Genomic DNA, 72,089 nt, shown 5'->3' on the forward strand with positions numbered 1-72,089 from the left:
ATCCTGTTCATATACTGTACAGTAAGCTTTTAGGGCCATTGAGAAGAAAAGTAGGCTTCGAAATTAAAAAACATAAGCCTAAAACAAATCGCCACCCAACGTATAATGACATTTTATAAGGTATGCCAGATTTTTTGTGTGTCGTACACAAAAATACTAACTAAAACAGAATAGTTATGAAAATTTTCTTGTTTTGTTCGGAAATCCGGAGAAAAACAGTTTTTTTTAGTTTTCACGCGAAGTTGGTGTTATTCGTTAATTTTTAACCGTTGAATTGCAAATATTGAGTTAAGCGGTGGCGACTTTATACCGGGTTTGATACGGAAAGCGGTCCAATTTCAGTAATTAAAATGTCGAAGTGTCACGTTCTGAAGTGCAATGGTAAGATTAGTCATAATAAAACTGATCCAACGATGTTTAGTGATCCGATAACATTCCATCGGTGTCCGTCGAATGAAGCTGAAAAACAGTGGTTGAAGTTTCTGGGACCGGACTTCAAAACAAATACCCATAATTTGTTTGTTTGTTGCAAGCACTTCAATGTATCGGATTTCATTGATCCTACTCTCCCACTATCGCCGAAACAGCGGAGGCGGCTTAAGGCAGGAGGTTTGCATTCATAGATATTGCACTAGAAACTGAAAACTTATAATTTTTTAATTTTAGCTATTCCTAGCGTTCGAAATCCTCAAGATTCAAAAGCATCTAAACATCAGCGAGGTCAGAAGAATGCCTGCGCGCGCATAGGATGCGGTGGTCAATCCGCGAGTCAATTGGTAACGACTCCTGTGTATCTGAGACTGTGTATAGATGATTCTCTTCTCGATGATTCCGGGCATTATTCCAGTGGAGGGTTTGCATCAGATGCGATGCTAGAAATGACATCATGCGAAGCAAGCGTGATGAAAATGCGTCCAATGAATCGCCTGCTTTGAGCGTGCTTACAGCGGCACACTAGGAGTTAACTTTCTGAAATCAGTATGGCGAAAGGCATCTAGGTTCGATTTCTCAAAATTAGCACCTTGATAGAAAAATATTTGGTAGGCGTAGCAGCGGACATCATCCTTCATAACTGGTACCAAATAGCTTTTCATGAAAAGTTCCGAATTGTGAGAAAACCCGCGTTAGATGTCTTTCGCCATACAAATTTTCGGGCGGTTAACTCATGCGGGCTATTTGCGCATATACGATAGCGTCTGGATGTGGGAGCGACGGGTAGAATATCAGCCACTGCCAATAATTCATTGCTAGAGGAGCAGCTACGGAAGAGAAATCAAACAATATCGGTTTTGCAGGAGCAAAATATTCAGGCAAAGAAACGCGTTGCTGATTTAGAGAAGCTGAGTCTTGATTTGAAAGACGTTCAAGAAAATCAGATTATTGCAAAATCTCGAGAAATGTTGTCATCAAAGTTGACCAAAAATCAGATTTGTTGTTGGGCATTTTAACTGGAGCAATGAGGAGTTATCCAGTGGATTTATTTTGCGATTTTTCGGTTTGCCTGGTTATGATAATTTGACTGAAAATCTTGGCATGCCCTTTCCTCGATCGAGTTGTTTTCGACAGTATGCATCCAAAATGGATATGCGGCAGGGATTTTGAACGAAGTGTTGCAGATGCTAAAAGCAAAATCAGAAAGCATTTCCGAATTAGAAAAGTTTGTGTGCTCCTCTACGATGAGATGTCAGTAAGTGAAGTGTATGAGTACGATCGAAAACATGATGATGTTCTGGGCCCTCATACCAAAGTTTTATAGTTATACAACAAGAAGTTATATTTTATGTTTTTCAGCCAATTTTCAATAATATTGTATTCAATTATATTCCTTTGATGTCTCGATGACAAAGCGCTTGTTGCTAGAGGCTGTCAGCTAATCGTATGAAGCTGGGTCGAAGTCGTAGCTGCCGTGTCAGATTGCCGTGGGGAAACACTGGTATCTGGTTAGATGTCAATTTGGAATCTCAAAGAACATTTATTATTCATCCACAAACGCACCGGAAGCTGTATCTGTTTGCGGACGCCCGCATGTTTTGAAGTTAACCTGAAACTGGCTTATAGACACTGAATTCTCATTATCCGACGGGACAGTGATCAAACATACACTTCTATGGAACTTGATAGCCAAAGGTTCTACAGAAATTTCGGACACTTATTTTCTTAAAGAAGAGCACCTGACGTGTCAGAGGAGTCAACGGCAAAATGTTGGATGCTAAGCTCTTATCTCGGAAATGCGCCGTGGCGCTTCAACGAAGAGTTGGTACTGCTGAAGCCAAGCAGTTAGCAGAGGTCATTCTTATCGTAAACAACCGGTGGGATAGTATGAATTCTCGTTGCCCGAAAGACAGTCAGGTTTTGAAAAGACCATATGGATTGAACCGTCGAGAGCAATATGAGGCGCTGGATTTAATGGCGGAGCTCATGAAAACTGCTCTTCCGACGAATTAATTGAGCATGCAGGTATATTTAAATTTGTTTATAGCTGTTTCGACTTTAAAAAAAATGTTCTAATGAAATTCAGGAAAATCCTAAAAGTTAAAATATTATAGGGAAATTGTTCCCATCTTCATCTCAGTGTAACGAAATCATCTCATCTTGATACAGAGAAATAAAGCGCCATTTGCGTCAGCTTTTTTGTTAACATGTGTGTATCACCACCGAATAAAAAATCACAAAAATAATGATCTAATCAATTTCCTTTATATAATAAACATGAGAGCTATGAGATGAAGAACTGAAACAGTTTTCTCAAACTAACTCGTATGTATCACTAATTAAATATAACTTTTTATTTTCTTTTCAACAGCTTTTCAGAAGGCCATTTTAAGACAATGTTTTGATTGTCTGCAAAGTGTATATAGACAGTAGACACTTAATATATTTGTTACATTTGGCTTGAAGGCCTTCAATGTGAATTTTAAAAGTTAACTTTTGGTATAGCGGAAGTACTAAATATTTGGCTTTGCTAGACCAATGAATCGCCTGCTTTGAGCGTAATTACAGCGGCACACTAGGAGTTATCTTTCTGAAATCAGTATGGCATCTAAGGATCGATTTCTCAAAACTAAGCACCTTCATCGAAAAAATATTTGATAGGCGTAGTAGCGGACACCTTCCTACCTAACCGGTACCAAATAGTTTTTCATGAAAAGTTCCTAATTTTGAGACAACCCGCGTTAGATGTCTTTCGCCATACAAATTTCTGGCGGTTAACTCATGCTGGCTATTTGCGCATATACGATAGCGCCTGGATGTGGAAGCGGCGAGTAGAAAATCAGCCACTGCCAATAATTCATTAATTGGAACCCCATACATAGTGACAATATGTCTGCTAGAAGATTTGAAATAAGAAGCTCTCGGCTTATGTGGGAATGCTGAGTTTTGGAAGCATTCGGGGAAATTTTTAAATTTTTGCAAGTAAGTGGTGAAAATATCCAAACTTTTTTGCAATCTAATACAAATGACACGAAGGTTTCGCCCTTTGGCTGAGGCAGTGTTGTAAAATGTCATTTGCATTCGTTTGTATAATTTTCTCAGAACTTTTTTCAGTAGTAAGCTATCAACTATCAAGTATGATGAACTTATAGCGCTTAAATGTGGCAACAACTTTGTCTAACAAGACATTGCTGTAAATATGTAATCTGGGGCGTGGGAGGCAAAATGTCATTCAAATGACATTATGTCAAATGACACGTGACATTTTGGAGAGATTTCACTCTCTAGCCTCAGATGTTATATTTAGAGCAATGTACCCTTGACAAAATATAGCACTACTCAAGCGTTATGCGTACATCTAAAATTTTGAAGTTAATTTGAAGAAATTTATGAACAAATTAGTCAAATGACATGCAGATGACATTTTACAAGCCTGGCTGAGAGGCCCGTGTCATCAGCAAACAAAGATTTGTGACACCCTGGTGGTAAAACAGGTAAGTCAGAAGTAAAATTGTTATACCATATGGGACCCAGTATGCTGCCTTGGGGAACACCAGCACTTACAGGTATTATTATTTATTTATTCAGACTAAGGCCGAAGTGGCCTGTGCGGTATAAAAGAGTCTTCTCCATTCGGGTCGGTCTATTGTTTGACGTCGCAAACCACGCAGTCTACGGAGAGTTCGCAAGTCATCTTCCACCTGATCGATCCACCTTGCCCGCTGCGCACCTCGTCTTCTTGTGCCCGTCGAATTGTTGTCGAAAACCATTTTCACCGGGTTACTGTCCGACATTCTGGCTACGTGCCCGGCCCACCGCAGTCGTCCGATTTTGCGGTTTGAACGATGGATGGTTCTTCCAACAGCTGATGCTCGTGGTTCATTCGCCATCTGCACCCCACCATAGATGGTACGCATCGTTAACCTTTCGAAAACTCCAAGTGCGCGTTGGTCCTCCACGAGTACCGTTCAGGTCTCGTGTCCGTAAGGAACTACCGGTGAGCGTTTTGTAGATTGTCAGTTTGGAACGGCGGCGAACTCTATTCGATCGGAGCGTCTTGCGGAGTCCAAAGTATGTACGATTTCCAACCATTATGCGTCTCCGAATTTCTCTGCTGGTATAATTTTCGGCAGTCACCAGTGAGACCGAGTACACAAATTCTTCTACCACCTCGATTTCATCACCACCGATGCAAACTCGCGGTGGGTGGCTCACAATGTCTTCTCTTGAACCTCTTCCGATGATGTACTTTTCGACGTGTTGATGACTAGTCCGATCCGCTTGGCTTCCTCTTCAGTCTGATATAGAGTTTCTCCATCTTCTCAAAGGTACGTGCAATAATATCTATGTCGTCGGCGTAGCTAAATAGCTGGACGGACTTATTGAAAATTGTACCACTCGTGTTAATCCCTGCTCTTCGTAATGTTTCGTCCCTGCTCCAAAGCGATGTTTCGAAGGGACTCGAGATTGCCCCTGAAACTCGAACTACGCACATCACCCAATCCACCGTCGCCTTGATCAACCGTGTCAGTTTATCCGGAAATCCGTTTTCGTGCATTAGCTGCCATAGCTGGTCCTGATGGATTGCATCATATGCGGCTTTGAAGTCGATAAATAGATGATGTGTGGGAACGTTGTATTCGCGGCATTTCTGCAGTACTTGGCGAATGGCGAACACCTGGTCCGTGATGGAGCGTTCGCCCATAACACCCGCCTGGTACTGCCCCACGAATCCCCTTGCAATTAGTGCTAGTCGACGGCATAAAATTTGGGTACCTTGTAGGCGGCGTTCAGCAATGTGATTGCGCGGTAATTGCTACAATCCAGCTTATCGCCCTTTTTATAGATGGGACACACGACACCTTCCATCCGCTCCTGCAGCAAAACTTCCTCCTCCCAAACCTTGGTAATGACCCAGTGCAGCGCTCTAGCCAGTGCCTCACCACCGTGTTTAAATAGCTCTCCTGGGAGTTGGTCAACCCCAGGGGCTTTGTTGTTCTTCAACCGGCCAATCTCCTCCTGGATTTCCTGCAGATCCGGAGCCGGTAGAATTATATCCTGCGCGCGTTCCCCCAGGTCCATCACCATACCGCCATCTTCGCTCTTACAAGTATTCTATCAGATTTCGAGTTCTGATAGTTTACCTGAAATGAGCGATCTGATATATAATTTTTGATCAGTTTAATGATGTACAGAGGAAAATTAAAATTCATCAAGTTTACAATCAAACCTTCATGCCAAACACTGTCAAATGCTTTCTATATCAAGAAGAGCAACTCCAGTCGAATATCCTTCAGATTTGTTGAGCCGAATTAAATTCGTAACTTTTAATAACTGATGAGTTGTTGAAATGGCGAAAACCAAATTGCTCATCAGCAAAAATAGAATAAAATTGTCTTTAATATGAACCATCATTCTATTTAAAATAATCCTCTTAAACAGTTTGCTTATTGAAGAAAGCAAACTGATTGGGCAATAACTAGAAGCCTCAGTTGGATTTTTGTCCGGCTTCAAAATAGGAACAACTTTGGCGTTTTTCCATTTATCTGGGAAGTATGCCAATTGAAAACATTTGTTAAATATATTAACCAAAAAGGATAAAGAGCTCTCAGGAAGTTTTTTGATAAGTATGTAGAAAATACCATCATCACCATGGCTTTCATATTTTTAAATTTTCTAGTAATAGATCTCACTTCATCCAAATTAGTTCCCAACGAAGGGTCAAAAACATTCTCTTGATTGAGAATGTCTTCGAAGCTCTGTGTAACCTGATCCTAAATTGGACTAGTGAGACCTAGACTAAAATTATGGGCACTCTCGAGCTGCTGAGCAAGTTTTTGAGCCTTTTCGTCATTTGTTAAATAATAACATTTTATTTCCCTGTTTAAGCGCTGGAATTGGCTGTTGGGTTTTTTTTTAAAGAATTTTCGTTAATTTCCAAAAGGGTTTAGAACTGGGATCCAACTTCCAGACATTATTCTATCAGGTATTTCTCAGAATAGCGAAACATTTTTTAATTACATTTTGCAAATCTCGCCAAATAACTTTCAACGAGGGATCGCGAGTTCTTTGGTATTACCTTCGCATCACATTTTTGAGACGGATCAGTAGTGAAGATCGTCGTCAATAATAATGGAGGAGTTGAATTTAATTTCACATTTAGGAACTGCAATCCCTCTGGCTTTGACAACCAAATTTGTCTAAGATACGAGAGCATTATCAATGTCACTTTTGGTATCGAGAGGAATATCAACATCAAAATTCCTATCGATATACGTTTTATATAAATCCCAATCAGCTCTATGATAATTAAAAGTAGAGTTGATTGGATTGTTAATGGCTTCTTGTGAGATTTCAAACTTCACGGGAAGGTGACCAGAGTCAAAGTCAGCATGAGTTACCAATTGGCTGACTTGAATCCGTTAATCTAAATCAATTGTAGAAGGATTTCGACTGGAAGAAAAATAAGTTGGTCCTTTGGGATATTGAATAGTATAATATCCCGCAGAACAATCTTCAAATAAAATTTTAACATTGGAATTGCTTTCAACATTATTTCATGAAAGGTGTTTGTCATTAAATTATTGATTTATTTATTGCGAGTTAGAATTTGAAGATCAGCTCTCAACAAATTCTTTTGCTGCCTATTGCACTTGAAAGGCAAGTAGGCAGTAATAAAAAAAGAATTGTCCAAAATTTGTTTCACCAAGGTTTCGAAAACTTTGGTTTCAAATGAAAAATATAAATTATGTTTGATACGTCTGTCAATGACAAGAGTCTAGGTATTAAATATGTTTCAGTTAAAATGGCAATATGTACAGAAATGAAACTTTGCCTGCCTGCAGCGATGCTTGCATAGGAAGGCATGTTTGAGAAATGAGAATTCGACGAACTGTTCGTTACTCGGTGAGAGGTAGGAGCAAAATTTATTCTTTGATTGTGGTGGTTAGTGGCTTCCTACTAAACGCTAAGGCACACTCTGTGCTTATGAAGTGGGAGCCTATAAATGAAAGGATAATCGTTGCGAGATTTAGAACACGGATCCGAAACCTTACTAGATTCCAATGTTATGCGCCAACCAATGTTGCCGATCTGCAAGACAAAGAGAACTTCTACAATCAACTCAATGCCGTCGTAGATAGAATTCCGAAGGGTGATATCAAGGTCTGTTTGGGCGACTTCAATACACCGATTCTTTTTTTACACGGGGGATGCGTTCCGTGTAAAAAAAGTTTTCAGTTCAAAATTTGAAAATCCGTGTAAAAAAAAGTTTTATGATTTCTCGACGAATCATGCAAAATGGAGCAACTTGTATGGGATTGTAATTTTGTATGGGATTTTTTTACACGGCCGTGTAAAAAAAATCCGTGTAAAAACAGAATCAGGTGTATGAAGATCGGATTCGACAACTCGAACCATGAGCGCATTATGGGACGCCATGGTCTCGGAGAAATGAGCGAAAACGGAGAGCTGTTCGCAGAATTTTGTGATATTACACGCTAACTTTCACTTACAGTGACTGAGTAAATTAGATTGCCCTCTCTTTTCTTCTCACGGAAATTTTACTCAGTTTCCGCCAAAGCAGGACAACTCATAGCAGCGAGTAGTCCCGCTTTTGACAGAAACTGAGTAAAATTTCCATGAGAAAAAGAGATAGCAATACAATTTTACTCAGTCTCTGAATAAGTGAAAAGTTAGAGGTAACGACATGATGATCGGTGGTTCGCTCTTCCCTCATCGACCGGTTCACAAGGTTACGTGGGTCTCCGTGACGGGTTTACATAAAATCAAATCGACCACATCTACATCAGCCGAAAATGGAAACGGAGCCTTCTTGATGTACGGAATAAACGTAGTGCCGATATCGCGTCTGATCATCACCTCCTCATCGGTAAAATACGCCTGCGCATTGCGCGGATTCGTCGGCAGGAAAAGAGTTGGACGACGATTCAACACACGCCGACTGAAAGATGCCACGGTGAAACGGTCCTTCGTTGAAGAACTGGAGACGCGTGCTGCAGAATATTCCGGAAGGTGGCAGCGTGGAAGACCAATGACCGCCATCAAGAATGCCTTCATCGCCACCAGCGTGAACAATCTGGGCAAACTGCGCACCCAGAGAAAACAATGGATCACCGATGAGATCTGGAGGAAGATAGAGAGCGAAGAGAAGCCAAAGCCGCGATAGAGCGATCGAAACCAGAGGAGCCAAAGTTTTAGCCCGTCAACGATACGCGGCTCTTGAGAAGGAAGTAAACGCTTATGTCGACGGACAAGCGAGCATGGACAGACTCTCTGGCCGACGAAGGAGAGATAGCCGCCGCAACCGAGTACATTCGCTTCTCTACGATATCTTAAGACGCTTAAGCGGGCGAAGATGAATGCAACGATGCCTGTGAGGAACGCGAATGATCAGTTATTGATCGACCCAACTGACCAGCTGAAACGCTGGTTCGAGCACTTCGAACAACTTTTTCAAGTGCATGATCTGCCTAGGATCCGACGTATAACATGTGTCAATACCGAAGCTCCATCATTGCTAGAGATTCAAACAGCCATCCAAAGCTTGAAATCGAATAAAGCCCCAGGGGTCGACCGCATATCAGCCGAGATGCTCAAAGCTGACCCCATGACATCCGCTCAACTACTGCATCGTTTATTTCGTAATATCTGGGATACCGCAACTTTCCCGGTCGACTGGATGCAAGGTATCTTAGTGAAGGTGCCCAAAAAGGGTGACCTAACTGTATGCGATAACTGGCGAGGCATTATGTTGCTGTGTACCGTTCTCAAAGTTCTATACAAAATTATTCTAGCCCGGATTCAGGAGATCGATGTGACTCTCCGGCGGCAGCATGCCGGAAGATCCTGTGTGGACCATATTGTCACGCTCCGTACCCTTCTGGAGCAGGTCAACGAATTCCAAGAGTCCCTTTACTTGGTATTCATTGACTACGAAAAAGCTTTCGACCGTCTCAATCACGAGAATATGTGGGCGCCCTGAGACGCAAGGGGTTCCGAGAAAATCATCGGCCTCATCGAAGCACAGTACAAGGCCTTTTCGTGTAGAGTGCTGCATAATGAGGTCTTGTCCGACCCTATCCGGTTCGTAGCTGATGTGAGGCAAGGATGTATTCTATCACCGTTACTGTTCCTCATCGTAATCGACGAGATTCTGGTAGGTGCGATTGACCGTGAACCAAACCGCGGGCTATTATGACAGCCTATAACCATGGAGCACCTAAACGACTTCGGATTGGCTGATGGCTCCTCGTTCTGATATGCAGAGTAAGCTTAACGACCTTGCCGAGCGCATCTCTTTGGCAGGTTTAGTCATCAACGTCAACAAAACCAAATCGTTGGATGTAAACACGGTGACTCCTTCCAGTTTCACAGTAGCCGGGCAACTAGTGGAGAATGTTGAAAGCTTCCAATATCTTGGTAGCCAAATGGCGTCATACGGCGGTACCAATATCGACATAGGCGCACAGATCAACAAAGCAAGGACTACCTTTGCGAGTTTAAGAAATATCTGGAAAACAGGCAGTTAAGTAAACGCACCAAAATACGAATTTTCAACTCGTGAAATCTGTGCTGTTATACGCTAGCGAAACATGGTGTGTATCAGTGGAGAACACTCAACGGCTGCAGGTGTTCGTCAACAGATGCCTGCGGTATATAATTCGGGCCTGGTGGCCTCACAACTGGATCTCAAACAACGAGCTCCATCGTCGTTGTCACCAGAGGCCGATAGCAACAGAGATTCGGGATCGGGTAGGGGCTGGGTCGGCCACACTCTACGTAGGGTCGAAACGAAATCTGTAAACAAGCATTTGACTGAACCCAGCAGGACATCGCAGCAGAGGCTCTTGGCGGCGAAGAAGCCTCAATATATATAAATAAAGAAGTGGCTGAAATTTTACCTGTTGCAACAGGTTAAAGCGAAACAATTACGCTCAGGATGGAAATTTTCAATTGTCGACCTTGCACCACCGAAATATCCAGGATCACATAAGTAAGTAAGTAAGGTGCGGTAAAGTGCGTTTTTTCACTTGTCTTGCAATAAGGTTCTACTAAAACAGATCTCAATAATTTCAATATTTTTTCACTGGGTAACATAAAGGAAGAGTATATGAATCATCGACACTGATTTGATATGCAGCTTGCTTCATAAAGTACCACATGATCGATTGAAACTAAAGTGCGTACTCTTCTGCCCACCTCTACCCTACTTGTTCTATATTTCTACAACAGTGTGGCAGAATTCCTTTACAGCTTGATTTGCGGTTGATTACCCGATCTGAATATAATCGTCCAGTAGCGTCCGCGCAGTTCCATATGCAAGCTGGCGTACTGCTGATGCACATTTCTGCATACCGCTCAACCCTGGCTTTCCGGCAGCGTCACATTTTCAGCCTAAAATAGGCGTATTACGAGTGCCGTTAAATCGTCGAGCACACGCAAAACATCTCTCATCCGGAATCTTCGCCTCGAACAAATGATCTGGATACATGGATGTCGATGAGAAATGATGGTTGAAGATCAACTCGTGTGTCCCAGAGTAAAGTTTCTGCAATATTAGCAATATTACGGCGACCAGGTATAGAACCCTGACGTCGTTTGTTGTTGCGATGGCAGTCTCCCTATAAACAAAAAAACTCTTGATTAGAAAAAATGAAAATAAACATATGAAGTGAAATAAATGAAATTGATATTTACCTTCAATCAGTTGAAATTGAAGTCGAATTCCGACGTGTCTTTATAAAGGAATCGTTCATTGGCAAATTCATACCATCTGTCAGTCATTTTCTTTATAATTTCTCAATAAATTACGGTAAATTACCGGACCACACGACTCTTGTTGACACTCTTGTTTTCGGTAATAAACACTTCAGAAGCGGATAATGTTCGTTAACAGGTTCACAAACACATTCAATCTTTCGAATCATAACAATATTAAAAACTGCTCCTGAAGAACATCGTCTGATTTTTATGTTATATTTGAACAGCGAAAAGAATACAACTTTACGAAAAATATAAACTATAAATTACATCGCTACTAAAGATGCTAGAGCTTTTCCATATCCTGGAAAATTTTCCGGTTTGCAATGATTAAAGTCTCCGTCAATGTGTACTTTAACTTTACGTGGAAGTTCCGATAAAATTTCTTCTGCAGTTTTGAAAAGCTTTCATAAGATGTTGTTTGCATATTCCGGTGGAAAACACACAGAGGAATGAACATAGGTTTCGCCTGCAATGTTAGATTTCACCCAAACATACTCAAAGTTTCCATGGTTTTTGGTAGTTTTTTATTCCTGAATCAAAATTTGTAGAGATTGTGATTAGAGCTTCACCGACAGGCTTTTTTTTAAATTCTGAGAAATCGCGATCGTCCCTGAATTCTTCAAAGCTGCTTCCAAAAAGTTCTTCACTATTCACGCTTTCACCCCAGTTGCCAAAATAACCGAGAAGGATGAGCATAAAATGTTATCATTTTAGTTGGGCTTTTCATGCGATTGAAATTTTGACAGTAAATCAAAATTAATGAATTCAGGGGACGATCGCGATTCTGAATCTTGCCTGAAAGCTCTAATCATAATTCCTCACATTTTGATTCAGGAAAAACTACCAAAAAATATGGAAAACTTTTGAGGTATGTTTTTGCTAAAGTTCAAATCTAACATTGCAGGAGAAACCAAAGTTCACTCCTCTGTGTTTCACTCGGAATATCAAATATGACGTTCATTACTTTTTACGATTTCTAGACCCCCTTCCCCTCTGTCACGCTTTTTGTATACCTAGTATATGTAGTGTCACAAAATCTTTAGTCTCTTCCCTTAAATCTGTGACATCATTGTTGAATTAGTGCTAAAAGGCTTTCTTTCAGCCGAAGAAGGTGTTCTTCCTTGCACAAATTTTCCAGGGGAAGGAGAGTGGTATTTCGTTGTGCTCTCCCGTAGTTGTTGCAGGCGACGTGTCCGCTCGCTGGGACAGGTGGCATTGTCGATATGACTGTAGATCAGCTGCAGCTTCAGCTGGGTCAATTCCTGCATTCCTGATGAACTTGCCTGAATATATGATGTAGATGTTCTGGTGCCGTCGTCAGTTCGTTGGAGCTTGAATCCTTTGATTTATATTAGCAGACAGGTCCTTCATGTATGCTAAAACACCGGACAACCTTCATAATCCTTTGCCCACGAAGTCGGGCTTTAGTAAATGGGTCATGTCTCCTTTCAGGATTATTGAGTCAGATGGACGATGGATGGTCTCATCGGATCTAACTCAAATTGGCCAACAGGATTCGGTAGTTGTACTTGATGTTGTTGTTGAAGATTTGTTCTTTGTTGTTGTAGTTATTGTTGGAGCTGTTGTTGAAGGCTTTGCAGATTTCCGATATTTGCAGTATCTTGTTGGTTGGTGGAGGTGTAATGGTTTGTTTTTGGCCAGGGTCTATCTATTCACCTTTTTTTCAATTGATTAAAGATTTTGAGCTGCAATTGGGTGATCTGTAAATGCTGGGGTCCGGAAAATGGATGCTTTGCCATTACAAGTAGTTGTTTGCCTGTAGGATTGTTATTATTGTTGCTTTTTGCTGTTGTTGTTGTTTTTGCTTCTGATGGGGATTGTTGCGGTCAGTCAACGGATTATTGCGAAGATATTTCTGGAAATATCATGCTGCCGGTATTCTTCCAGTTTTTCCCAGTTCGGGCTCCATTATATTTTTCACTTGACAGAAAGCATTTCCAATCAGCTTCATTTAGATGCGTTCTAACGCAACTTCCTTGACTCCTACGCTTTTCGGCACTTAGTTTCACTCATTTTTGCGCGTCGCTCAGGAGATAGATTTTGTTAGTGCTGGTTTGCGCTTATGTTAAGTGGAGATTGTGGATTGTGAGCCCCAGCAACTAAATTAATTTTGGTAATGTTTTTGTCTTGGGATTTCTCATAGTTCATCCGCCAAAGTCTTGTCTCGTCGTGAGTGGCAGCCAAGTTTCGTAGTTAGCAAGCGGTTTATGGTTAGCAGACAATGTACGCTCCATGTCTTCTTTATTATTGCAGAAAGTTTCTGATTAAATTTTGGCAGGTTTTGGTCAAAGGTGAACTTTTCCTGACAGTCTTGATATAGTGGAGCATGAAAGTCCACAATATTTCCTCGTGATTGCGCTGCACTCCTACACATGCTGCGTGAAATGTACGTCTGCAGCTGCTGTGACATCGCCAAAGAAAACGATTATCGTGTTGTGCACAGTAGACTGGCCCAGGAAACAAAATGTTGTCGAATTTGAGAATCTCTAGGATTGTGTCTTTAAGTGAGAAAATCAATCCTTCAAAATTTCAAGCTCAATCGCTTGTTGCATAAGCTGGCGCATTTGACCTGAAGTTTGTATGGCGATGCTCTCAGCCAAAATTTATACGAAAATACACCTCCGTCACTCATTTTGATCTGGAAATTGATTCTTGATTTGCTCGATTGAGCTCAGAATTGCAAAAGGGAAGTTTATATGTTATAGGACAATCATTGTCATTTTTGGCGTTCATCGACCGCACGTAGCAAGCCTTTTTAGTACCTATTGCTACTCATTTACGTACCAACGTCAAAAAACAAATTTAGGTCGCTTTGATTCGGTATCAGATAAATTCGAACATAAATAAACAATGAATAACATACATTTTTACTCCGGGATATTTTACTATTTGAGAGAATATTCACTATTTACTCACCACTAGACTAGCGCTTAAATAGTAGTAGTAGTTAGTTCCTAATTAGGATAGATCATGCTATGCCCATATCCACTATATCTATCTCCAATACAAATCATAAAACAGAAAAGTTGATGACTGTCATAAAGAAGAATTTACATGTGCGATTTGCATTATTTTTTGAAAGCAAATCGTTCGTTTATCATCATGTTTTAAGGATTATCGATCAATACTCACCACTCAGGTTTGTGGTGAACTAGGTCACATCCCATTAGAACACCATCAAAAATCGTCTGCCTCCTACAACCACCACCGAATGTTTCCATAACATTATGGCAAATCATCATCATCATCTGTTTCATAATCGTCATCAGTGGGCCGCGACGTCGTGCGTCGCTCGCCAACGTCATTTTGACTGTCGTCATCACGCCACCATCATCCATTATTATCGTTCCTGTGTGTGCCAAAGCGTGCCACCATGCACCATCAAAACAAACAACAATAGCTGGTGCAAATGAGTTTCACAATGCTCGCCGCACTACACCAACCTGGGTCCGGTTCTGGACCGTTCGTCCATCCGCGTCCGCCGCATGACCGGGGCCAGAGGTCCGCCAACTGATCAAAGGAGAGCGAGCGAAATAGGGTTGCTCTGTGCGGCAAACGAGTCACCTACCTATTGATTGGCGTGCGTGTGCGTGCGGTTAATAAACTGTTTAAAGCCGGTGTTTCAATACGCCCGTTTAAATATAGCTTCATCGCGAATGGACCTCTCAAGTTATTAATGCACGCACACCGTCGCAGTGACGGGTATTTGGCTTGAAGCACACGCGCGCGTTAATCATTGCATACGTTGGCTGCAAAGTGTGCGGGCGCAGTGCTGAGATTTTGTCATTTGCGTGAGTGCCAGGCACCCTGTGAGTGGAAAAAGTATCGAATCATCGTCACCTTACTGTTTGTCCTTGTCGGCATTCCTTCGTCGCTCCTGAGGGCAGAGACTACATGGCGCAGGATTATACCTACCGTGTGCGGGGAACGAGAGGGTGCGAAGGTCATCGGCACTGATGGAAGTAGATGGAAAGGGACAGCCTCATCGCTGCGTGAGCGAGATTGTAGTGTTTTTTAGGAAAATGAAATAAAATCAAAATCTGATTTCATGCTGAAATTCGTTCGCCGGATGAGAAGGGAAAACGTACAATCTGTAACCTATAATTATAAGCTTTTTCTTCGTTTTCGCGTTCAGTTGGGCTTTCGAAGGCAGATCGGCGGCAGGCGCACTACGTGCTACGACGACGTGCTCTGGCTGTGGAGACTGGAAGTGCAATCGGTCAGAAGAAGAGAGCGCTCGTCTGCGAGCGCGTATGTGCGTACGTGTGAATGTGTGTAGCGTATCTGGGTACGCTTCTGGCTCGCAGCAGTAAAACAGTCATTGCAAGCGATAGTGTGGCGAATCGATTTCTCTTCAGCTTTGGTGCCGCGGCATATATCCTCGCCTTCTTCTCGCTCGCGCTTCTACTTCCTCGCGCCCGAGCCATACCCTCGTGTCTGTTTTTTCCGCACGCCCCGCGCACCGTTCACACCACAGGTGATCTAATGGAACGCCAGTGAGAAGAGGACTCATTGGGTTAGTGTTTAGAGTTTAATTTCTGCTTCCTTCATCAAGAGCATCTCTCGGCAGCCGTAGCAAGCAGCGGCAAACAGCAGCAAGAAGCTGCCACCAACTGCGGATGCTGGAATAATCAAGACCGACCGTCCAAAGGTGTCCAATTTTGGCGGGTCTCTGCGAAGAAAAATTGAACACTGCGCGCGCCAATCTGCGGACCAACGGCATGTTCGGGCGGACAGATTTGGACGGAGTCGATTTTCATCTGGCTCCCGGGTAGAATTACATAGTGTTAATCCCCTTTCGAACGGATTTCGGCGTGTTTTATGTGCCTGCGATCCGCAGAAGAGTGCCCTTTGTTTTACGCCCCTCTGCTGCTTCGGGAACCAAAAAGTGTTGCCCCCAGTGCGTTTTGACCATCGTGTGAACAGATTCTGGACCCACCGTCTGCCGCTGCAAAGTGTGTGTATCAGGAAAACGTGCTTGTGTGAAGAAGCAATCCATCCGTCGTAATTAATGAGATTAAATGAGCAATCGTGTGTGGATTAAAGTGATTGTTAAAGCAGCGTTTTTGAGTCTTGGGCTGAGTGCGTCGGGTGATGAACAACGATTGACCTTGGGATTGCGAGAACGTTACGCACGGCAGCCGAAGAAAGTGTGTTGATCCCAGGGTTCCAGGGATAACCGGGAATTGAAGCAAATCGCGCTGAAGCGCAGAACATTTCCTCTCTCGGAGCAGTAGGGAATTCCTGGGTGATACTTCCTCAAGACAGATGGCCCTCACCGAGTTTCATATGGACCCAGCATCATAACCATCATCAGGTGGAACAATAACAGCAGCCATCAGACACAGGTTAGTATGGATGGGCAGTATGGGTAGTCGAGGAACGGTGTAAGCTTCTATGGCTGCATCGACTAACTGTCGCTGTGTAAATGGCTGCTGTCAAAATGCTCTGGACAGTCTGTTATATTTGAGGGCGGAAAAATCCTAATCAGGTGGGGATTAGCTGGGGTGTACCTGGCGAAATTTATGAAAATTTCCGAGTCCTCGTTTGAGGGCAGTGACACCTGTGCTGTGTGTGGAGTTGGATCCTTCGAAGTTATGAAATGAAAAAACGACCGTTAGGAATTTTTAAGGCGGCTGTGTAAAAGATCAGCCTACTCACTTGTTAATGGTTGGTGTCTTCGGTAGCCTGAACTTGATTGGAAATTTGGCAAACTTGGTAGGAGGATTAGAGTGTGTTGACAATCCCATTTATAGCCACATTATGGGTTTTTCAAAAACTGATCTATTTACTTCGTGCAATTATTGTCTGAGGTAGAGATCTCATTTCATTTCTTATCAGTTCGTAATTGTTTCCAATACCATTTTGAGTGTTTTAGTAAAATTGAAATAAACTCAAGGTAATTTCTTTAATCGTCATTAAAGATGCGAATCAGCCCCAAAGCTGAACACCTAATAAAGAAGATAAATACAAGTCATTGGATATTTCCAATGGAAAAATGTATTTTTCAACAAGCTTCTCTGCTTTAAAATTCAACCCAAATGTCCAGAGTAATTTCCAAAAAGCAACTCAAATGTCCAAACTAATGAATCTTTGACTATTGGATACTTGGTAATAACAAATTATTCGAGATTTCAAATATTCAACCAAAAGCATGAAAGCTAATATGCTTTCCATCTTGCGAATTGTGTAAACATAGCCTTTGAATTAATCTGACAAATTGACCTTTTGCTGTCAAAAAATTTCAATATCTCGTTTTATTATCTCAATCGATTAGCCAAAGAAAGGGTCAACTTGTCCAAAAACCCATATTTTTGAAGTTTCCAACTATTGAAAAACTACTAACTGAAAAAAATTCACCTGATGTTCGTTCAAAATCAGGCCAATCGTAAAAAAGATCACTTCTTCTCGATTTTTGTTTTAAATTTAGAAATAGGAAATATGAGACGTCAAAAACGGGAAAGGTCAATTATGCCACGTTTGCTGCTCAAAGTCTCTCGATAATAAAGACAAAAAAAATATACATGATGTTTTGACAGGGCAAGTGAAGTGAATAACCCAGTTGAATTCATTTGACTTGCCAAAAGTTTGAACATGTTTGTTTTCGTTCAATCAAATCGGAGCTTTGAACGAAGGTGTTCAAACGTTCAATTCAAAACGACTTGTTCAATTCCTCTTGCTCTTCAAGGATGTTATCGATTATTTAGTTATTCAGGCGTTTAATCATTTATTAGTTTGTCATCAGTTGATTTCAGGGCCTAAATTTCAGGTAAATAGAGCTGCGTTGTATGCTCTCACTTCTAGTGCAGAGAGCCACAACTCTGCCTCTAACAGGTCGACGTTTGGAATTCCACTATTAACGGAGTTAAGGTACCAATTGCAGTAACTGGTACTAAATGATAAATAAAATTTCAATCAGCTATATATAGGTTAATACCACTAGCGCCATAAGCAGCTCCGTTATTAGTGAAATCCGAAAAACGAAGTGTTAGATAGAAAGGCAGAAAAATCTTCCCTACTAGAAGCTCAGCTAATACAACATATTTTAAAATTTAGCCCTTGGAATCAGCTATTGACAAACTACTAAATGATAAACAACATTGATTTTGCCAAATGATCTATAAATAATCTTTACTTGCCTTATCTAAACTTTTAGCTTTACTTCCGAAATTACTTTTTTTCTATTTCTCCTGTCGTAACCATCAAACATATAAATATGCTCTTTAATCCACCAAGCTGCGCATTAGCATTCTAAAATTTTGAAAGCACTGGATTAGCTTGTTAGCCCCTATTGGGCAATGTCTAAAGTTAGGGTCAGGTTTCGAAAAAAATCAAAACTGGAAACGAATATTTACGCTCTCTTATCACTTCAATTGAAAGAATCAAAGCAAGGTTTTCATTTTAAAGTATTTTCTTCCATTGCTTTTTGTCAATCATATCATATCATTATCTGTCAATTCGCTTTATTGGGGTAAAAATTGACAAATCATTTTTTTATTTACCTAATCATCAAAAGGCAGTTTGCGAGTACAATCCCATGTTGTATTGATATCGTAAGAAAATATATTTAGAATATTTTAAGGACTTCCTTGAGGATAAAATGGGGTAAAACAATCCTAGGATGTCGAAATAAAAAGAATAAAAATGTTTAAACTCAATAACTTTTGGTGGAGATATATATATTGATTTTCGGTAAAACAAGGCTAGTTAAAATGTTAAAATGGCTATAAAAAATATATATATCAAATTTTAATCCGTTTCAAAGTGCTGTATGAGTAGAAAAAGCATTTAGAAAGTTTGAATGAAATAAATAACTTTTTGTCGAAGTTGATACGGCATTAGAGGAAGGTGGGGAGATTTGATCTCTCAGGAAATATGATCTATGTTTTACCGAGAGCCAAAGTACCTAGTTTTGTTCTAGCGTACTTTTAGTATAGATCCTCTAGACAAATGATCGTTATGTGGTGAGTTATATTTTGGATTGACAACCGTACTGATTCTGCAGGACGGTTTGTTTGTTTTGACCCTCCTAAAGATTTTTTTTAGTGACCACGCAAAATTTGAACAACAATGGCCAAATGCTATAACTTTTCCAGTTTTTAGACATTTGAAATTTGAAATTTTTCAGGGGCAGCAGGGATCTTCGTGTCCGCGGGCTTGACGACCCTCTCCCCATGGCCACTGCGAGTTAGGGGTCGCCTAGGATGTGGTGGGGTTTGACAGTGGGCTCTGTTGAACCCTCTACAAAAAGCTGCATGTGTCTATAAGCAGGTTCTTATCAAACCCAGTCCACATATGAACGGTTATGGTGTCGTGGAGGATGCTGAAGTGGAGGCGATTGAGGTACTCCTCCATACCAATATGTATATATATCGTCTCCAATTTAGCATCTTGTATTGCATCATGTACGATTTTATGTTGACTGGAAGCGAACGTGTGCCGCTCAAAGCGCACAAGCCCAACACGAGTGCCAACCGGCACATCAGGATTAATACCAGTGAGATCCCTGATTACGGGTATACTGGTCACGGCCAGCGACACACAATAATACGCGCGCGGAAGTAATGTAAAATAAACGACATGTAAAATTCTAACGTAAATTAACATTCTTATTTAGCCTCAGATAGAGATAATATAAGGGTTGCTGAGTGACATTAGCTTTCCGATTACTATCAATGTGGTTGAACAGCCGTGAATATTACTTTATTTTCAATTTCAATCCTGTTTTTTCTTACTTCCTTACGTTAAAGAAATGATGACGTGCGGCGCCTAATTCGAATTTAAATGAACAATCGCTCACTTTGAGCGATTGATTGTTTATTCTCGCGAAGAATGAATGATTGAACAAATTTAGGAAATGCTTATACTGTTGTCTAGAAGTTGCATAGGATCACATCACTTCTTCCATGGTGAATCCTGCGATCTATGTTACTGATAACCCCACCCAACTAACAATAATTCCTTCCCATGGTAATTGTGGAGATGCAGAGGTATTCTCGGTCTCTAGTAGCAACAATAACCACACACTAACATTCCTCTTCTTCCCCAACTGACTGTAAGTGACTTGGCCTGGCGCCGTTATTGATCAACATTTGCGAGCTGCTGAAACGTGCACTTCGAGAATAGATGGTAAATCCCAACCACTGTTCACTTGGATCAGTGCAATTTGCACCAGTTCTGATCAATCACGGAGTAGCAACCATTGATATGTACAGTCAGTCTAAGCTAAGCTGCTAAGCTATTTGACATTTGAAATTTTCGTCAATAAGGATTATGAGGACACTTGATTTCTCATTTGTCCCCACACATTGGGTGGTTTCAAAATATTTTTTCAGTTTTTGATGGGCCGCCTTCTTGTTCGGTTGTTTGATAGCTCTCTGATTAGCTTTGGACAACAATAGTCAATGGTAGCTGTTGAAACATTCAAAAATTCAGTGATTTGCAGTTGAAGGTACAATTTACGATCATAGAACCATGATACTCATTCAGTTCTCTGTAGAATACAGAGAATGTTATGCTGAAAACCGCGAGAAGATTAGAGTTTATTATGCAAAGATATTAGCATTTTACTGGAGTGTTGTAGGTGAATTTATTTCTTTTCAAAGGTGTAAAAAGAAACGAAATTTGCTCTCAAACCCCACTTCAGAGAAATGCTAAATAACTTAGCTGGGCAAACTCTAATCTTCTCCCGGTTTTCTGCATAACATTCTGTATTAAAGTCTCCAAGATCTGAATGAGTATCATAGTTCTTCATCGTAAGTTGTGTAGTCCAACTGCAAATCACTGTTTTTGGATGTTTCTGCATACATTTTTGCATATAAACTTCCAACGAGTTTAGCACCGCCCAAACGTTAACCGATTTGGCTGAAATTTTGTCCAGAGCATCAGGGCATTCCATTAGGAATCCGTATAAGAGGGCGGCCCATCAAAAAATTGAAAAAGCTTTTTCCTATACTAATTTGAGCCACCAGCCACACATGTAAAAAAAAATCAATAAATATATATTTGGGATCAAGTCCTTTCTAATTTTAAGATTGAATACGGCGTCAAATTCTATATCAAAATTGTTTATGTTAATTGTATAATTAATCAGAATATCTGCATTTCGAAGGAAAATGTTTTAAAAATCAGAGAGCACCTTTTGTACCTTTTAATTAAAGCAGGTTCTTGGAGAGGGATCAGTTCTCCTCAATATTTTCTGAATACGATTTTTGACTGCACTCTAAAAAATCGATTGTGTATGAATAACAACAACAATTACAGATTGTCAGCACATCAGTAAAGTTAAATTTTATATTTGTTAGAGAGTTCAAAGTGAATACCGCGTAAGTTTATTCATTTTTGGCTGTGATAATCGAAGACGAGAGAAGGGATCAAGTCTCACCAGTCTCCCTAAAGCGTGTTGTGGTCCATATTCCATTGACCTAAAACTAAGCTCTACGTCTCAAAATTTCTAAAAAAATATTCCTAACTTAGATGCACATGTTCATGATAGAATTAGAGTTCCGTTAGGAACTATCAAATCTATACTTTGTTCTCAAACACCAATCACTCGAACAATATTTCTTTTCGCAGATATTTTTTTGTAGTAGGATACTTTTGTTTGATACAAATGCAAGTCATTTCGTAGATATCATTTTTTGTAGTAGAATACTTTTGTTTTCGATACGGTTTGAAAAATGAGCGCGTTTACAAAAATGTTAGTTTTGGGGAACCGGAAAGACTCGCGGTTTGGTTGAGGTTGTAACAGCTCAAATGGCTTCAATTATTTGAAGGTACGAACACATTGGATGTTCTATTCGATTCGGCCACAGATTTTATGGTAGCTTCGTATTCTACTTCTACAGTTCATACCAGTCAATCATCGAGCTATTTCTGTAGTTTTTAATTCATCTTCAATCATAACTAACTACAAATAAAATAATTTGAATACTAATTTCTTCCTTAAATTTCGGCGTTTTTTTCTTCGATTTTTGCTTTGCATCCAAGATTTGTAAGAATTTCTAATATCAACCCTTTTTTATTTTATTTTATTCACATCTATTCACTATTAAGCTTCCTCATCAGCATTACCAATATAATAAGGGCTAATGTCGTAAGAGGGGGCTAATGTCAAGAGAAAATTCTCTTCACCGACTTCTTCCTTTTTGCTTTTCTCTCGTATACTACAAGAATACGGAAAGGCTATAGAACTGCTCCAAAACCGAACTTTTAAAGAAGGCAGCGGGTTTCTTTTCGGCTTTTATGATCTTTAACAATATAAAAACAATGGAAACTTGCATTTTAAGGTAACAACAAAACTGTAGATAAATCCGTAGCTTATCACTTTATTGAAAAAGGGGGTAAGTCGACGAAGAAAACTCATCGCGACATTCTCCGTTATTTCCTTTACCAGATAGAGCTTTGAAAATGTGATTCTCATCGGAATTTTCCACCTTATCGTTAACGCAATTGTGAGCTGAAACTGTCAACGCAATGTATTTTTTCTGGAACTGTGCGAACCGGGTTGTCTGCCCTAAAGTCATCATGGTTCTATAAAAGGGGGGGTGGGTGATGGGTTGTGTTTTGTATCCTCAGAGTTCTTCAAAACTCCGGCTAACCCTTACTTATTCCTGGATTTCGTAAAACCATCAGATCTTATTTGTTGCACAGAGACGTCAGTGTTTGGATAATGACTAGCTTAAAAAATCTTCGACTTCCTACACCTAACCAGCGACTGTATGATTTTCTAACAGTTCTGTATAAGAACCTACCAAAGCATTTTTGGCATTGCTAGAACCTTATTCAAAAAAATTAGGCTCACAAACCAATATTGTAAGACAGCTTTCAAAATTGTAAGGTCTCATTCAATATTTGTATAAGAATCTAGCATTTCGCATATGCATAGATTCTTTATACAAGTTTTGTTAGAATTATTAGAAAATCTAATAATCACTGGTTGGGTGTATCCAGAAAAACTTGATAATTCGTCGTGTTGAACATCAACTAAAAACTATTTTTCTGGGTCAATAGAAAGTTCGCACAACCTTTCAGGCTGGGTTATAATCGAAATTGTTCTTCTCTGGTTGCTTACCGAATACATTCAATTCAATAGTACATTTAATTTTTACCATTACATCATCTTTCTTTTCTGGCTTTTTAAATCTTAAATCGGTTAAATATAGAAAATACATTTGTAATACACTAGCCTTTTGGTAGCTAATCCGGAGATGGCGAGTTTGATTCTCGGTCCGGTCTAGGTTGAAAAGCTGGCCAAGCACCAGTTGGAATCTGGGAGTTGAAATGTAGAGCCATAAAAGAAGAACAATGCACTTATAAATCTTGTATGCAGCATGTAATTTAAAATATCAGTCAAAATAGCGACTGTAGTGAAGACCACCGGAATTTGTTTAAATTTGCACTGTTAATCGCTAAAATGATGTTGCTCGTTTCATCTCATGGGTGTATTGTATATAGACCTGTTCACCAGTTTCAAAATTATTCTAGATTCAAAGTACCACCTCTATTTCAATGAGTATCTTGAATGGAGTCTTCTGGAGCAATTTTCAGCCGAATCCATGGAGATTTAGAGGTGCATCAAACGGGATTTGTGATATTTTAGACTTTCTCATAGAAATGTCGTCTGAATGCATCAATTTTATTTCCACATAATAGAAGCAAAAGCTTCTTTAGACTATTATCTACCACTTTGTCATTAATACTGGGATGTTTAGAGGGTTTATTATATTACTTTTAGTAGGTAAAGCTGAAAAAATGCCTAAACACCAGAAAAATAGTTTTAGGTGCTTCTGGCGGTAATATTAAATTTCAATATGTGCCCAATTCAATTTTTCCATTCATTTCCTCCGAGTGTTGCGGAAGTTTCGTTCATACACCACTATATTCTGAAAAATAATCATCGGCTTTAAATAATGCAGTTTTCATGAAATACTCAACATTTGAATAGGGGAGTCAAGCAAGACCATTCCCCATGACAAATCAAAGTTGACTATGATTTTTTGAGCAATGCCATCCAGTATGCTCAACCCATTGGTATGGATCTAGAGTGGGCTATGTGGCAGTGTCAGGGCCTGCAGATCAAAGGTTCACTGCTCAGTCGCCTCGCATAAAAGATATTTTTTATTTAATGGGCACATATTGAAAATTTATACTACCCCCAGTAGTGCCTAAAATATGTTTTCTGGTTATTAGGCATTTTTTCAGCTAAATCTACTATCTACTAAATCATAGAATAAGTCCTAGAACATCCTAGTATTAATGACAAATTGTTTCTATTATGTGGAGTAAAATTGATACATTCAGAGGACATTTCTATGAAATAGTCTGAAAAATCACAAATCTTGTTTGATGCACCTAAATCTCCATGGATTTGGCTGAAAATTGGTCAGGAGACTCCATTTAAGATACTCATTGAAATAGAGGTGGCACCATGAATCTGGAAAACTTTTCATAAGTAATGTTTTTTTTGTCTCAATCCCAAGACTAGAAATTTTGTTAATTTTGATAATGCCTCCAGCCTTCAAGCAAAGGGCTTTATTTTTTCGTACCTACATAACTGAACACCTACAGATACAGAAAGTTCGATCGTAGTTACTTAGTTACGGATGTGTAATTGTGATGTTGCTGTATTTTTTTCCCGATGGTTTCCGGCATTGTCACATTAACGAAGAACTCGAAATCTAAACATATCTTTGGTGAGAAAAATCTGATTTATTGTATAACCTTGGTGCTGATAAGGGAAATCATGTCAGACTTCAGATTAGGGCTACCTTAGGTACAATAAACTAGCCACTTCCCTGTGGGTTGCTTGTGTCCGGAATCGCAGCTGCGGTCCCTTTGAAATAGTTCATGTAGCCCGATTGTATTTAGTATATATTTCTTCTGGTCCAGGACTGTTTCAGCATGTTTCCTTTTCTGCGTCTCTTCGAGCTAGCAACGCGGTATCTCCTACTTTGAAAACAATCGTTTGAGAGTACATGGTCGCTTGATTAGTTTTCTAACGGTTATTCAAAGCACATTCCCGGGACAAATTTTCGAGATTGGATGGGTTGTTTTAGAGATTTGGAATTGGCGCGTTAGGTTCTACCATTTATCATACCAGGGCACCGCATACTGTTTAGTGACAAGCCAAACTACGATACTTTGATTGTAATTGAGAATTCAACTAACGCTTTTTTTGTCCTCATTTCTATGACAGTTGGTCATATACAACTACATCAATTCCTAGTGGTAGTTAGCTGAAAGTATTCCTAGTTATTGGTAATTTTGCGGAAAAATCACTATTTGCGTTTGCGACGGTTGTCCTTCGATTTATCTCCACAAAATTTATAAAACATCATTGATTCGAGAGTACCACAAATATGACAGCAAGTTTTTCTCTAGTGGATTTCATAACTTTAAATGCAACAACCAAATCACTCTGATTTGTACTCTGTACTTTTGGGATATAATATAAATTTTAGTGATAAAACCACCCATGGAAACATTTTTTTTTTATCAATAATTCACCATTTTGTCCTTAACTAGTAACTCGTAACGTAAAAAATGTCGAATTTATAAATTTGGCGATCGTTTGTTAATTGAATCACCTAAGTCGCGCATAAACTTTTCTTATTACAATAAAAGTGTTCGACATAAGAAGAACAAAAAGAAGAAGAATAAAAACAAAACGATTGTGCGATAATCGAAATATTTTGTTATGCTGTGCGGTCGATAAGTCAATAAATTAGTACACGTTTCACACTTAAATCATTTCCGAACAGTTCTGCTGTTGAGATTTCGGTGAAATTTCACAGAAATCTGCGATTTATTTTAAGTGTGTTGATTGTATTTTTTTTGTGTAACCTCAAGCAAGCTACTGATTTTGAATATAGGATTTGTTCACAGAAGTTTCAAGATATTTAGGAGTTAACAGTTTATCTTAGTCCTTGTCACCTTTTATATAAGTCCTTTCTACACAATCAGCGGTTGAAAAAGTTAAAGTTAATGTAGTTAAGCTTGGGTTTAACACAAATCATTTTTATGTAGACTGCACAAATCTGCTCGTGCTTTTTGGACAAAACATTACAATTGCAATAATGGAATCCATAAGAGTGAACAATAGTTGAATTGAAACACTAAATAAAAAACATACTCAATACCCACAAAAGGAAGTAAATGCAAAATAAACGCTATATAAAATAACCATAAATTAACAAACTATGTTTTGGATGTTCTGACATTCTTATTTAACCTCAAATTGAGATAAAAATTAGGTGTAGTTATATTGATATTAGCTTTCCGATTACTATCAACGTGGTTGAGCAGCCGTGAATAGATCTATGCTCTCGATTTCAATCCCGCTATTTTCTACTTTCCTTTGTTAAAGAAATGAACGCGGACGCTTAATCTAAAACTCAAATTGACAATCGCTCACTTTGAGCCATTGATTGTTTTTTCTCGCGAAGGAAGAACAAATGAATAGGATAAGGAAATGCTTCATACTGCTGTATAGAAGTTACATAGGACACATCACTTTCCATGGTGCATCCTGATCTATGTTTCCTGATTACCCTTCCAACTAATACAACTTCCTTCCTGTGGTTATTGTGGAGATGCAGAGGTACTTCTCGGTCTCTAGTAGCAACAATAACTACACACCAACCTTCCTCCCTTTCCCAACTGACTGGATCACTTGGATCGAAGTGCATTTGCACCAGTTCCGATCAATCACGGAGTAGCAACCATTTATATGTACAGTCAGTCTAAGCTAAGCATAACTGAACACCTGACAGATACAATGCGGACGAATAGTAAACATTGGGGCTGGTAACCGAATAATTATTGAAATGACGAAACTTTGTTATTTAAATTTTTCGTTATTTCGAGGTCCGGGTTACATAAGGATAGCATTGTGAAACCCGAAAAAAGTTCGTTCGTTCGTTCGTGCCATCCAAAATACTCTACTCAATTAAACTCATTTTTTTCAAATTTTATATTTAGTTTGGTAGCGTTATGCACCAAGAATTTGTTAGCTGAATTAATTTTACGCATTTCTATCACCTCAATTGCGTGAAAACAGATTTTCAAACATTTCTGACATCAATCTATATGCTTGAGATGCGTAGATCATTGTTGCAATAAATGATAATCATTTGTTTGAACTTCACATCTTTCCGATAATTTTCACAATGATTAATCATTTTGGACTGTTGATTACTTATTGTCCATTATCTGTATAACCCATCAAGCAATTTGAAAAGGAGAAAATGTATGTAACGTTAATTTAGAGTACGACGATGAATTGAGCTTAATCAAAAGCCATTTTTCAACCTAGTTATATCCTAGTTCTCTTCGAGTAGTGTAGGAACTGGTAAATAACAAAAACCATCGGATCTTGTTTCCAAGTTTTCCATCCATTTCCAAATTTTATCTCTGTTTCAATGTCTAAGTCGATTTTTTAGACTTATTTAAGTTCAACTTTCCCAAAGAAAACCCTATTTGATGTCTCTTAACTGATGCGTGTGTGTCCACCAACCCCCCTTATGCATTGGTACTGTTTTTAGGAAGGAAGCTGGTTGCTAATGGAATCAGATTAAGATTTGTTGATATTTTTCACTACAACAATGCAATATGGCCTAACTCATAAATTCGCTCATAAAATCTTTTTGTATGACTTTCTGAACAAATATTACCATTGCAGTTCAATATTAGCTGCAATAAAAAAATTGAGCAAAATCCTTTAATTTTCACTTAAATTTAACGATTTTCGATTTTTTCACCACACGCGTAAGATTTTCGTTCAATCCGTCAAGACAAAATAAACAAACATGCGATCACTATTATTTTTCATTTTACATGCAATCGAGTCATTTTATACTACCATTTTGGCGTTTTGCCCCAGGCCCATTTTTATAACATATTTAAAATGCGGTACCTGGAAAGTCACAAAAACCTTGATAGGAGATCAATGTGAAAAGTAGCTGGTTTTGTAAGTTTTCGTTCCATTTCTAAACATCACCCAAAATGCACTATACTCAAAATCTCAATACAATCGCGCTATTGAACAATGTTAACGGCTTCGATTTAAATGCCCACCGAGAAGATCCGTTTATTTTTACAATAACAGTGAAATGCTTCAAATGAATCTTAGTCAGAATATGAGTTAATACAAGATTTGAATCTATGCTTGAGACAGCCGACCGAAACTACTTCTAATTCATCGAACTTGGTCAGATTTCAAGTGAGTTTTATTAAAAGAGGAGTGACAAAAACTAGACTAGATGTAAGTTGAAATGGTTGAACGAGCGTCGGAATCCAGCTTACAAGCAAATGCAACTGCGCAGATTTCATCAATTTGGAAATTAAAACAATTTTGTATTGCATGGTCACCTTTATCAGAAATAACACCTTGTTAGAATGTCATTTCATGGATCAGATACAGACAACAGACATAACACTCGACAAATTTCCATCGTTCACTGATTTACTGATCAATTCAAATAATCATTAGTTGGCCAATCGATCACTCGTGGCGCGTGCGTCGGATTTGTTTCGAGTTTGACGTTTGCACACTACCGCCATCTGGTTCGTGGTTTGCCTAGCTAATTAAAATCAACAGATGTCGTTAGTGTGTGAACGACGATGAATTTGATGAGTGAATGTAATGTGTTATGTCTGTTTGTCTGTGGATCAGATATGAACAATATATTGAGTTTGTTATTTGTTTATTTATTAAAATAAAACCGTCAAATGTTTATACATAATTGATTCCATTGTGTTGCGCTGCAATGCGCCGCGCTCTCTTACCCCAACTGCTTATGGATTACTATTTGTGAATTGAAAAGCAGGGAATCAATTTTGAGGAATGCGCATGCTAAACAAGTGACAAAAGAGAACCAACGACAAGGCTTTGTTTTTGTCGGAGATAATAATGACAAAGATCCTTTTCATCCCGTTATTTTGCATTATTTCTAGAGAAAATTTCGGTTTTATGCTATCATCGTTTCTCTTTTTATTGAAATATTCGAGAATCGAACAACGATTACAAAATTAGCATCGTATTTTCGGAAATATCAGAGCATGCAAGGCAAATGATTCTTGTCATATTGTGTACGGTTTCTGATAAAGGTTTAGGTGCGTTTGTCAGTAACAAACTCTGTTGATGACAACGAGTATATTGTTAGGCGTTGCTCGAATATTGATTCCCTGTTGAAAAGCAACACAATTGGAGGTTCAACATGATAAAGCATTAAAGCTACTATTGTCAGCCACGCCCATCTTCTCTGTTACTAGGGAAGGGAAGCAAATGATGATATGACATCAACTTTAAGACTCAACGACGCACTCATAGACGATAAGGATAATTGGTAGTTCAGGAGTATCATCATAAGTTTCAGATCATAAGCAAGTGATATGATAAGGTTGAATAGACGTTAGGAATGACCTTGCTAAGGATTTTTAGCCGATTGAGACCTTCAGCATCAACAAAACTTATTACCCCACCTGCGACGGAACTGGCAAAGACGCTGTTTCGTTTTCCTTGTTTTGAATCGCTCTTTTTTCATCACAGTTGACCATCGGTTTTCAACTGTTTCACCTAAGCTCCGTGTAGACTCTTTTCGGCACAATAAAAGTGTTTCCAATTCGCGTATTTATAAATTTATTTTCACAATAATTTCTACATATATCGGAAAAGAAACACAAATTCATAACTGTTTGATATTCAGGTGCCTGATTGGTTTGGAACACTCTTCAAAGTGAAAAAGTCTTCGTAAACTGCATCGGACAGTTAGTGACAGCGCTTGTCTGAAAGCATATTATCATATGGTCGGGGTTCATCAAACCGCACCAGGCGGCTTTTGACTGAATTGTGACATTTTGTTCACATAAGGAAAACGGAAAGCATTTCAAGTCAATTCATGCGTACATTTGTTATAGGAGATCCTCAGTTACACGGGTCCCTCCTTAGCCGTACGGTAAGAAGCGCGGTTACAAAGCAGGATCATGCTGAGAGTGGCTGGGTTTGATTTCCGGTGCCCGGTCTAGGTAATTTTCGGTTTGCAAATTGTCTCGACTTGCTTGGGCATAAAAGTCTCATGATGATATACGATTGCTAAAATGGTAATCTGGCTTAGAAACCTCGCAGTTAATAACTGTGGAAATGCTTAAAGAACACTAAGCTGTGAGGCGGCTCTGTCCCAGTGTGGGGATGTAACGGCAATAAAAATAATAAGAAGAAGAATCTGTTACACGGGGGCCCTCCTTAGCCGTGTGGTAAGACGCGCGGCCACAAAAGCAAGACCATGCTGAGGGTGGCTGGGTTCGATTCCCGGTGCCAGTCTAGACAATTTTCGGATTGGAAATTGTCTCGACTTCCCTTGGGCATAAAAGTATCATCGTGTTAGCCTCATGATATACGAATGCAAAATGGTAACTTTGGCTTAGAAACCTCGCAGTTAATAACTGTGGAAGTGCTGAATGAACACTAAGCTGCGAGGCGGCTCTGTCCCAGTGTGGGGATGTAATGCCAGGAAGAAGAAGAAGAAGAAGAAGATCTGTTACACGAAAAGTTTGGTAAAAATAGAAAATTTTCATTGGTAGGGACACGGCAGGTATTTTCGTCTGTTCGTCATAGTCTCGAAAACCAATTTTTTGTAAAACTCATACGTACCAAGTTGTACGCTCAGGAGAAACGTTCTGCTATAGTGGAGTTCTAGCAAATGTACGTTGCTTTCGTTGGTTTTAGCCCCTATGACGATGGACGGAAATACCTGCGGTGTTCCTACTTGGTGTGATTTGGCTGAACCCCGACCATGTTATCCTCTTTGCAAGTCTCGTCCCGGCTGACAACGAATTTGACTTCGCATACTTCGATCATAAAAACAAACTGCGATGCTTTGAATAAACGATGAACTGAAGTTGTTTGGTCCACTGTTTGTCTAAGCACAGAAGTGTACGATAGCGTGTGAGATGTTTCTCAAATTCTTCATCATCGTCTTAGTCGATAATATACCTTTGTAATGTCCTCCTGTTGAACCATCACCGTGGTCAGAATCCTATATCGAAAGAATGTCCAATTCAATCCAAGGCCTCAGAGATCCCTGCTAACAATTCCACACAAACACCGGTAATGCGAATTTGAGAATTATAGAAGAAAATAATATAAGAACCAAAAAATGTTTCGGAATGTCCGGAAGTTATTCAACATTTAGAGAAAGATTCCCGTTTTGTACTTTGTCATTTGAAATCCAACTTCCAGTAGAAATGTATAGTCATGGAAGCAGACAAAGAATTAGATTTTCTGGAAAACATGAAGCAAATTTGTTTACATTGCCAAACAGGTAATATCGATCAGGTATGCTTCCTGTTGGGTACCGCCCCAGGGTTGGGTACTTATGGTTTATGATTTAAAGCAACATTTAATCGTCGAGTCAGTGCACTTTCAACAATTGTCCTCTGGTGAAATTGTCACTCCTCCTGTTACGATTTGTTTAGCAGTGTACAGTTTATGAAGTACGCCCATCTATTTGAAGCAGAATCGACTTCAAACGTAACATCATCATCATAATGCTGACTATGGTAAGCGTGCATAACGATTTCGGTTTTGTAACTTTCAGTGCTTCTCATCCAATCTTGCACAACACCAAACCACATCACAATGTTCGCCTTTGTCTCAGTTCAACCCTTCGTGATCTGCGCCCATAAAGTTCGCACGTGAATCGAATCGACACCTTCGCCAGAACAATAATCAAACAAACACTAATCGTGGCCTCGTTTTGACTCTTTTCTCTCTATCTTCTATTTCAGCTGTCACCGCTCAACATCCTTCCGTATCAGTATCCCCCGCAGCCACCCTCCGTCAGCAGTCTCGGCTCGGTGGCATCGCTCGGTTCGGCGGGACTTTCTCCGACGCAATCGATCGCCTCCTCGAACGGTTCCGGTGTGGGCGGAGGCGGAGGAGGAACCGGTGCCGGTGCCAGCACCGCCAGTAGCAGCTTCAGTACGACCGGTGGAGGCGGTTCGAACGCCGCCAGCCCAGACACGGTGACCAGTGCAGCAGCAGCCGCCGCTGCCGTTGCCGCCACTTCCGCGTACGGTTTCGGCGCGATGGTCCAGCAGAGCCCTGCGACGGCGGCAGCGTTGGAGATGACCGCAAGGTGAGTCCCCCTATCGGACTTGTAAAAACGCTAGATTCTAATGGTGAATATTTTTTTTGTTTCTTCCAACAGGTCGCAACAGATGCACTATCCATCGTATCAATACCCGGCGGCCAGTTACTACAATAACATGGCCGGCAATCCTTGGTTCGCACAAGAGTCGATGTACCAGGGATGGCACGGCGAAGCGTACGGGTTGAAACTGGAAGATTATTCACACCAAACACAGGCACAGCGCCGCTGTGCTCGTTGTACCTGCCCTAATTGTATCAACGAACTGTCGGGTCTGCCACCGGTGGTCGGTCCGGACGAGAAGGGGAAACGGCAGCACATCTGTCACATACCGGGGTGCGAGAAGATCTATGGCAAGACGAGTCACCTGAAGGCGCATCTTCGGTGGCATACCGGAGAGCGGCCATTTTTGTGTAAATGGTTGTTCTGCGGCAAGCGGTTCACGCGGTCGGATGAGCTGCAGAGGCATTTCCGTACGCATACGGGGGAAAAGCGATTCACGCAGTATTTGTAGTAAGAAGTTTATGAGGAGTGATCATTTGGCGAAGCACGTGAAGACGCATGAGAACAAAGCGAAGAAGATTGCGAAGAAAAGTGAAAAGCGGAAGAGGCAAAATGAAAAGAAGATACGAAGCTAGGAAAAGTGGAGTGCAGTGGGAAGCGTTTAGAAATTAGTGACAAAGGCGGACAATTGACGGTGCCGAAGGTGAAGAAACTGAAGGGTAGTGAACATCAGGAAGACATTAATGCAAACATTAGAATGCCACAGATTAAGCAGGAGAAAGGGTACGAAAGTGTGAGCAAGACGATATTCTCGGGATGGGAGACTATGGCCAGAGTGGGGGCTATCAGTCCACGGCCATGAATTACCACCACCCGTCGTACTTCCAGAGTGCATTTTGCAGGAAGCGAGTAATCCGAGCAAAAACTTGTTCCATAATCCGTACTGCGATAGTGGCTTCCAGAGCCGATCGAATTTGTTCTCACCTCGTTAAATAGTAGCAGCGGGTGCGACTCGCTTGATCGACGAAACAACAACAACGCTAGTAGTGAGGTTAGCAATAGTCTAGTGAAACTGGAAGAGTACACCAACAGCCACAGTTTACTGAACAACGACAACGGTGCCAGCGGCCACCAGCAGCGAAGTAGCTCCAACAACAACCTACTACCTCATTCGCAAGCTCAAGTGTACCACATCCCATCAGAGATCGCGTCCAATTATGCCGCCTATTCGAACGTGAAGTTAGGATCGGCTGCCTACCATCCCAGTCACCATCACCATCATCCCCACCACCCCCATCAGCATGCCAGCGGCAATAGCGGTAGCAGTAGTAGTGCGTACGGTGACGTTAATCCAGCGTCGCACGGTGGTTCATCCGTCAACGAATCAAACAACAATAACAATAACGGTACCTCCTCCGTGACGGCATCTACGGCGGCTTCGTCAGCAGCGGCCGCCACGTACAACATGATGATGAACAATTACACAATCCATCATCATCACCATCACCATCTCAGTCAGCAGCACCAGCAACAGCAGCAGCAGCAACACCAACAGGAGATCGAACTGTTCAAGTAACTGCGTAACTGTGAGTGTTAGGCATGGCGGCCGGGACGGCGGCGGCGGCTTCTATTGTTTTGCGCGCGCAATTTAGATACGAAGCGCCCTTTGTTGCCGTCCGTCGAAGCAACCTGTCAAAAATGTGAGATTTTTTGTGACGTTCCTTTTGTCCGTGGATCCAAGTAGGCTCGAACTGAACCGCACGGCATGCTTTGTTTTTAAATACACACATTTCTCCTTTTTATTAAGCTAAGCGAAATATCGCGCGATGAAAAATGTGTTTTTAGTTGGTTAGGAAATAAAGAAACTCCTCTCCCGAGTGCCAATACAAAAGCTTTAGATTTTGTTTTTTATATCTGTTGGAGAACCGAATGCGAAAAGAAACTGAAAACTATTAAATTATGTCATGATTTATTTATGTTCCTACAATTGTCAGCGGGCGAAAAGACGTGGAAAATAATATACTCACAAAAGAAAAAGGGTGGCTTGAGAAGCCACTTCGAGTGAAAGAAACAAAAAGCATGCGGATGCGAACCCATACACTCATGAACGTCATTAAAAGCGGTGAAATTAGCAATTGTAAAATATAATTAAATTTATTTATATTTTCATTAATCATCTCATACAGCCGCTTGCGGTGCTGTTGTTTTTCCTCCGTAGTTGCTCTTTCCCACTCCGCACGGAAAAGTAACAGAGCACATAAAGAGTTACGGCGTAAAACCGGCGAGCAGTAAACCAGCCATTCATCGAAAGGTGTTTTGTGGACAAAAAAAACAACAATCGGAGATGGGGAGAAAACATTAAATTGAGGTCCAGTGAGCGGTTAAAATCTTTTATTCGCCAATTTCGCCTCCTCGTTGAAGCGTAACTGCCGCCGCTAAACCTAATTAATTTGTTCTTGTCCACTTTTTCCTCCGTGTCTAGTAGCTAGGCAGGCCTGGGCAGGCCTCGAGTGAGTAATTGTATAGAGAGTAATGCCAACAGATTTATTCTGGTGGGATTGTGGAGTGCGCTCGCGTGTGTTGATGTACAGTAATTTATAATTTTAAAATTAAGTAGTGCATATAGTAGCGGCCGTCGTTTCTCGTTTTGTTTTTGTTTTCGCGTCTCAATCCAATCCAATTTCCCCGAGTCGGATGGGGGAACACGTTGTACATTTCCGTGTATGTAGCTTTGATTGCCTTTTTCCACAGACTCGTATCTTCCTGTCACTTTTTACTCTCCGTTGTATGAATGTACTATAGAAGCAAATCAAGCAATAATATGAACAACACAGTCACTTGCCCATTATCCGATTGCGATTTAGAAAATATTTCCTCTCCGGAAGTCCCGTTGTAAATAAGCACCCTAATCAACTTTTAACGACGCATACAAGTTTAGCATTTTCCAATCAACCGAACAAATTAAATTTTACACATTTGCAAACAATCGAAGCTCTTTGACATTTACGAGCATAATTAGCGAAAAATGAAATAGAATCTACAAATCACAAAACAAAACAAATCGATCGTAAGTTTACAGTACCTTTGAAGCGCGCGGATGATACAAAGATGATAAAATTAAAAGATGCAGAAACGATAATGAAATGCTGTTTTATGAAAACCTCAGAAAAGTGAATAGCAAATAATAATAATAATAAAAATAATATTGATTATAAATAATGCAAAAAGAATCTCTTCGATGTTATATAAATATATATTTATGAATTCCAATTTGAATAAAACAAAACTTCAAATGTCATTTGAAAAAATAATCTCTGCATTCGTAGTTCAATTATGATGACAATTTCCTACTGCAATTTTATTGAATGTTATCTCCACTGTTGTCCGAGGTTTTGTCTGTGTGTGTTTGTTTTTTGCTCCTGGTGTTGTTTTCATTCCAATAGTGTGAACCATCGGTTTTGTGTGGTTTCCATAAACCTTTTTACCTTTATCGTAAAACAAAGTTGTATCATTTCTAAGGCCATACCGTACGCTCGGTTTCATCTTCAAAATTGCGAATGACTTTCGAGACCCATTTTGTTTACGATCGCTCTACTGTTCGATTGTACGATCTCAACTAGAGTATTGTTGCATCGTCTGGTGCTCCTATCAGGCATACTGGATCGACAGAATTGAGTCCGTAAAGAAGAAATTTGTTCGTCGTGTCTTGCGACACTTACCTTGGGGCGATCCGGTGAATCTACCTCCATATGCGAATCGATGCAGACTGATAGGAATTGACACTCTGGAAAACCGACGCCGAATCGCACAAGTAACTTTTACTGCAACATTATTGACCGGATTCATAGACTCCAGAAATTCTGCGCCAGTTCAATATCTACGCACCGGAACGGATAATGAGACCACGAAATTTTCTCTCTCTTGAAACCCACAATAGACAATACGGCTCACATGAACCGATACGTGCAATGGCTGCATCCTTCAACACAGTTGGACTCTACGAGTGGAGTGACGTGAGATTGCTCGAATGACGTGAGAAGAGTCTCTCTGACTTGATTGTCATCGGCAACTGCTTCCTCCGGCGGCATTTCGACCAGCAGGGGTGGTGCCACACGCTTACCCGCTGCCTACTATTGCCACCGGGAACACAGGCCTATTCTTATTGGTCCACCGCTGCTCGGACCTACTCCTGTAGTTCCTGGTTTAGGAATGGGCACTACGCTATGGTGTCTCCGCCTAGATGCAGCTCTCACCGTTGATGCGCTTAAACACATCGACCAAAAATTCCAATTGTTTTTACCATTTTACTCATATCTATAGACATATGAGACATGGCTAGTGATGGGTTAACACTCCATTCGTGTCATTCATACCTTCTTGCCATATTTTACCATGAATGCCTTCACGTTTTTTAGGTGCAATATAATTGCCTACTTTTTGGCAAATTGCCAGCAATATGCACTAAGCTTTCAAAGCTTGCTTACATCACATGTTAAAGAATTTGTGATATGCGAAGATTTATAATAAGTGCCTTGCCTTTTTTTTTTTAGCTTTTTCAGTACATTTAAATACTTGTTCGACTTTAATTTATTTTATTTATTTTTTAAACTTAATCGCTGTCACCACAATTAGGATATTTGAATTAGTTAATAAGATTTTATTTATTAAGACAATGTTCTGTCAGATGAATTTAAAGGAAACAATAAACAATAAACAATAAACAATAAACAATAAACAATAAACAATAAACAATAAACAATAAACAATAAACAATAAACAATAAACAATAAACAATAAACAATAAACAATAAACAATAAACAATAAACAATAAACAATAAACAATAAACAATAAACAATAAACAATAAACAATAAACAATAAACAATAAACAATAAACAATAAACAATAAACAATAAACAATAAACAATCAACAATAAACAATAAACAATAAACAATAAACAATACAATGAACAATAAACAATAAACAATAAACAATAAACAATAAACAATAAACAATAAACAATAAACAATAAACAATAAACAATAAACAATAAACAATAAACAATAAACAATAAACAATAAACAATAAACAATAAACAATAAACAATAAATAATAAACAATAAACAATAAACAATAAACAATAAACAATAAACAATAAACAATAAACAAAAAACAATAAACAATAAACAATAAACAATAAACAATAAACAATAAACAATAAACAATAAACAATAAACAATAAACAATAAACAATAAACAATAAACAATAAACAATAAACAATAAACAATAAACAATAAACAATAAACAATAAACAATAAACAATAAGCAAAAAATACAATAAACAATAAACAAAAACCAATCAACAATAAACAACAAACAATAAACAATAAACAATAAACAATAAACAATAAACAATAAACAATAAACAATAAACAATAAACAATAAACAATAAATAATAAACAATAAACAATAAACAATAAACAATAAACAATAAACAATAAACAATAAATAATAAACAATAAAATAATAAACAATAAACAATAAACAATTAATAATTAACAATTAATAATTAATAATTAATAATTAATAATTAATAATTAATAATTAATAATTAATAATTAATAATTAGTAATTAATAATTATCAATTAATAATTAATAATTAATAATTAATAATTAATAATTAATAATTAATAATTAACAATTAATAATTAATAATTAATAATTAATAATTAATAATTAATAATTAATAATTAGTAATTAATAATTATCAATTAATAATTAATAATTAATAATTAATAATTAATAATTAATAATTAACAATTAACAATTAATAATTAACAATTAACAATTAACAATTAACAATTAATAATTAATAATTAACAATTAATAATTAACAATTAACAATTAATAATTAATAATTAATAATTAATAATTAACAATTAACAATTAATAATTAATAATTAACAATTAATAATTAATAATTAACAATTAATAATTAACAATTAATAATTAATAATTAATAATTAATAATTAACAATTAACAATTAACAATTAATAATTAATAATTAATAATTAACAATTAACAATTAATAATTAACAATTAATAATTAATAATTAACAATTAACAATTAATAATTAATAATTAATAATTAACAATTAATAATTAACAATTAACAATTAATAATTAACAATTAATAATTAACAATTAATAATTAATAATTAACAATTAATAATTAATAATTAACAATTAATAATTAATAATTAATAATTAATAATTAATAATTAACAATTAATAATTAACAATTAATAATTAATAATTAATAATTAATAATTAACAATTAACAATTAACAATTAATAATTAATAATTAATAATTAATAATTAATAATTAACAATTAATAATTAATAATTAACAATTAACAATTAATAATTAACAATTAACAATTAATAATTAACAATTAATAATTAACAATTAACAATTAACAATTAACAATTAACAATTAATAATTAACAATTAACAATTAATAATTAACAATTAACAATTAACAATTAATAATTAACAATTAACAATTAACAATTAACAATTAACAATTAACAATTAACAATTAATAATTAATAATTAACAATTAATAATTAACAATTAACAATTAACAATTAATAAATTAACAATTAACAATTAATAATTAATAATTAACAATTAATAATTAACAATTAACAATTAACAATTAACAATTAACAATTAACAATTAACAATTAACAATTAACAATTAACAATTAACAATTAACAATTAACAATTAACAATTAACAATTAACAATTAACAATTAACAATTAACAATTAACAATTAACAATTAACAATTAACAATTAACAATTAACAATTAACAATTAACAATTAACAATTAACAATTAACAATTAACAATTAACAATTAACAATAAACAATGAACAATTTCCTAGCGTACCTTAGCTTGATTGACTGTTCACTTCATAGTTGTCAGTCGTGATTGACCGAGAAACAATAAAAATATTAAAAATATGCACTGGTCACCGATTGAATAGCCTTCTTGGGATTAGAAAACTATTCTTACATGATTTGGGGTTTCATTAATTCAAGATCAATAACGATGCTGGCCACGTCCTCACAGTCAATTAAAGATTACGGGAGGAAAATTAGTTCGAGACTCATTTCTATAAAAGACCGAGGAATCCATCGCAGCTCCGTGTGCACCATGGGAAAGTGATAGTTCGTTAGATCATAAGGTAATCTATGGGAAGTCGCCTTGGCAGCCCTTTCTTTGTACTTTTAAGGTTTGAGGGAAGCTCTCTCGCGGTAGAGCGCTATTTTCGTACTAAAATGTCTATAACTCGGAACTGGGAACGAATTTCGCTTATCCCAACTGACAATCTCTTTGAAATTTATCAAGGAATGCTCCTACAAAATTGCATGGGCCTAATATTTCCCAAATTTGAATTAAGCTCTAAATATTGAAAAATTGTGCAACTGAAATTTTCGCTTCTCAGTACCTTTCTCCGATGATTTGAGGCACAAAGGAATCGAATTTCCCAAAACTCAACTGACAAAAGTTTCAAATTTTTCCAACGATCATTTTGATGTAATAAAAAGTATATGTCACCGCAATAAATTTTGGAGGAAGCTCTTTTTACTTCAACCACAAAAGTTACCATTTCGGGAGAACAGCCGACAGTATATTTTCATGTGACGGCAGGAAAGGAGCGATGAGAGCGAAAGAAAGTCCGTCAACTTTGCATCTAGCGTGACACTAGAAAAAAGCGTATTCCTATTTGTGAACACGAGGATACCAAATATATAAATTGAAATCAAATATAGGAATAAACAATTAAAAATAAATAAGATAAGTATGAAAAATAAAACAAATAAGACAAACTAAACAAATAAGACAAATAAAGCAAATAAGACAAATAAGACAAATATGACAAATAAAACAAATAAAAAAAATTCCGTCGGAAGTTCCTACAAGAATTCCTTCGAAAGTTCCTCCTGGAATTCCTAAGGAAGTTTATCCAGAAATTCTTTCGGAAGTTCCTCCAGAAACTTCTTCTGAAGTTTATCCAGAAATTCTTCCGGAAGTTCCTCCAGGAATTCATTCGGAAGTTCTTCCAGGAATTCCTAAGGAAGTTCCCCCGGGAATTCCTCCGGAAGTTCCCCCGGGAATTCCTCCGGAAGTTCCCCCGGGAATTCCTCCGGAAGTTCCCCCGGGAATTCCTCCGGAAGTTCCCTAGAGACTTCCTCCGGAAGTTTCCTTGGGAATTCGTCCGGAAGTTCACTTGGGAATTCCTCCAGAAGTTCCCATGGGAATTCCTCCGGAAGTTCGCTAGGGAATTCTTCGGGAAGTTCGCTTGGGAATTCCTCCGGAAGTTCCCTTGGGAATTCCTCCGGAAGTTCCTGTTAACTTCCTCTCTTCCACTAGGCTAGCTAGAGCTTGAGGGTCTTACTCGCAGGGTCGGCTCTTTCAGCTTATCAAGGGTTCAACAACAAAAGTCACTATTTTTGATTGAGCTTAATAATGAATTTATTAATATTACTCACAAAGGGTGTATGGGTGTGTGTGGGTTTCGGTACGTTGGCCGGCCGGCGTGAACTGCTGATGTCGGGGGTAGCGATAGTTCGTCGTACAGCGGGTGAACGGGACATTAGCCGCTGTCTTTCGGTGGGCTAAACTTCTCGCTAGACAGGTTATCCAGAGCTATCAAAGCTAACGGGTGACTCTAGGGCGGACTGCCCTATCCTATGGCTTCTGGGTGACCAGATAAGGTCCGAACGTTCCGTATTCGGTGAAGGACGATTCTTCGAGGCATCCACCAGACCTAGCTTGAGCGATTCGGTTTCCGTAGCAATCGCTGGGTCAGTTGGGGTGCTCTTAAACTGAGCACTTTTGGGTCCTGATTGCACACGTGGAGATCGGATTGAGGTTAGTTTTAGGTACAGGCTGTGGGATTTGGGGCTTGTCTCTCCAGATACTCGAGAAACCTGATTATATCATACCTGATTAAAAAATAGTAAGTACCTCGAATTAACGATCACTTTGGCACTCTTAGGGACCTAATAGGTCAAATTGGACTTTCCAATACGAATCCAAATACGATCCTCTCTAGTCTCCGTTTACCTATAGCCTATCCATTCTTGCCCTGTAGTTTTTACCATCCTTTTTGGCGATAATTGCTCAACTCGCGACAACTTTTTAGCTGATACCCATGCAGCAGTTTTATGCGTGTTCTGTGTTCGAAAGTGTTTCAAAATTTTTGTTTTTATTTTATTTTATAGCTCTTCGTTTTTAAATATTGTATTATCTTTTATTTACGGAAGCTCCTCCAGGAATTCCTCCGGAAGTTCCTCCAGGAATTCCTCCGGAAGTTCCTCCAGGAATTCCTCCGGAAGTTCCTCCAGGAATTCCTCCGGAAGTTCCTCCAGGAATTCCTCCGGAAGTTCCTCCAGGAATTCCTCCGGAAGTTCCTCCAGGAATTCCTCCGGAAGTTCCTCCAGGAATTCCTCCGGAAGTTCCTCCAGGAATTCCTCCGGAAGTTCCTCCAGGAATTCCTCCGGAAGTTCCTCCAGCAATTCCTCCGGAAGTTCCTCCAGGAATTCCTCCGGAAGTTCCTCCAGGAATTCCTCCGGAAGTTCCTCCAGGAATTCCTCCGGAAGTTCCTCCAGGAATTCCTCCGGAAGTTCCTCCAGGAATTCCTCCGGAAGTTCCTCCAGGAATTCCTCCGGAAGTTCCTCCAGGAATTCCTCCGAGAGTTCCTCCAGGAATTCCTCCGGAAGTTCCTCCAGGAATTCCTCCGGAAGTTCCTCCAGGAATTCCTCCGGAAGTTCCTCCAGGAATTCCTCCGGAAGTTCCTCCAGGAATTCCTCCGGAAGTTCCTCCCGGAATTTCTCTGGAAGTTCCTCCAGGAATTCCTCCGGAAGTTCCTCCAGGAATTTCTCTGGAAGTTCCTCCAGGAATTCCTCTGGATTTTCCTCCAGGAATTCTTCCGGAAGTTCCTCCAAGAGTTCCTCCAAGAGTTCCTCCGGAAGTTCCTCTAAGAGTTCTTACGGAAGTTCCTCCAGAAGTTCCCCCAGGAATTCCTCCGAAAGTTCCTCCAGGAATTCCTCCGGAAGTTCCTCCAGGATTTCCTCCGGAAGTTCCTGCAGGAATTCCTCCGGAAGTTCCTCCAGGAATTCCTTTGTGGACGTTCTTACAGTTATTGTGCCGCATTTTCTTCATCGTACTTTCTCGAAGGTTAAAGGCTTTTTTACAAACGTGACCTTTAAATGGTCTTGTTGTTTAGAAGTTATCACGCCTATCTAGAGAGTAGTAGGTTAAGGGTTCGAGTTCCTTCGAGACACGTGGATTCTTTTTCGCAAATCTAGTTTCAATTCGTTCATTTCGGAAGCATGTGCTGTGCATATGCGCAGTCAAGTTATGAAACAAATTATGTTCGGCTGAGTATACGTTGTTCAGCAAGGGATCTAGTGGCATAAGTAGCCTTAGAAAGACATTTTATCACGTCGTTTTTCGCACTGCTTCAGCTGGCAATCAGCTGCATGATTTGCAGTTGTGGGTAGGTTATCGTCAAATGATTACGATTTATAGACTATATAATAAAAATAAATGCTGCATAATTGACCTTTCCCGTCAAAAATTTAATGTTGTTTTTTTGTCTAAGTCGATTCATAAGGTCAATTTTCCCAACTTTTTGATTTGTTTTTTTAATTTAAAAAATACTTAGAGGCGTCAAAACATATGGGTTCTTTGGAAAAGTTGACCTTAAATAAACCAAAGAATTGATTGAGCAAATAAGAACTTTTAACGAGAAGGTCAATTGTGAGTGGATAACTGTCTTGTGAACTTGTCTGAAAATATGTTTTTCTACAGAAGTTAGATAAAACTGGCTTTCTCCTAGCTAAAGTACACATCAACGTGCCTCGAAGACAACTACGGCATTACATACTTCTTGCCGAGTCTACTCACCGTACAAACTATGGATACAATGAGCCATGGAGCATGTGCTGCCGCATGTTTAATGAAGTAAGTCACGTGTTTGATTTTAATATTAGTAAAGAGGCCTATAAGTCAAGAATACAAAACCTAGTATAGCTAAACTCAATAATTTAAATACTCTTTTGAAACAAAAAATAGCAATCCCCTTAGCCTTCGGCCTTAATAAATAACAGAATATCAATAATGATTGAATAATTGACGTTGTAAAAATATTCAAAAATCGATTCATTTTTTACGGGAACGGCAGTGTAAGAAAATTCATTTTTTTAAATTCTTTATTAAAGTGTTTTTAAGAAAATTCATCATCGGTGGCGCATATGTCTACTAAATACAAAGCACTATCATTACTAGGTGATTTATATTGTGTTTTATTGTATAAGATATTATCATGATCTGCTTTAAAGGACATTAAAATATGATACACTTTTATGTTATACAAAACGGCACGAAAGGAAGACGTGGCATTTTTACCAATTAGGGGCCGTACCCTAATAACGTAAGCATTTTTTTTTAGGTTTTTCAACCACCATGTAAGATTTTTCCCATACAAATCATTTTTCATTTATATGGAGCGTAAGAAAATGGCAGACCCCCTCCTTCCAAAAGTTCTTACGTAATTAGTGTACGACTCCTTAGGGTCAATTCTCTGCAGAGGCTTAAAAATCAAATATGAAAGCATAATTTTGGCAAAACTCACCCATGACTTGTGAATTAACTTTGCAGTTAGTTGGAATTGAATTTAAAGAAGCAATAGCTTCTTTAGAGGAGTGTGCCGAAGCGCAATAGCCTACCGAGAATACCTGCCAATACCCTACTCCTATCAATCCAATTTAATAATTACAATTGACTCCAGAAAATTAGACCCTAAAAATCTATTTTATAATTTTTCACGTCCCCACTTGAGATAATATGAAATAATTACAAAATACTTCAAATTAAGAAGAAGCTAAGCTACGAAAAAAACGCCCGAACAAATAAGATATCCCTTCCGGATCAGGAACTAGTGGAAAAATGAATTCTTACGGCAAATTACATATGATTACGGGACACTTGAGAGTTCTAGTTGCTTCATCCCACCTTTAATTATTTGCTCACCTTCTCTTCCATTGCTCTGGTTCCAAACCCTCGAGAAAGAAGCCAGTCAGAACCCAAACAGTAACAGATCACATTATGTAGCCGGCCCGGGTGATGCTCGCTCGTGAAGCATAACAGAGCTACGTAGTACAACAATTGCGGCGCGTCAGTCTCCACAGTTGACGCGTCGCGCCGCGAAGCTGCCGATAATGAGGGAAGCCACCAATTTTCCCAAGTCAGCAGCGTCAATTGATCGGATAATAATCGGATTCACTGCATTGTGGGGCACCCCAGTACGGGCGGCTGCACAGCCGGGTACTTTTGAACATGAGCTGGACAAAACTGGTAAGGTTAGTTTAAACTAGGGATCCTACATTCAGAGATATGCGAAAGCGGCCATCTTGAGCCAATAGATCATTGAGAGCTGTCAGAATCTGAGCCAAATGAACATTGTTATTGTTGGGGATTGAAAGGTATTGCGATTGTAATGAAAAATATTTTACGAAAAGTTTTGTCGAATAAACAATTTGTTTTACATTGGCAAATTGAAGTAGTCTAGTTAACGCATGGTACTTTGTTCATTTGTATTGCATTTTTATTTTAGTGATAATGTACTGTTGGACGTTAGATAACGAAATCTGAAAATCCCATTATACGCAAAGTCATGTTCGAGCTCCAACATTTTGCGCCACGGCAAGTGCTGGCAGCGTTTGTTTACGAAAGTAACAACGTTGCTAAATCGTCTGGAAAAGTATTCGCACATCTCTTAATATAGGATCCCTAGTTTAAACCGTTGAAAGGGATAAAACCCGTTGGAAAATTATGTCTGCCACAATTTTAAGGTGATTATAGAATGAAGCCAGAAATCGGCCATTTTGTAAACCACGTGCTTTTCCAATATTTTTTTCAACAGCACGAGATGAAAGAACCATATCGCGTATGGGGCTGAAATAATGGTAGATCGTTTGCTTAGTTATGCTGAACAATCATAATTTGAGTTTCGGCACTGTACGAAAACTATTCCGCCAGATTTGGGTTTTGTAAATGTATGTAGATAAACAAGTGGTGAATTTGAAATTCACCACGGGCTACATTCTATAATCACCTTAAAGGAAGAGTAGTGTTTGATCTTCAAAATAAGTGAAAAAGATTATTAGAATGCTAATTTGAAAGTTCTATTTTGACCTTACGAATGAAATCGTAATCATATTACTTGTTCTATGTAGGGAATTTTCTCCAAATTTTCCCCCATTTCCGGCTGCTGCATTCGGATGCGGCACAAGTTGCTGACAATCAATCGATCTACTAGTAGAAAGAGTGGGAGTACGGGGTAGTAGAGTAGCTTGAGGATGATGCGTTGCATGACTCAGGTGGAGAAAGAGGAGGCAGTTGTTGTTGGGATCTTTTTACGGTTTCGGTCGAGCAAGGGGTTTCTAGTTGAAGCGCCGCCGCCACCACCGAAGCCGACACCTCAAATCACGTCAAATCGACTGGCAGGCAAGCAACGAAAAAAGCTGCATGTGAAAAGATGCTCACCGTTACTGAGCTTGTTTAAGAGCATGAGTTGAGAAAATTATTGATTTCAAGGCAATCTAGGATTAGTCGTGGATCTCTTTGAAACAAATTTAACCCTTAAGGTGTTTATAGAATGAAGCCCGTGGTGAATTTCAAATTCACCACACGTTTATCTGCATATATATCCAAAAGCCCAAATCTGGCGTAATAGTTTTCGTACAGTGCCGAAACTCAAATCATGATTGTTCAGCATAACTAAGCAAACGATCTACCATTATTTCAGCCGCACACGCGTTATGGTTCTTTCATCTCGTGCTCTTGAAAAAAATATTGGAAAAGCACGTGGTTTACAAAATGGCCGATTTCTGGCTTCATTCTATAATCACCTTAAATGCGCAATGTTGTTTTAAAACAACAAACCGAAAATACGTTTAATATTAATAATTTCAATGGTTATTTACGTTAAAAACATTTCCGACGATTTCTAAAAAAATCGCCTTGCGCCTTTAAGGGTTAAGGCAAACTATGTGCATATTCATCATACAGAAGAAATATTAACTTACGAGTCACTGGTAATTCTGCATTTATTCCACAATTTTAAACGAATATTATTTTTATTCATTCTCTAATGTCCTTACCTTTATTTCTTCTCCACCTTTTTCCAACAATTGTTTAATGTATAATAATTTGTACCATTTTTCTTTTAACAAAACATGTTTCTCAGGAACTGTTAAAAAATTACTGTCCAGTGTTACTTACAGTTCTTACGAATAAATTAAATCGTCCCTACAAAATGTCTTACAATGGTAAGGTTTATAGCATAGCATAGCATAGTTACGGTGTACTTCGTAGATTGGACACTAGTGATACTCATGTTTTTCTTTTGAAATCCTTATTCAGATTGCTATCAGAAATAAAGGTGGGCGTAGTCCTTAATTTCAATCTAGGGCAAAAATCACAAAAGCATGAGGATTACTACTCCTGGCCACGCTCATCTTCACCGTAACTTGAAGGGGAAGGAAATGTTGGTGTAGTACTTACTTAACGAGAGGCCCTGACTCAGCGACACCCTCATAAGTACCACGGAGTTGGAAATTGGGGAAGGTATTAGTTGGGTCAGGATTTGCCTGTAGCTGACAATGTGACCGTGGTAGATCTTACACCGTAACAATGTCTTACAATGGTAAGGTTTATAATTCATAAACTTGAGTTGAGTCAGGCGAGCGTAATTTCCGTTAATTTAAGTGAGATTCTGCAGTGATAATCATGAACAAACAGAATACAAATTTTATGTCAGGTTGCTAGTGAAAGCATTTTTATTGCGAACCATACAAAATGGCCAAGAAAGGTAATGTGACAAGTTACTTCAAAATTGAAATTACAAAGTTTGTGAAGAAAGCTCGTATATTTATTGATAAAGACAGGATCACCGTCTTCGACCATAGGTCGCACAGACTGAACACTAGGGAGCCAATGCACTATGGTCCAGGATACAGATTTACGCGGAAAGTTGCATTTACGCCAAAACTATATTTTTAGAAAAAACTGTTGTTCTACAAAATTGTTCGAAATAGTAAGGCCATCATTATGGTGCAACCAAACAATAGAGTGGCCCATCATATAAAAAAAAAATTAGAAATTTTTTTTGTTTCTCGAAAATATTGGCATGTTATGTTCTACAAATTCATAGCGCAGCTTATTCCAATCAATTTTGTTAAAAAACTTTTCTGTAGCTCTTAAGTTTACTGATTTAGAGCAATTTTATTTAATTGGATTAGGGTGTACCTCAAAAAAACAGTATTTTGGACCTACTTTTCTTGTTTCAGATTTCTCTAAAAAGTCATCAAAAGTCAAAGTCAATTCAGGAGACTTTTGTAGCCTAAAAATTGCAACTTTTGATGGGTAAATGTGCTCAATATCTTTTTCCGATCAAAAGTTATAATCGTTTTTCTGTCAAAATTAAATTTTTTTCATAAGTTGATCTCCGGTTAGGGCAGACCAAAAACATATGTTTACACGGCATTTAAAAGATAAATTTATATTCTTTATTATGTCAAAAAAATGGAGATATGTTATTTTTTTATCTCAAGTTTTACCAACTTCACTAAAATGATGTTTTTTAAATAAATTGATATAGATATAGAAGATATAGACGATGTTCTTATAGCAAAACACGGATCTTGAAAAGCTCCAAAAGTCTTCAGAAGGTGACATTTGTGAAAAATGAAAAGTTAAAAATCTACAGCTTTAAACTTTTTATAAGTTAATTATCATTATCATCGTATCGCAAGTTTTACGAGAAAAGATGCATTTTCGGCCTAAAGTATACTTCTAAGAAAACAATTTGTTCTACAAAGTTGTTCTGGATACTTATTATAGAGCGCTTATTGTAGAGTTACCAAAAAATATGCTGGACCATTTTATAAAAACGTTAGATTTTTTTATTTTTTATTTTGCGGAATATTGACATGAAACGTTGTACAAAGTTGTAGCGCAGCTTTTTCCAATCAACCAGGGTTTCGACTTTTCGTTTCAATGAGACCAAAGTAAGCGTTTTTCGGGCCAAGGGAAACTGTTGTTCGTTGTTTATGTTGAGAATCATCATTCACCCATCAACCTTTCCTTAGACTTAGCCTTGGAAGATAAACGAAAATCTTGCATATTGAATGAAAATCCTTTTTCGTTTCATCACTTTTCAAGTGAGTGAGAGACTTTTCGCGAGAATTATCGCAGAACAATTACAAAATTGTTTGGCCGCGCCGGGATTCGAACCCAGAATAGTAACAATAATAGATGTGGGGATGCGCCTACTCTAGCCACACCACCACGCTGTCCGTATAAAAGCGTTAAGTTATTTGTTCCACATAAGCTACTACCATTTGCATTTATGATGCCACGAAAAGACTCGAATATGCTAGCTTAGCTTAGCTTTAGCTTTGACTGACTACACATATCTATGGTTGCTACTCCGTGATTGACCAGAATCAGTGAAATTGCACAAAGAATCAACTGAATGATTGATTGGGATTGTTCAAGCATTCTCAGTGTGCAAGTTTCAGTGACTCTAAAATTCAAATGATCAATAACGGCGCCGGCCACGTCCTTGTAGTCAGTAAGGAAGAAGGAAGGAATATTAGTAGGTGGTTTTTGCTATTTGAAGACCGTGTTTACCTCTGCGTCTCCACAAAACCACAGGAAGGATTATCAGTTAATTGGTAGGCATCGCTGGATCTGGATTCACTCTGATAAGCGATACGACCATGCCATTCTTTATACACAGTGATTTTACCTAGCCATGAATCGGGCGCGAAAAGTAGTACGAACTAACTACCGGCCTACCGGGCGCGCAACGCAGAACACAATATTTCGGCCGATCGCGCGATCGTTCTGCTGTCCGAAATAAGAGAATTCTCGCACTTAACTCTTTTATTACCGGCCGCGCAATGAAGAACCTATATTTCGGCCGATCGCGTCATCGTTCTGCAGTCTGAAGCAAGAGAAATCACGCACTGAACTGAATTTTATTACCGGCCGCGCAAAGCAGAACACAATATTTTGGCCGATCGCACCATCGTTCTGCTGTCCGAAACAAGAGAAATCACGCACTGAACTGATTTTTATTACCGGCCGCGAAATGCAGAACAAATATTTCGGGCGATCGCGTCATCGTTCTGCAGTCCGAAACAAGAGAAATCACGCACTGAACTGATTTTTATTACTGGCCGCGCAATGCAGAACAAATATTTCGGACGATCGCGTCATCGTTCTGCAGTCCGAAACAAGAGAAATCACGCACTGAACTGATTTTTATTACCGGCCGCGAAATGCAGAACAAATATTTCGGGCGATCGCGTCATCGTTCTGCAGTCCGAAACAAGAGAAATCACGCACTGAACTGATTTTTATTACCGGCCGCGAAATGCAGAACAAATATTTCGGACGATCGCGTCATCGTTCTGCAGTCCGAAACAAGAGAAATCACGCACTGAACTGATTTTTATTACCGGCCGCGCAATGCAGAACAAATATTTCGGACGATCGCGTCATCGTTCTGCAGTCCGAAACAAGAGAAATCACGCACTGAACTGATTTTTATTACCGGCCGCGAAATGCAGAACAAATATTTCGGACGATCGCGTCATCGTTCTGCAGTCCGAAACAAGAGAAATCTCGCACTGAACTCCACGAAAAGACTCGAATATGGAAGAAAAAGAGCAAACCAACGTTTGGCGGCAATCGAAGTGAGCGAAAAATAGTTATCACTCTCCAGGCTGTTTTTCGTTCCCGAAAAGCGATTTCGTCCCGAAAATGTTCGTTAGGGAGCTCCTGAGATGGAGGGAGCATTACGAACCCTGCAATCAACTGTGCTATAAAACTTTTTATGTAGCTCTTAAGCTCACTTGTTTAGAATAATTTTACTTACCGGAATTAGATTGTCCCTCAAAAAACAATATTTATGATCTGCTCATTTAATTTTTTATTTTTCACGGATATAACCTTCTGAAGTCTTTTCAGGGGGGCTTTTCAAAACGCGTGATTTGCTATGAGAATATCGTCTGTATCTTCTTCCGATGTCGAGTTATATCAATTCATTCAAAAAAAAATGATTTTAGTAAAATTGGTAAAACTTGAGATAAAAAATAACATATCTCCAATTTTTTGACATAATAAGGAATATTAATTTTTCTTTCAAATGCCGTGTAAACATATTTTTTTAATCTGCCCTAAACGGAGATATCAACTCATGAAAAAAATGTAATTTATATTATATATTGAAATATATATTGAGCATCCCTAGTAACATTTTGGTTTTATGTTGGTTTTATAACACTCTTGTAGAGTGAAGTATGGTCTATAAGAGCGTTATATAATTTAAAATGTTATTGAGATATTTACCCATCAAAAGTTGCATTTTTTGAGCTCTAAAAGTCACCTGAAGACGACTTTTCCGAAAAATCTGAAACAAAAAAAGTAGTTTATAATATTGTTTTTTTAAGGAACACCCTAATTCAAGAAGGTAAAATTGCTCTAAATCAGCCAACTTTATAGCTACAGAAAAGGTTTTTTTTAGCAAAATATATTGGAATGAGCTGCGCTACAACTTTGTAGAACATAGCATATCAATATTCCGAGAAATAAAAAAAAATCCATTTTTTATATGATATGCCACCCTATTTTTTGGTAGCACCATAATGATGACGTTACTATTTTGAACAATTTTGTAGAACAACAGTTTTTTTTCTAAAAGATATAATTTTGGCGTAAAATACATCTTTCCGCGTAAATCTGTATCCTGGACCATAGTGCAATGGAATGTATGGGAAAAAATTGTCATCGAATTTCAAAAAACGACATTGCTCACAAGTTTCATTATCCCAAAATATGACCCCATGCAAAATTTGAGCTCAATCGGACATGATTTAGGGGTGCCTAAAATTCATCAAAGTTTTGAAATTTTTACCCATAAAAATGTTCTAAGAGAAAAAATTGATTTTTTTAATTTTTTTTTTTAAATAACATCAGATATCGACATTTCATGTATTTTTAAGTCATTTAGCATAAAAAAACAAAAATTCGATTTTCGACTTTTGGGAAAATATCCATGGGTAAAAATTTCAAAATTTTGATAAATTTTAGGCACCCCTAAATCATGTCCGATTGAGCTAAAATTTAGCATGGGGTCATATTTTGGGATAATGAAACTTGTGAGCAATGTCGTTTTTTTCAAATTCCAAAATGTCATACACCCTACGAACACTTGACATCTAGCATGAGACAACGGACAGGACATTCTCACAACACGCAGTGGACCAGTGTAGAACTTTAAGCTTCACGAAAAGTTTTCTCCTTGCCGGGGCGGGAATCGAACCCATACTCCACAGCACATGCGTCTAGACGATTGCATCGTTACCCGTGTTCAGCCCTGTCGTCGTAAAATATGAGCTACTTAGTCGCCTATTTTTAAGGGGGCGCTGATACAATGAGGCGATTAATAGGGCGCATATTCGAAAACTACGGATGTCCGTGGGATTGGGGATTGAAAGTTCGATTCGTGGAACTGCAAATCTCTCAACTTCATCGGGAGCACACGGATGCTCGCGGATGTGTTGGAAGGAATCAATGGTGTGAAAGTTTAGAGGTATAATCATACCATCTACTAGAAATGGCTTGACGAAGAGTGCAGACAGATTCGGACGCATCGCAGGCGGTCGCGCTATAGCAAAAATCCCGGAAGAACGTGGAACGCTATAGGCGGAAACGGAGACAATAGACCCATCTCTTCCAAGAGAAGAAGGCCGCCTGGAAGAATTCAAGTGCAAGGAGATGGTGCTGTTTCTAAAAACACACCAGTTCTATCAGAAGCTCACCATATCCCGCAAAGGCTCCATGATGCGGCGAGTTGTGCAGGAATAAGTATGAGAGCATCTTGGCGTATGAAAGGTGGAAGCAACACTTCCAGGAAAATTTAAATGGCGCTGAGAGCACAAGCAGTGAGGGTCAATGCAGCGGAAGAGACGACTACATCAGTTAAGTGGACGATGGAAACCTACCAGCCCACACCTAAAGCACAATACAGCAGCTGGTAAGGATAATATCGGAACTGAACTCATCAAGATGAAAGCTGTCCACTTATTTGCAGAGACTGATAGTCTGAATCTAGAATTAAGAACAGTTTCCCTAGGAGTAGAAGGAAGGGGTTAGAACTATCAAGCAATCATGATCTTAAATGCTGCCTATGAAGTGATATCCGAAATCATCTTTCGGCATCTGACACCAATAGTGAATGAGTTCGTAAGAGGTTATCAAGCCGGCTCTTCGAAAATATTGTTTATAGTTATAACCATTTAAATCACTAACATTAAACGTATTTTCGATTTGTTATTTTAAAATAACACTGCGCTTGAACACGCGTGCTTAGGGCCAAGAGTGGCGGTGTGCAAAAGAACGGTGTGTAGCGGCGAAAAATGAACCACGAGCTCGCCTAACTTAACGGCGCACCCAGTATTCAGAAGATAGCAAAAGCTGAAAGAATACGATGGGTAGGGGTTGTTGCAAGAATGCCGGACAGCAACCTAGCAAAGATAGCGAAGACCTTCAATACGACAGGCGGAAAGTGCAGCGAGCTAGATGGGCAAACCTGTTAAAAACGTTCAAAACAAAGCAACCGAGGATGCAGCTAACTATTGTGCATTACCTATGTTTCTTACCGAACCTCTCCGCAAAACCAAAATTTTAGACATTGATATACTGGAAACGAGGTATGATGCGTACCTCATTGCCTTGTGCCCGTCGATCGGGCTTACGTGCCCGACTTACCACCATCGTCCGATTTGTGCAGTGTGAACAATGAATGGTTCTCCCAACAACTGATGTAATCTGTGATTCTTTTTCCTTTTACACATACAGTGTTCATTTTGCAACCCACGGGCTTATAGTATGCTTATAGTACTGCCAGCCAGTGGGGGTTAGAATGGGCAACCACGCAGAAAGGCACCATAACCTCTATGTGGATAATTCTGGGTTTTCATCATTCATTATCGGAATCTGGGAAACTGAACAGCTACCGGAGGAGTGGAAGGAACGGGTCATTGCGTCGAAGACAAAGTACATGCAAGTGGGCGGAACTGAGCGTGACGCGGTTGTCGATGAATTCGTCTACCTTGGATCCTTGCTAACGGCTGGTCGATGAATTCGTCTACCTTGGATCCTTGCTAACGGCTGGTAATAAAGTTAGTCGTTAAATGCGAAGGCGCATCATCTGTGGGCCTAGTACGGGCTCCAGAAGAAACTGCACTCCTCTACGGACATGGAACTTGGACCATGCATGCTTGAGGAGGGTTTGCAAGCACTCAGAGTATTTGAGAGACGGGTGCTTTGGACCATCTTTGGAGGTATGCAAGAGCACGATGTGTGGAGGCAATGGATGAACCACGAACTCGTCCAGCTCTACGGCAAACGATGGGTATCATCGGCATGGCATGTTTCAAGAATACCGGATAGCAACCCTGCAAATATGATGTTCGCTTTCGATACTGCTGATACAAGAAGGCGCAGCAAGCGAGGTAGAATACATTCGAAGATGGAGTGATTTGGCTTCAAAACGTGACTGTTGCCTCAAATTGTTGATTCAGTTTCATTTTTTTTCATTTATTTAGTTAACATCTAAACAGATAACACTGAATCAACAATTTGACGCCACAACGGTTCGAGGCCGCATCTCTCCATCCTCGGATACGCCCCACGCTCGCCAAGTCTTTCTGCACCTGGTCTGCCCATCTCGCTCGCTGCGCTCCACGCCGTCTCGTACCTGCCGGATCGGAAGAGAACACCATCTTTGCAGGGTTGCTGTCCGGCATTCTTGCAACATGTCCTGCCATCGTACCCTTCCGGCTTTAGCTACCTTCTGGATACTGGGTTCGCCGTAGAGTTGGGCGAGCTCATGGTTTATTCTTCGCCGCCACACACCGTCTTCTTGCACACCGCCAAAGATGGTCCTAAGCACCCGTCTCTCGAATACTCCGAGTGCTTGCAAGTCCTCCTCGAGCATTGTTGATTGTTGATTCAGTGTTATCTGTTTAGAGTTAAAGCCAAATACAAGAATGAATATCCCACAGAACAATCTTCAAATTCAATTTTAACCTTGGAATTGCTTTGAACATTATCCTGTGAACGGTTATTAATTACGAAAAAAAAAATAGTTTTACAAAATATTTTGAGTTTTTGATGGAATGTCTTTATTTGTCATAAGATGAGTTCATCTTCTTCTTCATTGGCATTACACGGGACATTGCTGCCTTGCAACTTGGTGTTCATTAAGCACTTTCACAGTTATTTACTGCGAAAGCTAAGCTACCATTTTGCACCATTTTTGATGCTAACACGATGATACTTTTATTCCCAGGGAAGTCGAGACAATTTCCAACCCCGAAAATTTCCTAGACCGGACCGGGAATACGAACCCAGCCACCCTCAGCATGAAGAAGAATTTGAAAATCAGCTTTCAATATTTTTGCTGCCCACTGCATTGATAAGGTTTCAAAACTTTCAAATGAAGTGAATACACAGGATCCTGTTTCAACACGATTCTTTTTCGCTCGTATTTTGATTGCGTGACTTCCACAAAAATCTTTGAAACATGTTTCAAAAAATCCTAAATAATAAAAAAAAAAACACATGGTGATTAATATACGTTAAACATTTAGTATGGGTGCAACATTGGGAAAGTGTGAAAACAGAATCCAGTGTAATTTATATTTAATACGTCTATTATTGACAATGGCGACTCTACCACAGGCGCTGTCAAGACAATCATTCTATAGATAACATATAGATCTCTTCTAATAGAGTGTTCTAAAAACGTTTAAGTTATAAAGGTAATGTGTACATTATGAACTGTTAGAAAGTTGAATAATTCATCATCCTTACCCATTAAAGAGCGGGCATTTCAGTCAAACACCATTAAAAAACAGATTAATCCGCCAAGCGGCGATGATGCCTTTATCGTGCATCGTAAAATGTAATGAAAAAATCATCAGCTTTTATCCAAATAAGCTAAAATTTTCAGAGGGCATTGAAAATATGAGTCAGGATCGGTTGAGCATGGTGAAGCAAAATCAATTTTAGAAACACTTCATACAGATATAGAAGAAGATAGATTTTTGGTATAGATTAACTTGAACCTGTTACTAATACAGCTATTACCTGTACATCGACCCTATTGATTTTAAAATACGTTTCTTTATTTCGGTTAAATGCGCCCCCGAACACACGCTACGCAGCTATCGCCTTGATTCTATCACTGAATCGTTGCATTCTAGGTTAAAATAACGCTTCGGTACCATCGCGATAAATAGTCGCAGTCGTCCAGCGATAGTGACAGTGCGTTGTGTTTGGGGAAATTATAAGCACGTCAGGTAATCACTGATGATTGTAATTAACCAAATGGTTGATTAGAAAAAAAAAATAGAATCACGGAAAAATTTCCACAGCGAGATATGGGATGCAATTCTTTAAATAATTTTAAAGATTTCAAAATGATCTTAAGCGTGCAAACTCAAGTCCTACTGACCGAAGTTTTCGTGCGGTTCGTGTGACCGTTACTCTCGGCAGCCGATGAATCGAATGAAAAACAGTTCAAGTTATTCGTCACTGGGGCTTTTTGTTTACCCAGTCAGTTATCGAAATCTATTTGTGCCGTGCGGTTCGCGTTGTTGTATTTCGTGATAGTTTTGAAGAAAAAACAAAAACAACAGTTTCATCAGCAGAATATTGACGTTTTTTTTTTATTCTACAGTAGTTTTTTATGTAATTTAACACGCAAGTGACGGTCGTTTCGGTCGTGTGGTGGGCTTTTTTTTAGTGAATTGGGACTTTTTGAGTTTATAAGTGCACTTCGCTGCGGAGTAAATGAATGCGAATATATGGATTTCGCAGAGTGGAAGTGATGTATTATGTGTATGGAAAAAAATGGGGAATTTGTTTTGTAAAATTGAAATATCTGCAGTTATGAGACGTCGCAAATCATTAAAGTTAGTGCACATGATAGTAAATCCATGCGTGTACTACTTTTGACTATTTGAATTGTTTTGCAGCGCGAGTGCTCAATTGGGCGTCTGGTTTGGCCCGATAATATGATCAGTAACGTCGGTTTTGAAGTAAAGTGTTTTTTTGCAATTCCTGATCATAATATTTGATTTACAGTTCGTCTTTGAGTGATAAAACGGCCTACTTTTCCATACTAACGAAATGGGCGCTTTAATGAGCATTAATCAACTCAAATGGGTTGCATAATATTCATTATAACACTTATTTGGATGCTATAATGAAAAGCGAACATCAGAACAGTAGTTACATGACTACATTTTGCTGAATGAGCTTAGGTAAGTGTTCAAATAGTGTATTCTCAGCGTCGCGTAATAAATGAAATAGTTTGATGGACATGACATCAAAAATTTCCAAAAGCAAGTACATTTATCGCTTCACGGTTGATCAAATTTTGCAATGTGGCACGGCAGCATAGAATCTCTGCAGCAACATAATTTATTGGCAAGAATGTTCATGTGGAGTAAATTCTGGAAGGAATTAGACAAGTACAAGTATAATTTTGGTGCAGATTTGTCATATTAAAGTCCATTTTTCGTCATTGAAAAAAAAGCGTGTGCAGCTCGTTGCAAAACTCGATTTTCTTAGCACTCGTAGTATTTATCCGTACGACTCATGCTGTAAAAATCATCTTTTTGCAACTTGTTACACAAACTACTATTTTCGTCATTGCAAAAAATAGCGTGTGTAACTTGTTGCAAAACTCGATTTTTTCAGCAGTCATACTGCCGCTAACCGCAAGTCGAGCACATCTGTATATGGCGTCCATATACAGATGTGCTCGACTTGCGGTTAGCGGCAGCATAGTACTTATCCAATCGTGCAGAAAAAATCATCTTGTTGCAAACATCTATTGTGAAGAATAATGAGAATTATAATGAAGTTAGCAACTAAAAATATGTTGAAGATAAGAAAAACGTTATCTAATTGTTGAACTGTAGAAAACTCAATATTAAGTAAGTTTAAGGCAGGTTTTTTTCGCCTGCGTTTTTATTTTCATCATAGTCTTGAAATCCAATAAAAGAAACACTGATTTTTCTCCAGATACAGGCAATTTACCCAACTTGGGAAGTTTCCTGTAAAGATGCCCTAAACAACGCATCAATTAGTTTGACAAATAAAACTTCGGAAAAAATCGGTTCAAAATTCCCGCATTCCGAATTGAATAGAATAGTACTAACTCAGCTCATCTTACATTCTTCTTCTATGTCTCTAGATTCTAACTTTAACTTGATATTCAACATGATATTCAACTTGGTGTTCTATTAGCATTTCGACAGCATCTGCATCTTGGGGAGCAAAAATTGTTTTATTTGTAGCAATCGTCAGTGCAAAACTCAAACTTAAATATACAACCCAACGAATATTCGCATATACACTAGTGCCGCCAAGCGGATGAGTTCCGGAATAATATGATCTGCTACAGTTTCGTATTGACCTCTTGAACAAATTTGTGGAAGACTGAAACTTTCTAAATATTACGGATTCCAAAATATCATACTTACAATATCACCATGAACATCGAGCTGTTGGGCACCAACCACGCAATTTGTTTGAAAATCATGACTTGCTCCGACGTTTTGAGGTCCCGAGACGCCCCGATAGGTCCTATCGGAGGTCCCAACGTCTCAGACAAATCTTAAAGGACGGGAAACTTTGTGAGTCCCAAAATTGTTCAAATCGGTTCACTGACGGCTGAAAATAGCGTTCCGTTTTTCGAGGCTTGGTCGTTCGTGTGGAGATGAGGCATTTAAACTATTTTTGGCAAACTATTTTTTGTACACAATCACAAGGGACGTATTTGAAATCGCATTTGAAACATTTCCATAAACAGATAAGCAGTTACTTGCGCAAGTAAATATTTCCCCGTTTTTTTTTATTTATGATTATCTACTCCTGTTTTAGCTGTTAAAAACAACAAAAAATATCGTATTGCCACCTATTCGATTCCATTTGATCAGCAATTCTATTTCGCCGCTACTACCACCACGTGGCGGCCAAATTTCAAAAATATCAATGTTGTTTTTGTTAGGTTAGGTTAGGAAATTGTCTCGACTTCCCTGGGCATAAAAGTATCATCGTGTTAGCCTCATGATATACGAATGCAAAAATGGTAACTTGGCTTAGAAACCTCGCAGTTAATAACTGTGGAAGTGCTTAATGAACACTAAGCTGCGAGGCGGCTCTGTCCCAGTGTGGGGATGTAATGCCAATAAGAAGAAGAAGAAGAACTTTCGGCCTAGCGGCCTTTGGCCAAATGACATTCTGCCGAATGGCTTCACACAATAATACTGGGGCTGCTCCCGACTGTTTGGCTGCATAAACTGTTTCTCTAGTGGTTCGAAATCTCCTTCCCTGGGGCATATGGCGATTTTCGAAGACAAGAAATGTTCCTATGGTGGTTAGTGACCTCTCCCTGTAGAAGGTAGGGGGAGAGTTACCCATACAAATGAAAAACAAATTTCTGCGTAACTCGATCATCACTAATCATGCGAATGGACATGTGGGAAAATGACTTTTGCTTTGCGATTACATTTACGATTACGATTACAGGGTTTTTAGTAGGCACAAATCGAAACGCAGAGGAAACGTCGAAACTTATTTTAGAAAAATAAACAGAATAATCCAGAATGAGTATAAGTTTCAAAAAGTTATTTTTTACTATTCACGTTTTAAAATTAGTATTTGGGTTATAACTTTTGATCCCATAGGAAGTATTTCAGGAAGGAATAAAACCTCCCAGTCTGTCATAGCCGTCATGCTTCAAATATTTATACATGAGCACGAGCAATATGACCGTCCACTTTGTAGTTGCTCCTCCGTGATTGACTAGAACTTGCGGTATTGTACAGAGAACCACGACGGTTCTACGTGCTAATCGAAGCACGATCATTCGCTCGCGATTAATCGCGCAATGAACAAAAAACAGGGCACACGGATCTCGCGAAAGTTCCGTGTCCGATACGAAAAACAATCAATCGCGCACTAAATGATTTACTTTCAAAGCGTACAAAAAAGAGCGTTTATCAAAAAAGCGTTTATCTGACGCTTATTTTTCGTTGCGACTAAAATAAGCGGAGTAGTAGATTTTTTTTGAGCGGTACAAGCATGATCCGACTATAATTTAATATGTTTATACTATGTCCGCTCTACGGCCTGAATAACATGTTATTCAAATCATCAGCAAAGGAAAGCTCATCAAGATAGCCGAATAACATAAGAAGGATCTAGTGCGAACCAGTGGCGTGACCCTAAAACCTAAACCCGTAACAGTAAAACCCCTCCCCCCAGAGACAAAAATTGTAGAAGAAATTCCTCCTTCGAACAAATTTTTTTCCGACTTTCCAGACAAAATTTTCCATCTTTTCAATGATATAAACACAGCAGATCTCAATTGGCGATTTGGCGTTGCAAGAAAAAGAAGAAGCAGAATGTCGCGCATTCAAAAAATTAGGACGGGAAAAGATAGGAGTAAAATTTTCAAACACTTCTCAAAAACTCTAGAAGTAATTAAATTAAAAACGGTTATCAGCGCGGGGTTGGAATTCTCTTGCACTGCGTAATAGACGAATAATTTAGATTTCAAAATTTTGTTTTTGATTTTTTGTTTTATTCACAGTATTAAATATTTCCAACCTCGTACTGACAACCGTTTTCAAATAAATTACCTCTAGAAATGTGGAGGAGTCTTTTATTTTTTTTCCATTTCCCGTGCTGATTTTTTGAATACGCGAAATTCTGCTTCTTCTTTTCTTGCAACGCCAAATCGCCAATCCGAACCGATACGTGAGAAGTCCATCCGTTCGGGAGTTATATTGCCTCAAAGGAAAGCAAACTTATTTTTATATTTTTAGAACAGAAAAAAGCTTGTACAAGCTCTTACTATAAACTTTGCATCGCGTGAGTGACGAGCCGTGAACTGCAACATCGTTTTGCGCGAACTCGCTCTCTTTAAACCATGGTAGCTCACTTCCCGAAACAATTAGCACGAACGAGGGTGGAGAGCGCAGAAGTAGTGCAAGAAGTAGAGACAAGAGAGGCATCATTTAATAACAGAAACAATTTACACAGTAACCGTTAAAGAGTGGATAGCGTACACGCATCATTCTGGCGGTTTTGTTAGTGCTCTTGGTTCGAATCCAAGAGGCAGCCATGGGAGGGGGAAGGGGGAAGGGGGTGGGACATTTAAAACCGATTGGTTTACTATTTTTTGTACACACAGTTGATAGTAACTATCATACTGAGACCCATATAAGCGAATATGAGTTTTAATGAGCTAAAATAGACCAACACAAATTTTGGCTTTAGGGGAAAGCTTCTTAGATGTCGACTAAGCGTGACTAAACAGGACGGCAGGGCTGCCCGTGTTCTCGAGTAAATAAACATTATTTTAGTTTATGTTATGTTATGTTTATGTTATGAAAACTCATATGTGAATATGTAGGGTAAAGTGCCCAATAGTGGACCCCCAACCAATAGTGGACCCTCCAGACATTTTTTCTTTAATACAACATTAATACAACATCGTGAAGAGGAGATGCAGAGCTTGATATTAGATACCACGCAAAATTAATATTTTGAAAATTTCCACTCCTTATGCCAGGAAGAGCAAAATTTCGCTACTAGGGGGTCCACTATTGGGCATTTTACCCTACATTATGTGGAAGATAATGATTTGAAAAATGTATTGGAGGTTAACACTTTCCCTTCGGTGGGACTCGAACCCATGACCCTACAGTATTTTATTTTATTTTCAGTTATTTTAGTATTTTAATATGGCGAACGTATTAGATGGATATAAGAATTTTTATTTTCCCCTATATCGACCCAGGAAGAATGAATCCTGAACAAAAATATGACCAGAACACATTGAAATAAGGAGGTTATCGAGATAAAGTGGAGAATGAAACAATGTATGTGGAATAAAGGGACCGGGAAAACCACCGTCAGAAGGAGAAATGTCGAGGTATAGAACATCGATATGTAGTCGACTGTGATATGGTTTCATTGAAATTAGTGATGTATACCCACTATAGATAGTGGAATATATAGATGAGCGAAGATAAATCCTCTGTCTCCAAACGAACTGTCAAACGTGTCTCCAAACGAGCATGACGTCACGATTTCAATGCAAACGTTAAGGGCTGTGACGTCATATGCGCGTGTGCACGGGCAAAAAAATCAACTCAGCCATGCTTACGCTCATCTATAGATTCTACTATCTATAATACCCACATTTATAGTATATACTGTGGTATTCAATGTATCTACGAAAGTGAGGAATATAGATTTGGGTCGATCTGAACGAGCGAATCAGTTTTAGATCAGACTGCCTAGAGTAAAGAAGTGTCTTCATCTCTAATATACCGAACCTCCTAAACTTCCAAACTGATACTTAATAATTAGTTCTATTCAATGTGAATTGTGAATATGATAATATGATTCAACGACTTTGACCCTGGGAGCTGCGGACTCGATCGATTCTAATTTTCAAGATATTTTGCTTGAAGCCCGAAAATTTCCTCTCAGTGTTCAATGTACACGCTACGATTTTCTCACATCGAATTATCATTACGTTTATCTTTTAAAAAATAATTTCAAAGATTTCGTCGATTTACTGCATTGCATAAATTATTGTGCCGATCGCAAAATTAAATCATGCTTTTCACATAATAAAACTCCTCGATAGGTTTGAAATGGCACCAAATAATTGAGTTTTGTTAGAAATGAACTATAATTAGTATGAGTTGATTTACACGTGCACTCTCTCGGCTGCGCTCAGATGAATACTTTTTGACAGCTTGCTTTGTAGATTTTTTGACAATCGTTTCGACTCTATCCACAGCTCCCAGCTTTGACCATCCTTAGGCGAGGGGGGAGACATTTAATAATGAAATGAAAAATAATTCTTATTGAAAGCCGAATGGAACATATTTGTGCAAACCGACTAGTAGGGTAACCAACTTGATTTGGATCCCTACACATTTTGGAACCTCCTGGCGACATTTTTCTGATTTCTGAAATAAAAACAATGCCGCTGCTAATTCCCCCATTGGCCTCAGGAAATTAGCATTGTTCAGCATCTATTTCTCTGGTTTCCCGTGCGGAAAAGCGATATATAGATGAAATTTCGAGGAAATTAGTTTGTTCAAGAAGGCGAGCGTTACAATGCGTTACGCTTAAAAGTATACATCACTGAAAATCTCAGAACGTACACAATAAGTTTTTGTCGAAATTGTGAATTTAAAACGAAGGAATCTTCTCATTGATGCATGCCAATGGAAAGATAAGACTTGGCTTCGACTCAATTCACAAGGGTAAATTAGAAATTCGACTTTGAAGAGACTAAATTGGGGGTGTCCAAAATGTGTACATTTGGGGGTCCAAAATATGTTGCACTGTCCAAAACGAAGATTATTTTCATTTCAGAAAATGGCAAATTTCACTGATTTATCAATAACTGAAGCTCATTTCGAATTTCTATTTCATAAATAAGACTTTCATCTTTGAAATGGTGTCATTTCCGCCCATATCGAACCAGTATTTCAATAGATATAAGCATATATTGGGATGCACTTCTTCTAGGAATCCAAAATAGGACAATTACCCTAACTGTGCTGAAGTGCTTACTGAACACTAAGCTTCGAGGTGGCAATGTCCCAGTGCGGAATGTAATGCCAATAAGAAGAAGAAGAAGAAGAGAAGAAAAAGAAGTAGAAGGGAAAAAGAAGAAGTCAACTAAATTTTTCAATAAATCCAAAGGCCTGAAAAAAACGGTTCAGGGTAATTTGTTCTAATGCCATTTGGTCGAAAGGGTCATTTGCACGACAGCAATTTGGCCGAATGTCGTTTGGCCGAAAAGTTGAAATATGCTTCCTTATGAGGAGTGTGAAGTGAGAAATTAGATATTCGAATTATGTAGTAAGTAAACAGAGTAAGAAGTTTGGAGAGGGAAGTAAGAAGTGAAAAGTGAAAAGTGTGAAATGTTAAATGGTGTTTTGGCAACACTGCATGTACGCAGCCAAGTCAGCGTTTGGCTAACAAAATATGGTTTCACAGTGTGACGTCACACGTATGTAGCCACGGCTGCGTCCTGGTGAATTTCTTCCGTATTTGACAGGTATCAGTGGTTTGTATATAAACAAAGGTTCATCCGCTTGCTGCGGGAGATGGGATGAACTTCATGAACCTACCACCGATAAATGTCAAATTGAGTTCATTCGATTGAGTTTTTGAGGTTATGTTTATTTGATGTAAAACCTTATAGGTTCTTCATTTTTCCCGTGTTGACAGACAGAGGAGGAAGAAAAAGGTGAGCAAAAAGTTAAAGTAGATAGAACAGGAACATAAACAAAAGTTAGAAGTTAAATAGTGACGATTTTTTGACGTAAACGTCTAAGAGCAAGATTACCGGTGGTGAGTTTAAGCCGTTTGGCAGCGCAGTATCATTACTTGACACTTTACCTGTCGCTACTAAACGCGCTGCTATAACAGTAGCGCGATTGACAGGTGACCTAATTTGGTAGCGCGATGAAAGCGCTGCTATTTGATGAACTGTCAACTGTGACGAAACTAAAATGACAGCGTTGCGTAGGTGATTAAAATGCTCGCGACCGATAAGGGGAAGACTTGGGTACAGGGTGTAAAATGAAAATTTCAAAATTGGGGACCGTCACGAAATCATGTAAGATTTGTAAAATTAATAGGTCCATTACCTTTCAATGGATGTGGGCAGCAGGGACTATGTCCAAGGGCTTGACGATCTCTCCCCAGGCCATTTGCGAGTTGTAGGGCTTGCCTAGGATGTGGTGGGGTTTGACAGTGGGCCCTGTTAAATTCCTATAAAAAGCTGCATGTATCCGCAAGTAGGCCCCACCAAAGCGATCGTGTGCCGCTCAAAGCGCACAAGCCCAAGTCCTGGTGTCAGGTGGGACACAAAACAGACCTGACACGACGACCGTCCGACCCAATAAGCCGCCTGGAAAACCAATAATTATGAGCAATAAAAGAGATAATACGACTCGATATAATCGGCAAAGACCTAGGCGATGAATAAAGGATCACGATTGGAAGCTTTGAACATGGAACTGCAAGTCGCTAGGTTTCGCAGGTTGCGACAGGATGATTTACGATGAATTACATCCCCACAACTTCGACGTCGTTGCGCTGCAGGAGATTTGCTGCACAGGACAGAAAGTGTGGAAAAGCGGGCATTGAACGGCTACCTTCTACCAAAGCTGTGGCACCACTAACGAGCTGGGAACCGGCTTCATAGTTCTGGGTAAGATGCGCCAACGTGTGATTGGTGGCAGCCAATCAACAAAAGGATATGCAAGCAGAGGATAAAAGGCCAATTTTTCAACTATAGCATCATCAACGTGCACTGCCCATGCGAAGGGAGACCCGACGACATGAAAGAAACATTCTATGCACAGCTGGAGCAGACATACGATGCATGCCCACTGCGGGACGTCAAAATAGTTATCGGCGACATGAACGCTCAGGTAGGAAGGAAGGAAATGTATAGACTGGTCATCGGACTTACACTTTTTTCCCCCGCAAGAATATCCACAAGGCCACATGGAAATCACCTAATCAAGTAACAGGAAACCAAATCGACCACGTTCTAATCAACAGTAAATACTTCTCCGACATCACGAACGTACGCACTTACCGCAGTGCGAATATTGAATCCAACCCCTACCTCGTTGCAGTATGTCTTCGCTCAAAACTCTCGACGGTGTACAACACGCGTCAGAGCCGTCCACCGTGGTTAAACATTGAAGGCTACAAAACGGTAGATTAGCCCAAGTCTACGCGCAGCAGCTGGAAGTGGCACTCCCAACGGAAGAAGATGACTGGTCTCTTGAAGATGGCTGGAGAGAAATTCGAACCGCCATTGGAAGCACCGCAACTGCTGTACTAGGCACGGTGCCCCCGGATCAGGGAAACGACTGGTATGACGGCGATTGTGAGCAGTTGGTGGAGGAGCAGAATGTAGCATGGGCGATATTACTGCAACACCGCACGAGGGCGAACAAGGTACGATACAACCGGGCGCGGAACAGACAAAACTCGGAAGGAAAAGCGCCAGCAGGAAGATCAAGACCGTGAAGAGACGGAGCAACTGTACCGCGCTAATAAGGCACGAAAGTTCTATGAGAAGTTAAACCGTTCACGTAAGGGCCACGTGCCACAGCCCGATATGTGTAAGGACATAAACGGGAACCTTCTTACTAACGAGCGTGAAGCGATCCAAAGGTGGCAGCAGCACTACGAAGAGCACCTGAATGGCGATGTGGCAGACAACGGTGGCGGTATAAAAATAAACCTAGGAGCACGCGCGCAGGACATGTGACTTCCGGCTCAGAATCTCCAGGAAATCCAGGAGGAGATCGGCCGGCTGACAAACAACAAAGCCCCTGGAGTTGACCAACTACCAGGAGAGCTGTTTAAACATGGTTGTGAGGCAATGGCTAGAGCGCTGCACTGGGTGATTACCAAGGTTTGGGAGGATAAGATTTTGACGCAGGAGTGGATGGAAGGTGTCGTGTTTTCCATCTACTAAAAGGGCGATAAGCTGGATTGTAGCAACTATCGCGCAATCACATTGCTGAACGCCGCCTACAAGGTACTCTCCCAAATTTTATGCCGTCGACTTGCACCAATTGCAAGACAGTTCGTGGGGCAGTACCAGGCGGGATTTATGGGTGAGGGTTGCGGCAAGCTGATGGTCTTTCGTGTCTGCTATTCAACATCGCTTTGGAGGGAGTAATACGAAGGGCAGGGATTGACACGAGTGGTACGATTCTCACTATCCGACTATCTACAAATCGCTTATTAAACCGTGGAGTTGTGGAGTCAGCGAGGTTTCGACTCACGATCAATACCAGCAAAACGAAGTACATAATCGCTGACAATCAACGTGGGTTCATTAGTGGTGGCAGTGAAGTGCTGCTGGATGATGAAAAATTTGAAGTTGTGTAACAATGTGTGTACCTTGGAACTCTAGTGACGTGCAATAATGATGTTACCCACGAGATGAAAACGCATAATGCAGCTGCAAATGGGGCTTATTCTCAGACTTCATACCCGTAGTCTTCAAACAAAAACGAAATTTGCGCTGTATAGGTACTACTCTGATTCTGCCGGTGGCCTTATACGGCCATGAAACATGAACGTTAATGGAAGCTGATCGAAAAGCATTCAGCCTATTTGCGCGTAAGGTGCTGCGGACAATATTTAGCGGTAAACAGGAGAATGGCATTTGGAGGCGTTGCATCACGAGTTATACCAGGTGTATAAAGGCTGGATATTGTTAAGCTTATTCAACACGGCAGACTACGGTGGGATGGACGTGTTGTTCGTATGCTAAAAGAGCATTAAGCGGAGATAATATTCAGTAGAGAACCTGGAAGAGGCCGTAGGCTTCGTGGAGGGGCGCGTACACGATGGATTTTTACAGTAGAAGGGGACCCGAGGGCGCTAAACGTTTAGGGCGACTGGAAGCGATTGGCCTACGAGTTCAATGAGCAAACCACGGTGGCTCATAAAACTTCCATAATATTCGCGTCTGAAACACCGAGATGGTGTGAAGAACCGCCTTGAAAGTTCTTCAGTTCTCCTGGCTAGCTCCTGATTCTGATTCAACCTGTTACTAGGTTAAATTTTTGTCGACTTCTTTTGTTTTCTTGTGGAAGCTATGCCGCCGAAAGCTTCTGGATCTGATTCTGCTGTGATGTCCTGCTGAGTTCCAATCGAACGCTTTATTGTAGATTTCGTTTCCGAAATCGACACAGATTACTTACGCTTCCGAATTTCAGTTGCTTTTGGGTTCTGGTAGCACAGACAATGGAGCTCGTTATTAGGGATCTAATAGCAAAGCAGCCAGGCTCGAATTAAGTACCCCATGCACCTGGCAGTCGTTGAGTATTCTTTGCTGATACACGCCATGTTTCAGTAGCGTATAGTAGTATAGATTCCACATTGGAGTTGAAAATTAGGATTTTAATTATCTGTCGGTTTCTTGAAGTTTTGGAAGCAGTAGGATGTTAGGCCAAGATTTCCTTTTCTCCGGGATGGGGCTGCCTTGTTACCCTTTCGGGACAAATGGATCATATATGCCTAGCGTTTTAAATTGGCTGTGTAAAATCACAGCAAAGAGCTAGGTCCTCGCTTTCTTCAGCAAAGTTGTTCATCAGGAGTTGGGTTTACAGGAAAAATATTGGAAGTCAAGTGTGACTATACACTGAAGACCCAAATATCCGAATCCTTGGGAAGATTTCGCTTTTGAGAGCATTTAAATGAATTTGAAATATTTGATTCCTATACCGCATTGTTAAACTTTCTATGAGATTAAGTCATCTTGAACGTCTAGCCAGTGATTAATTTTAAAGAATACAAGATGCTCAAGGTTCTCTAGAACGTTCTCGAGTTCATCCCACGGTATCTACCAGATCAACCAAGACTTTTGCAATATCCTCAACATCGGCTTATACCCATTCCGGTTCAAAAAGCATGTGTACTATGTTAACTGAATTTTCTTGAATACGAGATGTTCAAGTTATTCCAAAACGTTCTCGAATTCAGCACACGGTATCTACCAGATCAACCAAGGCTTTTGAAATGTTCTCATCGTCGGTTCACACCCAATTCAGTTTAATAAGGATATGCGCGTTATGTAAACTGAATTTTCTTGAGTACGAGATCCTCAAGGTAATCCAAAACATTCTCGAGTTCAGTTCACGGTATCTACCTGACCAACAAAGGCTTTTGCAATGTCTTTATCATCGGTATTTATCCAAACATGCTCAAAAAGCAAATGCGCATTATATGAACTCAATTTCCTCGAAAACGAGATATGTTCGTGGTACTTCAAAACGTTCTCAAGTTCAATTGAAGGTATCTACCAGATCAAGCAGGTCTTTTGAAATGTCTCCTTCATCAAGTATACATCCGATCCGATTCAATAAGCACATGATTCAAATTTCTTAGAACGTGGGATGTTTGAGGTCTACCAAAATAATCTTGAGTTAATATCAAGGTATCAAGGTATCTATGCACAATGACTAAGGAAGTGTTGAGCAATGTTTTTTTTTTTTTATTTACGAGACTTTCAGCCCGTGGCTGGCTCGTCTCGGAAAATATTATTTTACATTAGTTATTATTCATATGTTTTTCTGACTTCTAGTGAGAACTGGTGAATTTACTACTACTATATGATCATTTAATTCGAACTCGCTATCATTCTCGGTTTCTTCCGTATCGCCGGTCTGGCAACGCTGCTTCCGAGTTCGCCGTTTTGGAGTATTCTCTTTCCGATCCGCTGACAGCCGTCGCTTGTTTGCCGTTTGTGTTTCGGCAGACTCACTCTCTGATTGATCTGCATTGCTATTGTTGGAGATGGTATTAGGTACGTCGTCCTCACGTTGTTGATTGGTTTGTTCGGATTTATTTCGTTTCGTTTGCTTTTGATGATTTATTTGATCGACGTGTTCGGGAGTATCCAACCGTGGAAAATCCGTGTTGTTAAGTAGGCTGATATTGTTGGAATCCAACGCAGATTCCGTGGTATTGGTTTGGTTTACCTTCTTGTGTTTTGGTTGCTTTTGGTATGTGATCAAAGTGACGTCGCCATCAATGGTCACGTACGAGGGAATAGGTTGAGTGAGTTGCATTCTCACTACGCGAACGCCATTGTAAAGGCCAGGGAAATAATGCTTCCACACTTCCCTGGTAATAGAGAGAATAGTACCGTATTTCCGTAAGTGCTTAGCCACCACCGAGTGAGGTGTTTTTGGTGGTAAATCATGGACCCGTATATTGATCGCATTATCATCTACGTATACTGGTATTTTATAAACAATATCGCCAGATTGAAGAAGATGGAGCAGGTGATGAGTGGTTTCCATATCTTCTGGCAGTATCCATATCCACCATCTCCACATAGACACAGTTTCGTAGATTATGAAATTGGACATTTATCATGTCCTTTCTGTCCAGTTTCAGTTCTTCGCACATGAATTTGTGCACCACCGATGCATCAGGACGTTTAGGCAAAACACTAAAATCAATAACCAAAGTGTTCTCTCTTTTTTCACGGATAGAGAAAAACGCGACCGATTCGTATAAGGCGAGGCTGTCAACTGATGAGCAATGTTCATTCGAATGCAGACATAGACTTTTTTGTTGGGGCATAGAACCACTACGTTCCGAAGTTCAGTAATGTAAACAGTAGTTTCTTCGAAAATTGTCGGAAGGGCCATTAGAGAAATTTCTTCTTCTGCTCATTGGCATTACATCCTCCACTGGGATATTGCCGTATCGCAGAGAGTCCAACCAGTTTCCTAGACTGCGATCGGAATTAGAACCAGGCCACCATCAGCATGATTTTGTATTGTAGCCGCGCATCTTACCGCACAAATAAGGAGGGCATACTAACCGAGAACATATTTTCAGTTTAGAACCACGAGTTGACATTGAGTCTTAGAAAATCGACTCAAGGAGGATCCACTGAAGCTTGTAATATAAATGAGTGCAATCCTATTGGCTCAATGGTCCTGCTAAGATGTTCAACGATGCACGGATACATTGTTCAGGACTTGATTGATCGGATAGATCACATGTTCTGAACTCCAGGACGTTTTGGAGAACCTGAAATAGTTTACGTTTATTCAAACATACATCTCGGCTTAGGACATTTTGTTTCTAGACATATTTTATGATCCACTGGAGAATAAGTACTTCAGAACAGTTTAGACGGCCTATTTTATTTATTTTCAGACTAAGGCCGGTGTGGCTAGGACGGCCTAGGATAACCGAAAAAAAAAATTCAATGTCTTTTCAGTTCTTTCTATACTAGTTTTGGCAGCAGGCCTGTAGTTGCTTGTAAAAGTAATGAATGCAATCCTATCGGCACAATGATGATGCTGGGATGTTAAGCGATGCACGGGTGAATTTTTCAGGACTTGGTTGATCGGGTAGATCCGTAGATCCCATGTTCATAACTCCAAGACGTTATGAAGAACCGAAAAGGACTGTAGTAGTTTGTAAATGAAGTGAATGGTATTCTTTTGTCTCAATAGATCTGCTGAGAAGTTTAGCGTTGCACAGATACATCATCCTGGACTTTGTTGATCGGGTTGATCACATGTTCTTAATTGCAGGACGTTTTGGAGAACCATCAAGGGCCAGTAGTTGCCTGAAAAGTAATGAACGCAATGCTATCGGCTCAACGGACCTGCTGGGATGTTGACCGATACACGGATACATTGTTCTTGACTTGGTTGATCGCATAGATCATATGTTATAAACCCCAAGACGTTTTGGAGAACCAAAAAGGCCTGTAGTAGTTGGTAAAAGTAATTATTGATATCCTATCGTCTCAATGGATCTGCTGAGATATTTAGCACTGAACGAATACACTTTTCATGACTTAGTTGATTGGGTAGATCACATGTTTTGAACTCCAGGACGTTTTATGGAACCATAAAGGACCTGTAGTTGCTTTTACAGGTAATGAGTGCAATCCTATCGACTCAATGGACCTGCTGTGATGTTCAACGATCTATTGGTTGATCGGGTAGATCATATGTTCCGAACTCCAGGACGTTTTGAAGAACCATATAAGCCTGTAGTTGCTAGTAAAAGTAATGAGTGCAATCCTAGTAGCTCAACGGACCTGCTGGGATGTTTACTGATGCACGGATAAATTGTTTAAGACTTGATTGATGACATGTTCTTAACTCCAGGACGTTTTGGAGAACCTGGAATAGTTTACGTTTATTCAAAACTCGATTAATTTTTGTATTATGATCACGTAGATTCTTGGACATACATTTCGGTTTAGGACATTTTGTTTCTAGACATATTTTCTGATGCGCTCGAGGATATATAGTCCAGATCAGTTTGGACGGCCTAGGACATCCGATATTTCGATGCCTTTATAGTTCTTTCTATACTAGTTTTGGCGGGATCCGGTAAAAAAAAAACGAAATTTGGATGTCAAATCTGCGTAAAAAAGTCGTTCCGTTATGGTCAAGGTATCGCTTCCGGAGAAAAGCATTTCTGGAAACTCGCTGGATGCCAAGACAAACGCTAATTGAGTCGCACCTTCTTGGTGCATATACAGTACTTTGGGCTGGACACGGTCGCTGTAATGGAGCCTGTTTGTATGTTAAGCTGTTAATTGAAGGCAAACAGAGTTCACTGCCAAACCCCATCATATCCTATGCAAGCCCCGCAGATCCTCTCACTCTAGCTGAGGTTAGCAAGATAACTGTGCCTAGGCTACACTTCTTCTTCTTCTTTTTATTGGCGTTACATCCCCCACTGGAACATTGCCGCCATTTGGTTCGGTCGTAGTAAAGTCGGACCAACTGTGGGCAAGTTGTACTGTTCAACAGTCGTACAACTTGCCCACAGACGGTCCGACTTTGCCCCAAATTTCCTGGGGGCGGAGTCAAAGTTGTACAACATATCGGAG

The 72,089-nt window shown here is 39.3% G+C and overlaps 1 pseudogene; it reads left to right on the forward strand.

The window, feature by feature from the left end:
* The first annotated feature begins 31,693 nt into the window (after positions 1–31,693).
* LOC134202558 (transcription factor btd-like) lies at positions 31,694–34,287 on the forward strand (annotated as a pseudogene).
* The last annotated feature ends 37,802 nt before the right edge of the window (positions 34,288–72,089 follow it).

The sequence above is a fragment of the Armigeres subalbatus genome, unplaced genomic scaffold (assembly GCF_024139115.2).
Source record: "Armigeres subalbatus isolate Guangzhou_Male unplaced genomic scaffold, GZ_Asu_2 Contig1281, whole genome shotgun sequence".
In the NCBI taxonomy this organism is placed as follows: Eukaryota; Metazoa; Arthropoda; class Insecta; order Diptera; family Culicidae; genus Armigeres; species Armigeres subalbatus.